Source organism: Papaver somniferum, chromosome 9 (genome assembly GCF_003573695.1).
Source record: "Papaver somniferum cultivar HN1 chromosome 9, ASM357369v1, whole genome shotgun sequence".
NCBI classification, from domain to species: domain Eukaryota; kingdom Viridiplantae; phylum Streptophyta; class Magnoliopsida; order Ranunculales; family Papaveraceae; genus Papaver; species Papaver somniferum.
Genome location: NC_039366.1, coordinates 17,901,647 through 17,973,735, shown reverse-complemented (window position 1 = coordinate 17,973,735; position 72,089 = coordinate 17,901,647). Strand labels below are relative to the sequence as shown.

Genomic DNA, 72,089 nt, shown 5'->3' with positions numbered 1-72,089 from the left:
CTTCACGTAGATTCTGAGCTGCGTTGTTTCCTATGTGTGGTATGGATTGAGATATTTTGCATTCCATGGTTGTCTTAGGGCTTCCCTTTTGGGGTTGCACAGGTAATAGGATCCATTTCCTGCGATGTCGTGTATAACAAAAGGTCCTCCCCACGTTGGTGCTAGTTTACCCCACTTCTTTTCTCGCTGGTATTGGGGTATAGTTCTTAGCACATATTGTCCTTCTACAAAGTTTCTAAGCTTAACCCTTTTATTGTATTCCCTTGCTATCCTTCGTTGGTAATTTCCATTCTCTGCAGTGTTACAAAATGATAATGTTTTTGATTTTCGTTGTTGTAATAAGGATCAAACTCTAAGACTTGTGAAGACTAAATTTAAAGGTTTAAATAAAATAATAAATAAAAGAGAGATCTATTGGGATTAGGATTCCACCGAATTCATAACACATGGTTCAATTTATTTATTCTCAACAATTAAAATTCAATAAATTAATAAAACATCGACTCTTGTTTTGCCAAAGTAGATCCTCAAAACATTAGTTATAAATCGTAAGCATGGGACATCAAACATCTAAGCAACCATGACCCATCTAATAAAAATGATAACTAATTAATTCGAATCATAAATCAATTTAAAATAAGCGCAAAAGTCATACAGAAAATAATACAAATTCACCCATGTATGAAGTTCGGCTTCCTCCGTCGACCCAATGTTGGGGTTTAGCTTCTCATGATGAAAACACACTCAAAAAATATAATTAATATCTCAAATGGTGTTTACAATGGTGAAAATGAAGAAAAATAAACCCAACAATTTTGCTCTACCAAACCCCCCCCCCTTTTCTCCTGTTTGGTCCTATTAGCACCCTATTTATACACAACAACCATTACTCAAACATCTTTTCAAATATTCTTCCATAACTCACCAGATCTTCTCTTTGATGAAAGATATCTCAGGAATAATTTCTTCTCTTATCACACATCTTCCTCTATTTGCTAGAATAAAATCCTGGGATATTATTATTTTTTTTATTTATAAATAAAACACAGATTTTCTTTCTCCTTTTCAATAAAAACAAACTCATCATAATATCTCTTTTAACTTCAAGATATGAAAACTTCTTTTAATAGGCAACAAGATATCTTTGCCTTAAATCTTTGAGATCTCCCATAAATTATGTGAATCTGTTTCAAATGAAGAAAAGAGGGTGCCTCTATCCATTTGTTCATTTGTTGGGTGTCTTTAACAAGTTGGGTGACCGTATCTGAAATGATGGGTGCCTTTATCAGTTCCTCTGGCTGCTTTTAACACTTTTTTCGATCTATTTTTCCAAAAGAGCTTATTTCCTTGAAAAGACTTAAACAAGTTTATTAGTGATAAAATGAGTCCCAGCTAATGTATTTATGGGTGAAAATGCGTCGCACTTCGTGCTTATCAAATTCCCCCACACTTACATTTGCTAGTCCTCGAGCAAAACAGAAAATTGACCCGCTACACACAGCTGGTCATATAATAAGATAGAGAGAGACCCGCTACACAGCTGGTCATAATTTTTTTTTTAAAGACCGCTACACAGCTGGCCATAACATGTAAGAAAAAATGGAAAGACCCGCTACACGGCTGGTCATATAATATAGAGAAAGAGACCCGCTACACAGCTGGTCATAATGTGCAAGAAAAAGAAAAGACCCGCTACAACAGCTGGTCATAACCCTAACAACTACAAAAAATTTTTTTTTTTTTTATATTTATACCCGCTCAACAGCTGGTCATAAACTACCTACAAACCTTCAATAGACCCCTCAACAGCTGATCATGATTTGCAATGAAACTCCTGAAACACTAAAGTAAAATTAACCACTCCCCCACACTTAAACATTACATTGTACTCAATGTAATTGAGTCATCCAACGCAAAACTTAAGATGGGAAATTCATAATGGAAAAAGTAAACAAATATAAAAATAAATAAGATAAAAGCACCTACTGGAATATACAAAAAGGATCCCCAAAATTAACAGTCTGAAAATTTGGGGATCAACCCAAAATACAGTATTTACAAACGACAGCTTCACAATTATGCTATGAAAATATGGTGACATTGAAACTGTCAAAAACCAAGATTTACCCCTAAACCAGTTTTTCTGCACAAGGAAGTGCGTAAAGAACAAAATATGGGGATTCTATTGAGACTGGGGAAATATCAATTGATTCATGCACGATATCAGGAATAGGCAAGTCCTCTGGGTACTTAGATGCAAAGTAATCCAACAATACTTTAGAAGCACACAATTAACCCTAAATTAGGCAACTTTTGGAAGTCTAGGGGTCTAGAAACAACCTCTAAGTCGGGTGAATGATCTTGTGAGGTAGATTCATCTATGGAATTAGGCAAATCATCCGCATAATCATCCACAGGGTCATCTATATGTTCTGTTTGGAACAGAGAGTCACTACCAGATTCACATCATCATCAGCAAATAATCTTTGACATTCAAGAACTCTCAATCTTTGTTCCAAACTAGGCGGTGTGTGTTTTACTTCTCATATATCTCTAGAGGAGATTTTCACTTACCTCATGTACATTAGAAACTCCATACCATTGCCTACGCATATATTCAGCAAGCGTCATCTCAGATGAGGTTTCTGATATTTGACTTTCTACGCATATATTCCGCCAGCGTCATTGTAGGTGACGTCTCCTCAGAAGAAGTCATCATTCTCAAAAATTCCCTGAAAAGAAAAAAAAGAAACGCATAAAAAGGAAAAAAATCTAAAATGAAATGAAAATACTGTACAAAATAAAAATAAATAAACCTAAAAAATTAATCTAAAAACAAATCCGTGTCGCGGCGCCAAAATGATATGTTTTTGATTGTCGTTGTTGTAATAAGGATTCAAACTCTAAGACTTGTGAAGACTAAATTTAAAGGTTTAAATAAAATAATAAATAAAAGAGAGATTCATTGGGACTAGGATTCCACCGAATTCATAACACATGGTTCAATTTATTTATTCTCAACAATTAAAGTTCAATAAATTAATAAAACATCGACTCTTGTTTTGCCAAAGTAGATCCTCAAAACATTAGTTATAAATCGTAAGCATGGGACATCAAACATCTAAGCAAGCATGACCCATCTAATAAAATGATAACTAATTAATTCGAATCATAAATCAATTTAAAATAAGTGCAAAAGTCATACAGAAAATAATACAAATTCACCCATGTGTGAAGTTCGGCTTCCTCCGTCGACCCAATGTTGGGGTTTAGCTTCTCATGATGAAAACACACTCAAAAATATAATTAATAGCTCAAATGGTGTTTACAATGGTGAAAATGAAAAAATAAACCAACAATTTTGCTCTACCAAACTCCCCCCCCCCTTTTCTCTCCTGTTTGGTCCTATTAGCACCCTATTTATACACAACAACCATTACTCAAACATCTTTTCAAAATATTCTTCCATAACTTCCACCAGATCTTCTCTTTGATGAAAGATATCTCAGGAATAATTTCTTTCTCCATTATCACACATCTTCCTCTATTTGCTAGAATAAAATCCTGGGATATTATTATTTTTTATTTATAAATAAAACACAGATTTTCTTTCTCCTTTTCAATAAAACAAACTCATCAATATTATATCTTTTAACTTCAAGATATGAAAACTTCTTGTATAATAGGCAACAAGATATCTTTGCCTTAAATCTTGAGATCTCCCATAAATTATGTGAATCTGTTTCAAATGAAGAAGAAAGGGTGCCTCTATCCATTTGTTCATTTTTGGGTGTCTTTAACAAGTTGGGTGACCGTATCTGAAATGATGGGTGCCTTTATCAGTTCCTCTGGCTGCTTTTAACACTTTTTTCTATCTTTTTCCAAAAGAGATTATTTCCTTGAAAAGACTTAAAACAAGTTTATTAGTGATAAAATGAGTCCCAGCTAATGTATTTATGGGTGAAAATGCGTCGCACTTTCGTGCTTATCAAATTCCCCCACACTTACATTTTGCTAGTCCTCGAGCAAAATAGAAAAATTGACCCGCTACACAGCTGGTCATATAATAAGATAGAGACAGAGACCCGCTACACAGTGGTCATTTTTTTTTTTAAAGACCCGCTACACAGCTGGCCATAACATGTAAGAAAAAATGGAAAGACCCGCTACACGGCTGGTCATATAATAAGATAGAGAGAAGAGACCCGCTACACAGCTGGTCATAATGTGCAAGAAAAAAGAAAAGACCCGCTACACAGCTGGTCATAACCCTAACAACTACAAAAAAATTATTTTATTTTTTATATTTATATACCCGCTCAACAGCTGGTCATAAACTATACAAACCTTCATAGACCCGCTCAACAGCTGATCATGATTTGCAATGAAACTCCTGAAACACTAAAGTAAAAAGTTAACCACTCCCCCACACTTAAACATTACATTGTCTCAATGTAATTGAGTCATCCAACGCAAAACTTAAGATGGGAAATTCATAATGGAAAAGTAAACAAAATATAAAAATAAATAAGATAAAAGCACCTACTGGAATATACAAAAAGGATCCCAAAAATTAACAGTCTGAAAATTTGGGGATCAACCCAAAATACAGTATTTACAAACGACAGCTTCACAATTATGCTATGAAAATATGGTGACATTGAAACTGTCAAAAACCAAGATTTACCCCTAAACCAAGTTTTTACTGCACAAGGAAGTGCGTAAAGAACAAAATATGGGGATTCTATTGAGACTGGGGAAATATCAATTGATTCATGCACGATATCAGGAATAGGCAAGTCCTCTGGGTACTTAGATGCAAAGTAATCCAACAATACTTTAGAAGCACACAATTGTAACCCTAAATTAGGCAACTTTTGGAAGTCTAGGGGTCTAGAAACAACCTCTAAGTCGGGTGAATGATCTTGTGAGGTAGATTCATCTATGGAATTAGGCAAATCATCCGCAAATCATCCACAGGGTCATCTATATGTTCTGTTTGGAACAGAGAGTCACTACCAGATTCATCATCAACAGCAATAATCTTTGACATTCAAGAACTCTCAATCTTTGTTCCAAACTAGGCGGTGTGTGTTTGTAATACTTCTCATATATCTCTAGAGGAGATTTTCACTTACCTCATGTACATAGAAACTCCATACCATTGCCTACGCATATATTCAGCAAGCGTCATCTCTGATGAGGTTTCCTGATATTTGACTTTCTACGCATATATTCCGCCAGCGTCATCGTAGGTGACGTCTCCTCGAAGAAGTCATCATTCTCAAAAATTCCTGAAAAGAAAAAAAAAGAAACGCATAAAAAGGAAAAAACTCTAAAATGAAATGAAAATACTGTACAAAATAAAAATAAATAAACCTAAAAATTAATCTAAAAACAAATCCGTGTCGCCGGCGCCAAAATGATAATGTTTTTGATTGTCGTTGTTGTAATAAGGATTCAAACTCTAAGACTTGTGAAGACTAAATTTAAAGGTTTAAATAAAATAATAAATAAAAGAGAGATCTATTGGGATTGGATTCCACCGAATTCATAACACATGGTTCAATTTATTTATTCTCAACAATTAAAGTTCAATAAATTAATAAAACATCGACTCTTGTTTTGCCAAAGTAGATCCTCAAACATTAGTTATAAATCGTAAGCATGGACATCAACATATAAGCAAGCATGACCCATCTAATAAAATGATAACTAATTAATTCGAATCATAAATCAATTTAAAATAAGTGCAAAAGTCATACAGAAAATAATACAAATTCACCCATGTATGAAGTTCGGCTTCCTCCGTCGACCCAATGTTGGGGTTTAGCTTCTCATGATGAAAACACACTCAAAAAATATAATTAATATCAAATGGTGTTTACAATGGTGAAATGAAGAAAATTAAACCAACAATTTTGCTCTACCAAACCCCCCCCCCCCCCCTTTTCTCTCCTGTTTGGTCCTATTAGCACCCTATTTATACACAACAACCATTACGCAAACATCTTTTCAAAATATTCTTCCATAACTTCACCAGATCTTCTCTTTGATGAAAGATATCTCAGGAATAATTCTTTCTCCATTATCACACATCTTCCTCTATTTGCTAGAATAAAATCCTGGGGATATTATTATTTTTTATTTATAAATAAAATCACAGATTTTCTTTCTCCTTTTCAATAAAAACAAACTCATCAATATATTATCTCTTTTAACTTCAAGATATGAAAACTTCTTGTATAATAGGCAACAATATCGTTGCCTTAAATCTTGAGATCTCCCATAAATTATGTGAATCTGTTTCAAATGAAGAAGAAGGGTTCCTCTATCCATTTGTTCATTTGTTGGGTGTCTTTAACAAGTTGGGTGACCGTATCTGAAATGATGGGTGCCTTTAGTTCCTCTGGCTGCTTTTAACACTTTTTTCTATCTATTTTTCCAAAAGAGATTATTTCCTTGAAAAGACTTAAAACAAGTTTATTAGTGATAAAATGAGTCCCAGCTAATGTATTTATGGGTGAAAATGCGTCGCACTTTCGTGCTTATCAAATTCCCCCACACTTACATTTTGCTAGTCCTCGAGCAAAATAGTAAAATTGACCCGCTACACAGCTGGTCATATAATAAGATAGAGAGAGACCCGCTACACAGCTTGGTCATTTTTTTTTTAAAGACCCGCTACACAGCTGGCCATAACATGTAAGAAAAAAATGGAAAGACCCGCTACACGGCTGGTCATATAATAAGATAGAGAGAAAGACCCGCTAACACTGGTCATAATGTGCAAGAAAAAAAAAAGACCCGCTACACAGCTGGTCATAACCCTAACAACTACAAAAAAATTTTTTTTTTTTTTATTTATACCCTCAACAGCTGGTCATAAACTATACAAACCTTCAATAGACCCGCTCAACAGCTGATCATGATTTGCAATGAAACTCCTGAAACACTAAAGTAAAAAGTTAACCACTCCCCCACACTTAAACATTACATTGTCCTCAATGTAATTGAGTCATCCAACGCAAAACTTAAGATGGGAAATTATAATGGAAAAAGTAAACAAATATAAAAATAAATAAGATAAAAGTACACCTACTGGAATATACAAAAAGATACCCAAAATTAACGGTCTGAAAATTTGGGGATCAACCCAAAATACAGTATTTACAAACGACAGCTTCACAATTATGCTATGAAATATGGTGACATTGAAACTGTCAAAAACCAAGATTTACCCCTAAACCAAGTTTTTACTGCACAAGGAAGTGCGTAAAGAACAAATATGGGGATTCTATTGAGACTGGGGAAATCAATTGATTCATGCACGATATCAGGAATAGGCAAGTCCTCTGGGTACTTAGATGCAAAGTAATCCAACAATACTTTAGAAGCACACAATTGTAACCCTAAATTAGGCAACTTTTGGAAGTCTAGGGGTCTAGAAACAACCTCTAAGTCGGGTGAATGATCTTGTGAGGTAGATTCATCTATGGAATTAGGCAAATCATCCGCATAATCATCCACAGGGTCATCTATATGTTCTGTTTGGAACAGAGAGTCACTACCAGATTCAACATCATCAGCAAATAATATTTGACATTCAAGAACTCTCAATCTTTGTTCCAAACTAGGCGGTGTGTGTTTGTAATACTTCTCATATATCTCTAGAGGAGATTTTTCACTTACCTCATGTACATTAGAAACTCCATACCATTGCCTACGCATATATTCAGCAAGCGTCATCTCTGATGAGGTTTGCTGATCATTTGACTTTCTACGCATATATTCCGCCAGCGTCATTGTAGGTGACGTCTCCTCGGAAGAAGTCATCATTCTCAAAAATTCCTGAAAAGAAAAAAAAAAGAAACGCATAAAAAGGAAAAAAAATCTAAAATGAAATGAAAATACTGTACAAAATAAAAATAAATAAACCTAAAAATTAATCTAAAACAAATCCGTGTCGCCGGCGCCAAAATGATATGTTTTTGATTGTCGTTGTTGTAATAAGGATTCAAACTCTAAGACTTGTGAAGACTAAATTTAAAGGTTTAAATAAAATAAATAAAAAGAGATCTATTGGGATTGGATTCCACCGAATTCATAACACATGGTTCAATTTATTTATTCTCAACAATTAAAATTCAATAAATTAATAAAACATCGACTCTTGTTTTGCCAAAGTAGATCCTCAAAACATTAGTTATAAATCGTAAGCATGGGACATCAAACATCTAAGCAAGCATGACCCATCTAATAAAAATGATAACTAATTAATTCGAATCATAAATCAATTTAAAATAAGTGCAAAAGTCATACAGAAAATAATACAAATTCACCCATGTATGAAGTTCGGCTTCCTCCGTCGACCCAATGTTGGGGTTTAGCTTCTCATGATGAAAACACACTCAAAAATATAATTAATAGCTCAAATGGTGTTTACAATGGTGAAAATGAAGAAAAATTAAACCAACAATTTTGCTCTACCAAAAACCCCCCCCCCCCCCCTTTTCTCCTGTTTGGTCCTATTAGCACCCTATTTATACACAACAACTCATTACGCAAACATCTTTTCAAAATATTCTTCCATAACTTCACCAGATCTTCTCTTTGATGAAAGATATCTCAGGAATAACTTCTTTCTCCATTATCACACATCTTCCTCTATTTGCTAGAATAAAATCCTGGGATATTATTATTTCTTTATTTATAAATAAAATCACAGATTTTCTTTCTCCTTTTCAATAAAAACAAACTCATCAATTATTATATCTTTTAACTTCAAGATATGAAAACTTCTTGTATAATAGGCAACAAGATATCGTTGCCCTTAAATCTATGAGATCTCCCATAAATTATGTGAATCTGTTTCAAATGAAGAAGAATAGGGTTCCTCTATCCATTTGTTTCATTTTTTGGGTGTCTTTAACAAGTTGGGTGACCGTATCTGAAATGATGGGTGCCTTTATCAGTTCCTCTGGCTGCTTTTAACACTTTTTTCTATCTATTTTTCCAAAAGAGATTATTTCCTTGAAAAGACTTAAAACAAGTTTATTAGTGATAAAATGAGTCCCAGCTAATGTATTTATGGGTGAAATGCGTCGCACTTTCGTGCTTATCAAATTCCCCCACACTTACATTTTGCTAGTCCTCCAGCAAATAGTAAAATTGACCCGCTACACACAGCTGGTCATATAATAAGATAGAGACAGAGACCCGCTACACACAGTTGGTCATTTTTTTTTTTAAAGACCCGCTACAAGCTGGCCATAACATGTAAGAAAAAATGGAAAGACCCGCTACAACGGCTGGTCATATAATAGATAGAGAGAACGAGACCCCGCTAGACAGCTGGTCATAATGTGCAAGAAAAAGAAAGACCCGCTACACAGCTGGTCATAACCCTAACAACTACAAAAAAAATTATTTTTATTTTTTTATTTATACCTGCTCACAGCTGGTCATAAACTATTTACAAACCTTCAATAGACCCGCTCAACAGCTGATCATGATTTGCAATGAACTCCTGAAACACTAAAGTAAAAAGTTAACCACTCCCCCACACTTAAACATTACATTGTACTCAATGTAATTGAGTCATCCAACGCAAAACTTAAGATGGGAAATTATAATGGAAAAAGTAAACAAAATATAAAAATAAATAAGATAAAAGTACACCTACTGGAATATACAAAAAGGATACCCAAAATTTAACGTCTGAAAATTTGGGATCAACCCAAAATACTATTTACAAACGACAGCTTCACAATTATGCTATGAAAATATGGTGACATTGAAACTGTCAAAAACCCAGATTTACCCCTAAACCAAGTTTTTACTGCACAAGGAAGTGCGTAAAGAACAAAATATGGGGATTCTATTGAGACTGGGGAAATATCAATTGATTCATGCACGATATCAGGAAGGCAAGTCCTCTGGGTACTTAGATGCAAAGTAATCCAACAATACTTTAGAAGCACACAATTGTAACCCTAAATTAAGCAACTTTTGGAAGTCTAGGGGTCTAGAAACAACCTCTAAGTCGGGTGAATGATCTTGTGAGGTACATTCATCTATGGAATTAGGCAAATCATCCGCATAATCATCCACAGGGTCATCTATATGTTCTGTTTGGAACAGAGAGTCACTACCAGATTCAATCAACAGCAAATAATATTTGACATTCAGAACTCTCAATCTTTGTTCCAAACTAGGCGGTGTGTGTTTGTAATACTTCTCATATATCTAGAGAGATTTTTCACTTACCTCATGTACATTAGAAACTCCATACCATTGCCTACGCATATATTCAGCAAGCGTCATCTCTGATGAGGTTTGCTGATCATTTGACTTTCTACGCATATATTCCGCCAGCGTCATTGTAGGTGACGTCTCCTCGGAAGAAGTCATCATTCTCAAAAATTCCTGAAAAGAAAAAAAAAAGAAACGCATAAAAAGGAAAAAAACTCTAAAATGAAATGAAAATACTGTACAAAATAAAAATAAATAAACCTAAAAATTTAATCTAAAAACAAATCCGTGTCGCCGGCGCCAAAATGATGATGTTTTTGATTGTCGTTGTTGTAATAAGGATTCAAACTCTAAGACTTGTGAAGACTAAATTTAAAGGTTTAAATAAAATAATAAATAAAAGAGAGATCTATTGGGATTTGGATTCCACCGAATTCATAACACATGGTTCAATTTATTTATTCTCAACAATTAAAATTCAATAAATTAATAAAACATCGACTCTTGTTTTGCCAAAGTAGATCCTCAAAACATTAGTTATAAATCGTAAGCATGGGACATCAAACATATAAGCAAGCATGACCCATCTAATAAAAATGATAACTAATTAATTCGAATCATAAATCAATTTAAAATAAGTGCAAAAGTCATACAGAAAATAATACAAATTCACCCATGTATGAAGTTCGGCTTCCTCCGTCGACCCAATGTTGGGGTTTAGCTTCTCATGATGAAAACACACTCAAAAAATATAATTAATATCTCAAATGGTGTTTACAATGGTGAAAATGAAGAAAAATAAACCCAACAATTTTGCTCTACCAAACCCCCCCCCCCCCCCCCCTTTCTCCTGTTTGGTCCTATTAGCACCCTATTTATACACAACAACTCATTACGCAAACATCTTTTCAAAATATTCTTCCATAACTTCACCAGATCTTCTCTTTGATGAAAGATATCTCAGGAATAACTTCTTTCTCCATTATCACACATCTTCCTCTATTTGCTAGAATAAAATCCTGGGATATTATTATTTCTTTATTTATAAATAAAATCACAGATTTTCTTTCTCCTTTTCAATAAAAACAAACTCATCAATATATTATCTCTTTTAACTTCAAGATATGAAAACTTCTTGTATAATAGGCAACAAGATATCGTTGCCTTAAATCTATGAGATCTCCCATAAATTATGTGAATCTGTTTCAAATGAAGAAGAAGAGGGTTCCTCTATCCATTTGTTCATTTTTTGGGTGTCTTTAACAAGTTGGGTGACCGTATCTGAAATGATGGGTGCCTTTATCAGTTCCTCTGGCTGCTTTTAACACTTTTTTCTATCTATTTTTCCAAAAGAGATTATTTCCTTGAAAAGACTTAAAACAAGTTTATTAGTGATAAAATGAGTCCCAGCTAATGTATTTATGGGTGAAAATGCGTCGCACTTTCGTGCTTATCAAATTCCCCCACACTTACATTTTGCTAGTCCTCGAGCAAATAGTAAATTGACCCGCTACACAGCTGGTCATATAATAAGATAGAGAGAGAGACCCGCTACACAGTGGTCATTTTTTTTTTTAAAGACCCCTACACAGCTGGCCATAACATGTAAGAAAAAATGGAAAGACCCGCTACACGGCTGGTCATATAATAAGATAGAGAGAAAGAGACCCGCTACACAGCTGGTCATAATGTGCAAGAAAAAAGAAAAGACCCGCTACAAGCTGGTCATAACCCTAACAACTACAAAAAAAATTATTTTTATTTTTTTATATTTATATACCCGCTCAACAGCTGGTCATAAACTATACAAACCTTCAATAGACCCGCTCAACAGCTGATCATGATTTGCAATGAAACTCCTGAAACACTAAAGTAAAAAGTTAACCACTCCCCCACACTTAAACATTACATTGTCTCAATGTAATTGAGTCATCCAACGCAAAACTTAAGATGGGAAATTAATAATGGAAAAAGTAAACAAAATAAAAATAAATAAGATAAAAGTACACCTACTGGAATATACAAAAAGGATCCCAAAATTTAACGTCTGAAAATTTGGGGATCAACCCAAAATACAGTATTTACAAACGACAGCTTCACAATTATGCTATGAAAATATGGTGACATTGAAACTGTCAAAAACCCAGATTTACCCCTAAACCAAGTTTTTACTGCACAAGGAAGTGCGTAAAGAACAAAATATGGGGATTCTATTGAGACTGGGGAAATATCAATTGATTCATGCACGATATCAGGAATAGGCAAGTCCTCTGGGTACTTAGATGCAAAGTAATCCAACAATACTTTAGAAGCACACAATTAACCCTAAATTAGGCAACTTTTGGAAGTCTAGGGGTCTAGAAACAACCTCTAAGTCGGGTGAATGATCTTGTGAGGTACATTCTATGGAATTAGGCAAATCATCCGCATAATCATCCACAGGGTCATCTATATGTTCTGTTTGGAACAGAGAGTCACTACCAGATTCATCATCATCAGCAAATAATCTTTGACATTCAAGAACTCTCAATCTTTGTTCCAAACTAGGCGGTGTGTGTTTGTAATACTTCTCATATATCTAGAGGAGATTTTTCACTTACCTCATGTACATTAGAAACTCCATACCATTGCCTACGCATATATTCAGCAAGCGTCATCTCTGATGAGGTTTCTGATCATTTGACTTTCTACGCATATATTCCGCCAGCGTCATCTAGGTGACGTCTCCTCGAAGAAGTCATCATTCTCAAAAATTCCTGAAAAAAAAAAAAAAAAACGCATAAAAAGGAAAAAAACTAAAATGAAATGAAAATACTGTACAAAATAAAATAAATAAACCTAAAAAATTAATCTAAAAACAAATCCGTGTCGCCGGCGCCAAAATGATAATGTTTTTGATTGTCGTTGTTGTAATAAGATTCAAACTCTAAGACTTGTGAAGACTAAATTTAAAGGTTTAAATAAAATAATAAATAAAAAGAGATCTATTGGGATTAGGATTCCACCGAATTCATAACACATGGTTCAATTTATTTATTCTCAACAATTAAAATTCAATAAATTAATAAAACATCGACTCTTTTTTGCCAAAGTAGATCCTCAAAACATTAGTTATAAATCGTAAGCATGGACATCAAACATCTAAGCAAGCATGACCCATCTAATAAAATGATAACTAATTAATTCGAATCATAAATCAATTTAAAATAAGTGCAAAAGTCATACAGAAAATAATACAAATTCACCCATGTGTGAAGTTCGGCTTCCTCCGTCGACCCAATGTTGGGGTTTAGCTTCTCATGATGAAAACACACTCAAAAATATAATTAATAGCTCAAATGGTGTTTACAATGGTGAAAATGAAGAAAAATTAAACGCAACAATTTTGCTCTACCAAACTCCCCCCCCCCCTTTTCTCCTGTTTGGTCCTATTAGCACCCTATTTATACACAACAATCATTACGCAAACATCTTTTCAAAATATTCTTCCATAACTTCACCAGATCTTCTCTTTGATGAAAGATATCTCAGGAATAACTTCTTTCTCCATTATCACACATCTTCCTCTATTTGCTAGAATAAAATCCTGGGATATTATTATTTCTTTATTTATAAATAAAATCACAGATTTTCTTTCTCCTTTTCAATAAAAACAAACTCATCAATATTATCTCTTTTAACTTCAAGATATGAAAACTTCTTGTATAATAGGCAACAAGATATCGTTGCCTTAAATCTTGAGATCTCCCATAAATTATGTGAATCTGTTTCAAATGAAGAAGAAGAGGGTTCCTCTATCCATTTGTTCATTTTTGGGTGTCTTTAACAAGTTGGGTGACCGTATCTGAAATGATGGGTGCCTTTATCAGTTCCTCTGGCTGCTTTTAACACTTTTTTCGATCTATTTTTCCAAAAGATTATTTCCTTGAAAAGACTTAAAACAAGTTTATTAGTGATAAAATGAGTCCCAGCTAATGTATTTATGGGTGAAAATGCGTCGCACTTTCGTGCTTATCAAATTCCCCCACACTTACATTTTGCTAGTCCTCGAGCAAAACAGTAAAATTGACCCGCTACACAGCTGGTCATATAATAAGATAGAGAGAGACCCGCTACACACTGGTCATTTTTTTTTTAAAGACCCGCTACACAGCTGGCCATAACATGTAAGAAAAAATGGAAAGACCCGCTACACGGCTGGTCATATAATAAGATAGAGAGAAAGAGACCCGCTACACAGCTGGTCATAATGTGCAAGAAAAAAGAAAAGACCCGCTACACAGCTGGTCATAACCCTAACAACTACAAAAAAAATTATTTTTATTTTTTTATATTTATACCCGCTCAACAGCTGGTCATAAACTACCTACAAACCTTCAATAGACCCGCTCAACAGCTGATCATGATTTGCAATGAAACTCCTGAAACACTAAAGTAAAAAGTTAACCACTCCCCCACACTTAAACATTACATTGTCTCAATGTAATTGAGTCATCCAACGCAAAACTTAAGATGGGAAATTATAATGGAAAAAGTAAACAAAATATAAAAATAAATAAGATAAAGTACACCTACTGGAATATACAAAAAGGATACCCAAAATTAACAGTCTGAAAATTTGGGGATCAACCCAAAATACAGTATTTACAAACGACAGCTTCACAATTATGCTATGAAAATATGGTGACATTGAAACTGTCAAAAACCAGATTTACCCCTAAACCAAGTTTTTACTGCACAAGGAAGTGCGTAAAGAACAAAATATGGGGATTCTATTGAGACTGGGGAAATATCAATTGATTCATGCACGATATCAGGAATAGGCAAGTCCTCTGGGTACTTAGATGCAAAGTAATCCAACAATACTTTAGAAGCACACAATTGTAACCCTAAATTAGGCAACTTTTGGAAGTCTAGGGGTCTAGAAACAACCTCTAAGTCGGGTGAATGATCTTGTGAGGTAGATTCATCTATGGAATTAGGCAAATCATCCGCATAATCATCCACAGGGTCATCTATATGTTCTGTTTGGAACAGAGAGTCACTACCAGATTCATCATCACAGCAAATATTTGACATTCAAGAACTCTCAATCTTTGTTCCAAACTAGGCGGTGTGTGTTTGTAATACTTCTCATATATCTCTAGAGGAGATTTTTCACTTACCTCATGTACATTAGAAACTCCATACCATTGCCTACGCATATATTCAGCAAGCGTCATCTCTGATGAGGTTTCCTGATCATTTGACTTTCTACGCATATATTCCGCCAGCGTCATCGTAGGTGACGTCTCCTCGGAAGAAGTCATCATTCTCAAAAATTCCTGAAAAGAAAAAAAAAAGAAACGCATAAAAAGGAAAAAAACTCTAAAATGAAATGAAAATACTGTACAAAATAAAAATAAATAAACCTAAAAAATTAATCTAAAAACAAATCCGTGTCGCCGGCGCCAAAATGATAATGTTTTTGATTGTCGTTGTTGTAATAAGGATTCAAACTCTAAGACTTGTGAAGACTAAATTTAAAGGTTTAAATAAAATAATAAATAAAAGAGAGATCTATTGGGATAGGATTCCACCGAATTCATAACACATGGTTCAATTTATTTATTCTCAACAATTAAAATTCAATAAATTAATAAAACATCGACTCTTGTTTTGCCAAAGTAGATCCTCAAAACATTAGTTATAAATCGTAAGCATGGGACATCAAACATCTAAGCAAGCATGACCCATCTAATAAAATGATAACTAATTAATTCGAATCATAAATCAATTTAAAATAAGTGCAAAAGTCATACAGAAAATAATACAAATTCACCCATGTGTGAAGTTCGGCTTCCTCCGTCGACCCAATGTTGGGGTTTAGCTTCTCATGATGAAAACACACTCAAAAAATATAATTAATAGCTCAAATGGTGTTTACAATGGTGAAAATGAAGAAAAATTAAACGCAACAATTTTGCTCTACCAAAACTCCCCCCCCCCCCCCTTTTCTCCTGTTTGGTCCTATTAGCACCCTATTTATACACAACAACTCATTACGCAAACATCTTTTCAAAATATTCTTCCATAACTTCACCAGATCTTCTCTTTGATGAAAGATATCTCAGGAATAACTTCTTTCTCCATTATCACACATCTTCCTCTATTTGCTAGAATAAAATCCTGGGATATTATTATTTCTTTATTTATAAATAAAATCACAGATTTTCTTTCTCCTTTTCAATAAAAACAAACTCATCAATATATTATCTCTTTTAACTTCAAGATATGAAAACTTCTTGTATAATAGGCAACAAGATATCGTTGCCTTAAATCTTGAGATCTCCCATAAATTATGTGAATCTGTTTCAAATGAAGAAGAAGAGGGTGCCTCTATCCATTTGTTCATTTTTGGGTGTCTTTAACAAGTTGGGTGACCGTATCTGAAATGATGGGTGCCTTTATCAGTTCCTCTGGCTGCTTTTAACACTTTTTTCGATCTATTTTTCCAAAAGAGATTATTTCCTTGAAAAGACTTAAAACAAGTTTATTAGTGATAAAATGAGTCCCAGCTAATGTATTTATGGGTGAAAATGCGTCGCACTTTCGTGCTTATCAAATTCCCCCACACTTACATTTTGCTAGTCCTCGAGCAAAACAGTAAAATTGACCCGCTACACAGCTGGTCATATAATAAGATAGAGAGAGACCCGTACACAGCTGGTCATAATTTTTTTTTTAAAGACCCGCTACACAGCTGGCCATAACATGTAAGAAAAAATGGAAAGACCCGCTACACGGCTGGTCATATAATAAGATAGAGAGAAAGAGACCCGCTACACAGCTGGTCATAATGTGCAAGAAAAAAGAAAAGACCCGCTACAGCTGGTCATAACCCTAACAACTACAAAAAAATTTTTTTTATTTTTATATTTATACCCGCTCAACAGCTGGTCATAAACTACCTACAAACCTTCAATAGACCCGCTCAACAGCTGATCATGATTTGCAATGAAACTCCTGAAACACTAAAGTAAAAAGTTAACCACTCCCCCACACTTAAACATTACATTGTCCTCAATGTAATTGAGTCATCCAACGCAAAACTTAAGATGGGAAATTATAATGGAAAAAGTAAACAAAATATAAAATAAATAAGATAAAAGTACACCTACTGGAATATACAAAAAGGATCCCCAAAATTAACAGTCTGAAAATTTGGGGATCAACCCAAAATACAGTATTTACAAACGACAGCTTCACAATTATGCTATGAAAATATGGTGACATTGAAACTGTCAAAAACCAGATTTACCCCTAAACCAAGTTTTTACTGCACAAGGAAGTGCGTAAAGAACAAAATATGGGGATTCTATTGAGACTGGGGAAATATCAATTGATTCATGCACGATATCAGGAATAGGCAAGTCCTCTGGGTACTTAGATGCAAAGTAATCCAACAATACTTTAGAAGCACACAATTTAACCCTAAATTAGGCAACTTTGGAAGTCTAGGGGTCTAGAAACAACCTCTAAGTCGGGTGAATGATCTTGTGAGGTAGATTCATCTATGGAATTAGGCAAATCATCCGCATAATCATCCACAGGGTCATCTATATGTTCTGTTTGGAACAGAGAGTCACTACCAGATTCATCATCATCAGCAAATAATCTTTGACATTCAAGAACTCTCAATCTTTGTTCCAAACTAGGCGGTGTGTGTTTGTAATACTTCTCATATATCTCTAGAGGAGATTTTTCACTTACCTCATGTACATAGAAACTCCATACCATTGCCTACGCATATATTCAAGCGTCATCTCTGATGAGGTTTCTGATATTTGACTTTCTACGCATATATTCCGCCAGCGTCATCGTAGGTGACGTCTCCTCGGAAGAAGTCATCATTCTCAAAAATCCTGAAAAGAAAAAAAAAGAAACGCATAAAAAGGAAAAAAATCTAAAATGAAATGAAAATACTGTACAAAATAAAAATAAATAAACCTAAAAAATTAATCTAAAAAAAATCCGTGTCGCGGCGCCAAAATGATAATGTTTTTGATTGTCGTTGTTGTAATAAGATTCAAACTCTAAGACTTGTGAAGACTAAATTTAAAGGTTTAAATAAAATAATAAATAAAAGAGAGATCATTGGGATTAGGATTCCACCGAATTCATAACACATGGTTCAATTTATTTATTCTCAACAATTAAAGTTCAATAAATTAATAAAACATCGACTCTTGTTTTGCCAAAGTAGATCCTCAAAACATTAGTTATAAATCGTAAGCATGGGACATCAAACATCTAAGCAAGCATGACCCATCTAATAAAATGATAACTAATTAATTCGAATCATAAATCAATTTAAAATAAGTGCAAAAGTCATACAGAAAATAATACAAATTCACCCATGTGTGAAGTTCGGCTTCCTCCGTCGACCCAATGTTGGGGTTTAGCTTCTCATGATGAAAACACACTCAAAAAATATAATTAATAGCTCAAATGGTGTTTACAATGGTGAAAATGAAGAAAAATTAAACGCAACAATTTTGCTCTACCAAAACTCCCCCCCCCCTTTCTCCTGTTTGGTCCTATTAGCACCCTATTTATACACAACAACCATTACGCAAACATCTTTTCAAATATTCTTCCATAACTCACCAGATCTTCTCTTTGATGAAAGATATCTCAGGAATAATTCTTTCTCCTCCATTATCACACATCTTCCTCTATTTGCTAGAATAAAATCCTGGGGATATTATTATTTCTTTATTTATAAATAAAATCACAGATTTTCTTTCTCCTTTTCAATAAAAACAAACTCATCAATATATTATCTCTTTTAACTTCAAGATATGAAAACTTCTTGTATAATAGGCAACAAGATATCGTTGCCCTAAATCTATGAGATCTCCCATAAATTATGTGAATCTGTTTCAAATGAAGAAGAAGAGGGTGCCTCTATCCATTTGTTCATTTATTGGGTGTCTTAAACAAGTTGGGTGACTGTATCTGAAATGATGGGTGCCTTTATCAGTTCCTCTGGCTGCTTTTAACACTTTTTTGGATCTATTTTTCCAAAAGAGATTATTTCCTTGAAAAGACTTAAAACAAGTTTATTAGTGATAAAATGAGTCCCAGCTAATGTATTTATGGGTGAAAATGCGTCGCACTTTCGTGCTTATCAAATTCCCCCACACTTACATTTTGCTAGTCCTCGAGCAAAACAGTAAAATTGACCCGCTACACAGCTGGTCATATAATAAGATAGAGAGAGAGACCCGTTACACAGCTGGTCATAATTTTTTTTTTAAAGACCCGCTACACAGCTGGCCATAACATGTAAGAAAAAAATGGAAAGACCCGCTACACGGCTGGTCATATAAAAAGATAGAGAGAAAGAGACCCGCTACACAGCTGGTCATAATGTGCAAGAAAAAAGAAAAGACCCGCTACATAGCTGGTCATAACCCTAACAACTACAAAAAAAATTTATTTTTATTTTTTTATATTTATACCCGCTCAACAGCTGGTCATAAACTACCTACAAACCTTCAATAGACCCGCTCAACAGCTGATCATGATTTGCAATGAAACTCCTGAAACACTAAAGTAAAAAGTTAACCACTCCCCCACACTTAAACATTACATTGTCCTCAATGTAATTGAGTCATCCAACGAAAAACTTAAGATGGGAAATTAATAATGGAAAAAGTAAACAAAATATAAAAATAAATAAGATAAAAGTACACCTACTGGAATATACAAAAAGGATACCCAAAATTTAACAGTCTGAAAATTTGGGGATCAACCCAAAATACAGTATTTACAAACGACAGCTTCACAATTATGCTATGAAAATATGGTGACATTGAAACTGTCAAAAACCCAGATTTACCCCTAAACCAAGTTTTTACTGCACAAGGAAGTGCGTAAAGAACAAAATATGGGGATTCTATTGAGACTGGGGAAATATCAATTAATTCATGCACGATATCAGGAATAGGAAAGTCCTCTGGGTACTTAGATGCAAAGTAATCCAACAATACTTTAGAAGCACACAATTTTAACCCTAAATTAGGCAACTTTTGGAAGTCTAGGGGTCTAGAAACAACCTCTAAGTCGGGTGGATGATCTTGTGAGGTAGATTCATCTATGGAATTAGGCAAATCATCCGCATAATCATCCACAGTGTCATCTATATGTTCTGTTTGGAACAGAGAGTCAATACCAGATTCATCATCATCAGCAAATAATCTTTGACATTCAAGAACTCTCAATCTTTGTTCCAAACTAGGCGGTGTGTGTTTGTAATACTTCTCATATATCTCTAGAGGAGATTTTTCACTTACCTCATGTACATTAGAAACTCCATACCATTGCTACGCATATATTCAGCAAGCGTCATCTCTGATGAGGTTTCTGATCATCTGACTTTCTACGCATATATTCCGCCAGCGTCATCATAGGTGACGTCTCCTCGGAAGAAGTCATCATTCTCAAAAATTCCTGAAAAGAAAAAAAAAAGAAACGCATAAAAAGGAAAAAAATCTAAAATGAAATGAAAATACTGTACAAAATAAAAATAAATAAACCTAAAAAATTAATCTAAAAAAAAAATCCGTGTCGCCGGCGCCAAAATGATAATGTTTTTGATTGTCGTTGTTGTAATAAAGATTCAAACTCTAAGACTTGTGAAGACTAAATTTAAAGGTTTAAATAAAATAATAAATAAAAGAGAGATCTATTGGGATTAGGATTCCACCGAATTCATAACACATGGTTCAATTTATTTATTCTCAACAATTAAAATTCAATAAATTAATAAAACATCGACTCTTGTTTTGCCAAAGTAGACCTCAAAACATTAGTTATAAATCGTAAGCATGGGACATCAAACATCTAAGCAAGCATGACCCATCTAATAAAATGATAACTAATTAATTCGAATCATAAATCAACTTAAAATAAGTGCAAAATTCATACAGAAAATAATACAAATTCACCCATGTGTGAAGTTCGGCTTCCTCCGTCGACCCAATGTTGGGGTTTAGCTTCTCATGATGAAAACACACTCAAAAATATAATTAATAGCTCAAATGGTGTTTACAATGGTGAAAATGAAGAAAAATTAAATGCAACAATTTTGCTCTACCAAAACTCCCCCCCCCCCTTTCTCCTGTTTGGTCCTATTAGCACCCTATTTATACACAACAACTCATTACGCAAACATCTTTTCAAAATATTCTTCCATAACTTCACCAGATCTTCTCTTTGATGAAAGATATCTCAGGAATAACTTCTTTCTCCATTATCACACATCTTCCTCTATTTGCTAGAATAAAATCCCGGGGATATTATTATTTCTTTATTTATAAATAAAATCACAGATTTTCTTTCTCCTTTTCAATAAAAACAAACTCATCAATATATTATCTCTTTTAACTTCAAGATATGAAAACTTCTTGTATAATAGGCAACAAGATATCGTTGCCTTAAATCTTTGAGATCTCCCATAAATTATGTGAATCTGTTTCAAATGAAGAAGAAGAGGGTTCCTCTATCCATTTGTTCATTTGTTGGGTGTCTTTAACAAGTTGGGTCACCGTATCTGAAATGATGGGTGCCTTTATCAGTTCCTCTGGCTGCTTTTAACACTTTTTTCGATCTATTTTTCCAAAAGAGATTATTTCCTTGAAAAGACTTAAAACAAGTTTATTAGTGATAAAATGAGTTCCAGCTAATGTATTTATGAGTGAAAATGCGTTGCACTTTCGTGCTTATCAAATTCCCCCACACTTACATTTTGCTAGTCCTCGAGCAAAACAGTAAAATTGACCCGCTACACAGCTGGTCATATAATAAGATAGAGAGAGAGACCTGTTACACAGCTGGTCATAATTTTTTTTTATAGACCCGCTACACAGCTGGGCATAACATGTAAGAAAAAAATGGAAAGACCCGCTACACTGCTGGTCATATAATAAGATAGAGAGAAAGAGACCCGCTACACAGCTGGTCATAATGTGCAAGAAAAAAGAAAAGACCCGCTACACAGCTGGTCATAACCCTAAAAACTACAAAAAAAAATTATTTTTATTTTTTTATATTTATACCCGCTCAACAGCTGGTCATAAACTACCTACAAACCTTCAATAGACCCGCTCAACAGCTGATCATGATTTGCAATGAAACTCCTGAAACACTAAAGTAAAAAGTTAACCACTCCCCCACACTTAAACATTACATTGTCCTCAATGTAATTGAGTCATCCAACGCAAAACTTAAGATGGGAAATTCATAATGGAAAAAGTAAACAAAATATAAAAATAAATAAGATAAAAGTACACCTAATGGAATATACAAAAAAGATACCCAAAATTTAACAGTCTGAAAATTTGGGGATCAACCCAAAATACAGTATTTACAAACGACAGCTTCACAATTATGCTATGAAAATATGGTGACATTGAAACTGTCAAAAACCAAGATTTACCCCTAAACCAAGTTTTTACTGCACAAGGAAGTGCGTAAAAAACAAAATATGGGGATTCTACTGAGACTGGGGAAATATCAATTAATTCATGCACGATATCAGGAATAGGAAAGTCCTCTGGGTACTTAGATGCAAAGTAATCCAACAATACTTTAGAAGCACACAATTGTAACCCTAAATTAGGCAACTTTTGGAAGTCTAGGGGTCTAGAAACAACCTCTAAGTCGGGTGAATGATCTTGTGAGGTAGATTCATCTATGGAATTAGGCAAATCATCCGCATAATCATCCACAGTGTCATCTATATGTTCTGTTTGGAACAGAGAGTCACTACCAGATTCATCATCATCAGCAAATAATCTTTGACATTCAAGAACTCTCAATCTTTGTTCCAAACTAGGCGGTGTGTGTTTGTAATACTTCTCATATATCTCTAGAGGAGATTTTTCACTTACCTCATGTACATTAGAAACTCCATACCATTGCTACGCATATATTCAGCAAGCGTCATCTCTGATGAGGTTTCCTGATCATTTGACTTTCTACGCATATATTCCGCCAGCGTCATCGTAGGTGACGTCTCCTCGAAGAAGTCATCATTCTCAAAAATTCCTGAAAAGAAAAAAAAAGAAACGCATAAAAAGGAAAAAAATCTAAAATGAAATGAAAATACTGTACAAAATAAAAATAAATAAACCTAAAAAATTAATCTAAAAAAAATCCGTGTCGCGGCGCCAAAATGATAATGTTTTTGATTGTCGTTGTTGTAATAAGATTCAAACTCTAAGACTTGTGAAGATTAAATTTAAAGGTTTAAATAAAATAATAAAAAAAGAGAGATCTATTGGGATTAGGATTCCACCGAATTCATAACACATGGTTCAATTTATTTATCTCAACAATTAAAATTCAATAAATTAATAAAACATCGACTCTTGTTTTGCCAAAGTAGATCCTCAAAACATTAGTTATAAATCGTAAGCATGGGACATCAAACATCTAAGCAAGCATGACCCATCTAATAAAATGATAACTAATTAATTCGAATCATAAATCAAAAAATAAGTGCAAAAGTCATACAGAAAATAATACAAATTCACCCATGTGTGAAGTTCGGCTTCCTCCGTCGACCCAATGTTGGGGTTTAGCTTCTCATGATGAAAACACACTCAAAAATATAATTAATAGCTCAAATGGTGTTTACAATGGTGAAAATGAAGAAAAATTAAACGCAACAATTTTGCTCTACCAAAACTCCCCCCCTTTCTCCTGTTTGGTCCTATTAGCACCCTATTTATACACAACAACATTACTCAAACATCTTTTCAAAATATTCTTCCATAACTCACCAGATCTTCTCTTTGATGAAAGATATCTCAGGAATAATTTCTTTCTCCATTATCACACATCTTCCTCTATTTGCTAGAATAAAATCCTGGGGATATTATTATTTTTTATTTATAAATAAAACCACAGATTTTCTTTCTCCTTTTCAATAAAAACAAACTCATCAATATATTATCTCTTTTAACTTCAAAATATGAAAACTTTTTGTATAATAGGCAACAAGATATCTTTGCCTTAAATCTTTGAGATCTCCCATAAATTATGTGAATCTGTTTCAAATGAAGAAGAAGAGGGTGCCTCTATCCATTTGTTCATTTGTTGGGTGTCTTTAACAAGTTGGGTGACCGTATCTGAAATGATGGGTGCCTTTATCAGTTCCTCTGGCTGCTTTTAACACTTTTTTCGATCTATTTTTCCAAAAGAGATTATTTCCTTGAAAAGACTTAAAAAAAGTTTATTAGTGATAAAATGAGTCCCAGCTAATGTATTTATGGGTGAAAATGCGTCGTACTTTCGTGCTTATCAAATTCCCCCACACTTATATTTTGCTAGTCCTCGAGCAAAACAGTAAAATTGACCCGCTACACAGCTGGTCATATAATAAGATAGAGAGAGACCCGCTACACAGCTGGTCATAATTTTTTTTTTTAAAGACCAGCTACACAGCTGGCCATAACATGTAAGAAAAAAATGGAAAGACCCGCTACACGGCTGGTCATATAATAAGATAGAGAGAAAGAGACCCGCTACACAGCTGGTCATAATGTGCAAGAAAAAAGAAAAGACCCGCTACACAGCTGGTCATAACCCTAACAACTACAAAAAAAATTTATTTTTATTTTTTTATATTTATACCCGCTCAACAGCTGGTCATAAACTACCTACAAACCTTCAATAGACCCGCTCAACAGCTGATCATGATTTGCAATGAAACTCCTGAAACACTAAAGTAAAAATTTAACCACTCCCCCACACTTAAACATTACATTGTACTCAATGTAATTGAGTCATCCAACGCAAAACTTAAGATGGGAAATTCATAATGGAAAAAGTAAACAAAATATAAAAATAAATAAGATAAAAGCACACCTACTGGAATATACAAAAAGGATACCCAAAAATTAACAGTCTGAAAATTTGGGGATCAACCCAAAATACAGTATTTACAAACGACAGCTTCACAATTATGCTATGAAAATATGGTGACATTGAAACTGTCAAAAACCAAGATTTACCCCTAAACCAAGTTTTTACTGCACAAGGAAGTGCGTAAAGAACAAAATATGGGGATTCTATTGAGACTGGGGAAATATCAATTGATTCATGCACGATATCAGGAATAGGCAAGTCCTCTGGGTACTTAGATGCAAAGTAATCCACAATACTTAGAAGCACACAATTGTAACCCTAAATTAGGCAACTTTTGGAAGTCTAGGGGTCTAGAAACAACCTCTAAGTCGGGTGAATGATCTTGTGAGGTAGATTCATCTATGGAATTAGGCAAATCATCCGCATAATCATCCACAGGTCATCTATATGTTCTGTTTGGAACAGAGAGTCACTACCAGATTCATCATCATCAGCAAATAATCTTGACATTCAAGAACTCTCAATCTTTGTTCCAAACTAGGCGGTGTGTTTGTAATACTTCTCATATATCTCTAGAGGAGATTTTCACTTACCTCATGTACATTAGAAACTCCATACCATTGCTACGCATATATTCAGCAAGTCATCTCTGATGAGCTTTTGATCATTTGACTTTCTACGCATATATTCCGCCAGCGTCATCGTAGGTGACGTCTCCTCGGAAGAAGTCATCATTCTCAAAAATTCCTGAAAAGAAAAAAAAAGAAACGCATAAAAAGGAAAAAAATCTAAAATGAAATGAAAATACTGTACAAAATAAAAATAAATAAACCTAAAAATTAATCTAAAAAAAATCCGTGTCGCGGCGCCAAAATGATATGTTTTGATTGTCGTTGTTGTAATAAGATTCAAACTCTAAGACTTGTGAAGACTAAATTTAAAGGTTTAAAAAAATAATAAATAAAAGAGAGATCTATTGGGATAGGATTCCACCGAATTCATAACACATGGTTCAATTTATTTATTCTCAACAATTAAATTCAATAAATTAATAAAACATCGACTCTTTTTTGCCAAAGTAGATCCTCAAAACATTAGTTATAAATCGTAAGCATGGGACATCAAACATCTAAGCAAGCATGACCCATCTAATAAAATGATAACTAATTAATTCGAATCATAAATCAATTTAAAATAAGTGCAAAAGTCATACAGAAATAATACAAATTCACCCATGTGTGAAGTTCGGCTTCCTCCGTCGACCCAATGTTGGGGTTTAGCTTCTCATGATGAAAACACACTCAAAAAATATAATTAATAGCTCAAATGGTGTTTACAATGGTGAAAATGAAGAAAAATTAAACGCAACAATTTTGCTCTACCAAACCCCCCCCTTTTCTCCTGTTTGGTCCTATTAGCACCCTATTTATACACAACAATCATTACTCAAACATCTTTTCAAAATATTCTTCCATAACTCACCAGATCTTCTCTTTGATGAAAGATATCTCAGGAATAATTTCTTTCTCCATTATCACACATCTTCCTCTATTTGCTAGAATAAAATCCTGGGGATATTATTATTTTTTTATTTATAAATAAAACCACAGATTTTCTTTCTCCTTTTCAATAAAAACAAATCAATAATATTATCTCTTTTAACTTCAAGATATGAAAACTTCTTGTATAATAGGCAACAAGATATCTTTGCCTTAAATCTTTGAGATCTCCCATAAATTATGTGAATCTGTTTCAAATGAAGAAGAAGAGGGTGCCTCTATCCATTTGTTCATTTGTTGGGTGTCTTTAACAAGTTGGGTGACCGTATCTGAAATGATGGGTGCCTTTATCAGTTCCTATGGCTGCTTTTAACACTTTTTTCGATCTATTTTTCCAAAAGAGATTATTTCCTTGAAAAGACTTAAAACAAGTTTATTAGTGATAAAATGAGTCCCAGCTAATGTATTTATGGGTGAAAATGCGTCGCACTTTCGTGCTTATCAAATTCCCCCACACTTACATTTTGCTAGTCCTCGAGCAAAACAGTAAAATTGACCCGCTACACAGCTGGTCATATAATAAGATAGAGAGAGAGACCCGCTACACAGCTGGTCATAATTTTTTTTTAAAGACCCGCTACACAGCTGGCCATAACATGTAAGAAAAAATGGAAAGACCCGCTACACGGCTGGTCATATAATAAGATAGAGAGAAAGAGACCCGCACAACTGGTCATAACCCAACAACTACAAAAAAAATATTATTTTTTTATATTTATACCCGCTCAACAGCTGGTCATAAACTACCTACAACCTTCAATAGACCCGCTCAACAGCTGATCATGATTTGCAATGAAACTCCTGAAACACTAAAGTAAAAGTTAACCACTCCCCCACACTTAAAATTACATTGTCCTCAATGTAATTGAGTCATCCAACGAAAACTTAAGATGGAAATGAATAATGGAAAAAGTAAACAAAATATAAAAATAAATAAGATAAAAGTACACCTACTGGAATATACAAAAAGGACCCAAAATTTAACAGTCTGAAAATTTGGGGATCAACCCAAAATACAGTATTTACAAACGACAGCTTCACAATTATGCTATGAAAATATGGTGACATTGAAACTGTCAAAAACCAAGATTTACCCCTAAACCAAGTTTTTACTGCACAAGGAAGTGCGTAAAGAACAAAATATGGGGATTCTATTGAGACTGGGGAAATATCAATTGATTCATGCACGATATCAGGAATAGGCAAGTCCTCTGGGTACTTAGATGCAAAGTAATCCAACAATACTTTAGAAGCACACAATTGTAACCCTAAATTTGGCAACTTTTGGAAGTTAGGGGTCTATAAACAACCTCTAAGTCGGGTGAATGATCTTGTGAGGTAGATTCATCTATGGAATTAGGCAAATCATCCGCATAATCATCCACAGTGTCATCAATATGTTCTGTTTGGAACAGAGAGTCACTACCAGATTCATCATCATCATCAGCAAATAATCTTTGACATTCAAGAACTCTCAATCTTTGTTCCAAACTAGGCGGTGTGTGTTTTTAATACTTCTCATATATCTCTAGAGGAGATTTTTCACTTACCTCATGTACATTAGAAACTCCATACCATTGCTACGCATATATTCAGCAAGCATCATCTCTGATGAGCTTTCTGATCATTTGACTTTCTACGCATATATTCCGCCAGCGTCATCGTAGGTGACGTCTCCTCGGAAGAAGTCATCATTCTCAAAAATTCCTGAAAAGAAAAAAAAAACGAAACGCATAAAAAGGAAAAAAATCTAAAATGAAATGAAAATACTGTACAAAATAAAAATAAATAAACCTAAAAAATTAATCTAAAAAAAATCCGTGTCGTCGGCGCCAAAATGATAATGTTTTTGATTGTCGTTGTTGTAATAAGATTTAAATTCTAAGACTTGTGAAGACTAAATTTAAAGGTTTAAATAAAATAATAATAAAAGAGATCTATTGGGATTAGGATTCCACCGAATTCATAACACATGGTTCAATTTATTTATTCTTAACAATTAAAATTCAATAAATTAATAAAACATCGGCTCTTTTTTTGCCAAAGTAGACCTCAAAACATTAGTTATAAATCGTAAGCATGGGACATCAAACATCTAAGCAAGCATGACCCATCTAATAAAATGATAACTAATTAATTCGAATCATAAATCAATTTAAAATAAGTGCAAAAGTCATACAAGAAATAATACAAATTCACCCATGTGTGAAGTTCGGCTTCCTCCGTCGACCCAATGTTGGGGTTTAGCTTCTCATGATGAAAACACACTCAAAAAATATAATTAGTAGCTCAAATGGTGTTTACAATGGTGAAAATGAAGAAAAATTAAACGCAACAATTTTGCTCTACCAAACCCCCCCCCCCCCCCCTTTTCTCCTGTTTGGTCCTATTAGCACCCTATTTATACACAACAAATCATTACGCAAACATCTTTTCAAAATATTCTTCCATAACTTCACCAGATCTTCTCTTTGATGAAAGATATCTCAGGATTAACTTCTTTCTCCATTATCACACATCTTCCTCTATTTGCTAGAATAAAATCCTGGGGATATTATTATTTCTTTTATTTATAAATAAAATCACAGATTTTCTTTCTCCTTTTCAATAAAAACAAACTCATCAATATATTATCTCTTTTAACTTCAAGATATGAAAACTTCTTGTATAATAGGCAACAAGATATCGTTACCTTAAATCTTTGAGATCTCCCATAAATTATGTGAATCTGTTTCAAATGAAGAAGAAGAGGGTGCCTCTATCCATTTGTTCATTTGTTGGGTGTCTTTAACAAGTTGGGTGACCGTATCTGAAATGATGGGTGCCTTTATCAGTTCCTATGGCTGCTTTTAACACTTTTTTCGATCTATTTTTCCAAAAGAGATTATTTCCTTGAAAAGACTTAAAACAAGTTTATTAGTGATAAAATGAGTCCCAGCTAATGTATTTATGGGTGAAAATGCGTCGCACTTTCGTGCTTATCAAATTCCCCCACACTTACATTTTGCTAGTCCTCGAGCAAAACAGTAAAATTGACCCGCTACACAGCTGGTCATATAATAAGATAGAGAGAGAGACCCGTTACACAGCTGGTCATAATTTTTTTTTAAAGACCCGCTACACAGCTGGCCATAACATGTAAGAAAAAAATGGAAAGACCCGCTACACGGCTGGTCATATAATAAGATAGAGAGAAAGAGACCCGCTACACAACTGGTCATAACCCTAACAACTACAAAAAAAATATTTTTATTTTTTTATATTTATACCCGCTCAACAGCTGGTCATAAACTACCTACAAACCTTCAATAGACCCGCTCAACAGCTGATCATGATTTGCAATGAAACTCCTGAAACACTAAAGTAAAAAGTTAACCACTCCCCCACACTTAAAATTACATTGTCCTCAATGTAATTGAGTCATCCAACGAAAAACTTAAGATGGGAAATGAATAATGGAAAAAGTAAACAAAATATAAAAATAAATAAGATAAAAGTACACCTACTGGAATATACAAAAAGGATACCCAAAATTTAACAGTCTGAAAATTTGGGGATCAACCCAAAATACAGTATTTACAAACGACAGCTTCACAATTATGCTATGAAAATATGGTGACATTGAAACTGTCAAAAACCAAGATTTACCCCTAAACCAAGTTTTTACTGCACAAGGAAGTGCGTAAAGAACAAAATATGGGGATTCTATTGAGACTGGGGAAATATCAATTGATTCATGCACGATATCAGGAATAGGCAAGTCCTCTGGGTACTTAGATGCAAAGTAATCCAACAATACTTTAGAAGCACACAATTGTAACCCTAAATTTGGCAACTTTTGGAAGTTTAGGGGTCTATAAACAACCTCTAAGTCGGGTGAATGATCTTGTGAGGTAGATTCATCTATGGAATTAGGCAAATCATCCGCATAATCATCCACAGTGTCATCAATATGTTCTGTTTGGAACAGAGAGTCACTACCAGATTCATCATCATCAGCAAATAATCTTTGACATTCAAGAACTCTCAATCTTTGTTCCAAACTAGGCGGTGTGTGTTTTTAATACTTCTCATATATCTCTAGAGGAGATTTTTCACTTACCTCATGTACATTAGAAACTCCATACCATTGCTACGCATATATTCAGCAAGCATCATCTCTGATGAGCTTTCTGATCATTTGACTTTCTACGCATATATTCCGCCAGCGTCATCGTAGGTGACGTCTCCTCGGAAGAAGTCATCATTCTCAAAAATTCCTGAAAAGAAAAAAAAAACGAAACGCATAAAAAGGAAAAAAATCTAAAATGAAATGAAAATACTGTACAAAATAAAAATAAATAAACCTAAAAAATTAATCTAAAAAAAAATCCGTGTCGTCGGCGCCAAAATGATAATGTTTTTGATTGTCGTTGTTGTAATAAAGATTTAAATTCTAAGACTTGTGAAGACTAAATTTAAAGGTTTAAATAAAATAATAAATAAAAGAGAGATCTATTGGGATTAGGATTCCACCGAATTCATAACACATGGTTCAATTTATTTATTCTTAACAATTAAAATTCAATAAATTAATAAAACATCGGCTCTTTTTTTGCCAAAGTAGACCTCAAAACATTAGTTATAAATCGTAAGCATGGGACATCAAACATCTAAGCAAGCATGACCCATCTAATAAAATGATAACTAATTAATTCGAATCATAAATCAATTTAAAATAAGTGCAAAAGTCATACAAGAAATAATACAAATTCACCCATGTGTGAAGTTCGGCTTCCTCCGTCGACCCAATGTTGGGGTTTAGCTTCTCATGATGAAAACACACTCAAAAAATATAATTAGTAGCTCAAATGGTGTTTACAATGGTGAAAATGAAGAAAAATTAAACGCAACAATTTTGCTCTACCAACCACCCCCCCCCCCCCCCCCCCCCCCCCCCTCCCCCCCTTTTCCTGTTTGGTCCTATTAGCACCCTATTTATACACAACAAATCATTACGCAAACATCTTTTCAAATATTCTTCCATAACTTCACCAGATCTTCTTTGATGAAAGATATCTCAGGAATAACTTCTTTCTCCATTATCACACATCTTCCTCTATTTGCTAGAATAAAATCCTGGGGATATTATTATTTCTTTTATTTATAAATAAAATCACAGATTTTCTTTCTCCTTTTCAATAAAAACAAACTCATCATATATTATCTCTTTTAACTTCAAGATATGAAAACTTCTTGTATAATAGGCAACAAGATATCGTTACCTTAAATCTTTGAGATCTCCCATAAATTATGTGAATCTGTTTCAAATGAAGAAGAAGAGGGTGCCTCTATCCATTTGTTCATTTGTTGGGTGTCTTTAACAAGTTGGGTGACCGTATCTGAAATGATGGGTGCCTTTATCAGTTCCTATGGCTGCTTTTAACACTTTTTTCGATCTATTTTTCCAAAAGAGATTATTTCCTTGAAAAGACTTAAAACAAGTTTATTAGTGATAAAATGAGTCCCAGCTAATGTATTTATGGGTGAAAATGCGTCGCACTTTCGTGCTTATCAAATTCCCCCACTTACATTTTGCTAGTCCTCGAGCAAAACAGTAAAATTGACCCGCTACACAGCTGGTCATATAATAAGATAGAGAGAGAGACCCGTTACACAGCTGGTCTAATTTTTTTTTAAAGACCCGCTACACAGCTGGCCATAACATGTAAGAAAAAATGGAAAGACCCGCTACACGCTGGTCATATAATAAGATAGAGAGAAAGACCCGCTACACAACTGGTCATAACCCTAACAACTACAAAAAAATATTTTTATTTTTTTATATTTATACCCGCTCAACAGCTGGTCATAAACTACCTACAAACCTTCAATAGACCCGCTCAACAGCTGATCATGATTTGCAATGAAACTCCTGAAACACTAAAGTAAAAAGTTAACCACTCCCCCACACTTAAACATTACATTGTCCTCAATGTAATTGAGTCATCCAACGAAAACTTAAGATGGGAAATGAATAATGGAAAAAGTAAACAAAATATAAAAATAAATAAGATAAAAGTACACCTACTGGAATATACAAAAAGGATACCCAAAATTTAACAGTCTGAAAATTTGGGGATCAACCCAAAATACAGTATTTACAAACGACAGCTTCACAATTATGCTATGAAAATATGGTGACATTGAAACTGTCAAAAACCAAGATTTACCCCTAAACCAAGTTTTTACTGCACAAGGAAGTGCGTAAAGAACAAAATATGGGGATTCTATTGAGACTGGGGAAATATCAATTGATTCATGCACGATATCAGGAATAGGCAAGTCCTCTGGGTACTTAGATGCAAAGTAATCCAACAATACTTTAGAAGCACACAATTGTAACCCTAAATTTGGCAACTTTTGGAAGTTTAGGGGTCTATAAACAACCTCTAAGTCGGGTGAATGATCTTGTGAGGTAGATTCATCTATGGAATTAGGCAAATCATCCGCATAATCATCCACAGTGTCATCAATATGTTCTGTTTGGAACAGAGAGTCACTACCAGATTCATCATCATCATCAAATAATCTTTGACATTCAAGAACTCTCAATCTTTGTTCCAAACTAGGCGGTGTGTGTTTGTAATACTTCTCATATATCTCTAGAGGAGATTTTTCACTTACCTCATGTACATTAGAAACTCCATACCATTGCTACGCATATATTCAGCAAGCGTCATCTCTGATGAGGTTTCTGATCATCTGACTTTCTACGCATATATTCCGCCAGCGTCATCATAGGTGACGTCTCCCGGAAGAAGTCATCATTCTCAAAAATTCCTGAAAAGAAAAAAAAAAAACGCATAAAAAGGAAAAAAATCTAAAATGAAATGAAAATACTGTACAAAATAAAAATAAATAAACCTAAAAAATTAATCTAAAAAAAAAATCCGTGTCGCCGGCGCCAAAATGATAATGTTTTTGATTGTCGTTGTTGTAATAAAGATTCAAACTCTAAGACTTGTGAAGACTAAATTTAAAGGTTTAAATAAAATAAATAAAAGAGATCTATTGGGATTAGGATTCCACCGAATTCATAACACATGGTTCAATTTATTTATTCTCAACAATTAAAATTCAATAAATTAATAAAACATCGACTCTTGTTTTGCCAAAGTAGACCTCAAAACATTAGTTATAAATCGTAAGCATGGGACATCAAACATCTAAGCAAGCATGACCCATCTAATAAAATGATAACTAATTAATTCGAATCATAAATCAATTTAAAATAAATGCAAAAGTCATACAGAAAATAATACAATTTCACCTATGTGTGAAGTTCGGCTTCCTCCGTCGACCCAATGTTGGGATTTAGCTTCTCATGATGAAAACACACTCAAAAAATATAGTTAATAGCTCAAATGGTGTTTACAATGGTGAAAATGAAGAAAAATTAAACGCAACAATTTTGCTCTACCAAAACTCCCCCCCCCCCCCCCCCCTTTTCTCCTGTTTGGTCTTATTAGCACCCTATTTATACACAACAACTCATTACGCAAACATCTTTTCAAAATATTCTTCCATAACTTCACCAGCTCTTCTCTTTGATGAAAGATATCTCAGGAATAACTTCTTTCTCCATTATCACACATCTTCCTCTATTTGCTAGAATAAAATCCTGGGGATATTATTATTTCTTTTATTTATAAATAAAATCACAGATTTTCTTTCTCCTTTTCAATAAAAACAAACTCATCAATATATTATCTCTTTTAACTTCAAGATATGAAAACTTCTTGTATAATAGGCAACAAGATATCTTTGACTATGAAGAAAAAGAGGGTGCCTCTATCCATTTGTTCATTTGTTGGGTGGCTTTAACAAGTTGGGTGACCGTATCTGAAATGATGGGTGCCTTTATCAGTTCATCTGGCTGCTTTTAACACTTTTTTCGATCTATTTTTCCAAAAGAGATTAGTTCCTTGAAAATACTTAAAGCAAGTTTATTAGTGATAAAATGAGTCCCAGCTAATGTATTTATGGGTAAAAATGCGTCGCACTTTCGTGCTTATCACCTCCCTTCTTTCTTCGAGATCATCAAATCTTTCCAACATCATATCTGCTGTGAGATTCTTTTCCCATGCTTCGGTCTTGATAGTTGGCATGATGATTTCGGTAGGGATAACGAATTCTTCTCCATAGGTGAGCAGGAATGGTGATTCTCCTGTGGATGATCTTCGAGTTTTTCTGTATGCCCATATGATAGACACGTATGTGCTACATTTTGTACCCATATTTATATTAGCTAGGACTCGATATTGTTGCGAATAATGTTATTTTAATGCTTTTGTAGAAAGTAGAAGTAAATCCAACCATCCAAGAATAAATGGTGAAATGTGAAGCTAAAACAGGGCTTGCCACAAAAAAATCCAGCAAGGTTACTCGAGACACCAAAACGAGACAGAGAAGGGATGATAAACAAGTGTTTGGGGAATATATGCATAGGAAACGTTATGGAGTTTTTTCCCCACCTGTGGTATGTGAAGAATCACCTTTGACAATATATGAAAAGTATTACAAACATACACCGTGTAGTTTAGAGCAAAGGTTGAGAGTTCTAGCATGCCAAGAGTTATATGCAGCTGATGATTTAGAGGAATCCGTGTATACAGAAGATACTATTGTTGAGTCTAACGACTTAGAGACAGTAGACATTAATAATGAGGTACCTTCTAGTCATTTGAATACTGAGATTTCTATAAATCACTTAGTTGATGAGTTGATTATTCATGATATTGTTGCTCCATTGAGCTCATGTGCTGCTGACCCATCTTATGATTTCCTAATTGCTGATGTGAATGTTAAACATATTGATACCGGTACTGTTGATTTTGAACCAATCTCAGTTTTTTTAGCCCATTTTGCAGACTCCGAAGCCCCCATGCTTATTGACATTGTCAATGCATTGCAGTCTCCAATAAATAATATAGGCAAGTCAGCAAAGGAATCTATTTCCTCGGATTTAGAACCAGATTTAGAGTGTACAACGATTGTTGAATTCTCTAAATAATCTTTACTCATTATCCGTGATTCAGATTTACTTCAGATAACCACATACGTTGAGGAAGGTTAAAATTGTGTTCCGAATAACACTAAATTCAGTTTTCGCTCTCTGGGTACTAATCAATATTATTGTTGCAGGGTCATCTTTTCAACTAACCTGATTTTTTGGATTGATCCCCAACTTTTCAGACTGTATATATATGCTTTGCAGCTTAATTTGGTGTATCATCACCTTGTTCGAGAGAGCAAATATACAAAGATTATGCTCTATGGGAGTCAACCCATACGATTTCGCTTCATGGGAGTCAACCCACTAGATTTGTTTTCTTTCCTCTATCTTTTATTTGTTTGCTTCAATTTCCCATCTTAATTTCTACGTTGGATGACTCAATTACATTGATGACAATGTAATGTTTAAGTGTGGGGGAGTGGCATTTTCGTTGTGCTTAAAAAAAAAAAGCATATTATGACCAGCTGTTTAGCGGGTCTACATAAAAAAATAAATAATTTTTTTTAGAGTATTTTTTATGACGAGCTGTTAGCAGGTCTTTCTGTCTAGTTGTTTAGCAGACATCTCTCGATCTTGCTGTTTAGCGGAACCGTCTCGCTGTTTAGCAGACACACTCTTCATATCCAGTTGTGTAGCGGATATAATTTTCTTTGTTTTGCTCGAGGACTAGCAAAATATAAGTGTGGGAGTGTTGATAAGCACGTATGTGCTACATTTTGTACCCATATTTATATTAGCTAGGACTCGATATTGTTGCGAATAATGCTATTTTAATGCTTTTGTAGAAAGTAGAAGTAGATCCAACCATCCAAGAATAAATGGTGAAATGTGAAGCTAAAACAGGGCTTGCCACAAAAAAATCCAGCAAGGTTACTCGAGACACCAAAACGAGACAGAGAAAGGATGATACACAAGTGGGACGGTCTAATTGAAAACAAGGAGGTCAAGCACGTACACATGCTTTCCCCTGAATCATGATTTTGTGGGGATCAGAAAAACAGTCGCATGGTTTTCAGCAAATTGCAAGCAGAAAACATTATATTGGGTTACTATGCCATGTGTCGTCGGATATTTACACATCCAGTTTTGGGAAGTTGGAAAGGCATTAGCTGTTAAGGAAATACTGTTACGTAGCGAAATATTGGAACAAATAAATGGGTCCACGTGAATATCTTGTTGGAGGGATAAAAATGAATTAAAAATATTTTGCTTTCTCACCAGTGGGATTCTTTTTAAGTCTACCAAATATGCGTGCAAGCAAAATGAAGAAGAATATATATGGGGAGATCACATTGATGACCACCATGCAAGTTTCAATTAAGGCTAATTAAGAGAATGACGACACACCTTTATTTGGTATATGTTTTCTGTATTGTGAAGAAGCAAAAGGGGGACAAAGGCCGGTTTTGGGGAGTCAGCAGCTAGGTCGAAAACCAGGGAGAAGAGAAGAACATACGGGAGAAGGGTTTGCAAGTTGATTTTCCTTCTTTCGTTTTTGCGATTCCATTTCGATTAGTTATTGAATCTCTGATATATTTATTTATGGCTTTTGAGAAAGCCATTTTTGGCTAAGCTTTTGTAACTAAGGTTTATGGTAGAAACCACTTTGAGCATTAGACCACTTTAAATTGAAACACATGGTTTGAAGGCTATATAATGCTTTGATTTGATTGATTCTATAATTTTATTTATTCAATAAATGATGATATTAGTTGTTGCTTTGCCGGTTTGCACAAAACCTCATGCGCATAATCGATAGGGTATTGCGAATATATTTGTTTCATTGTTTGATAATCTATGCTTGGATAAATGTCTTTGATGGGTTATGCTTAGAGTAATAAAATATCATTCGTGGATCTATATTTAGTTTCGTGAATTTTTTCACTAACACAATCTGATGGTGCATGCTTGCGTTTAGTCTTTTGATGTGCCATGCTTAGGGTGTCCCAGTGGTGTCTTCGACTCTATACAAATAGTAGGTGATGTCAATAGGACAAAGAATAAATAAATATTTTTAGAGTTGTCTCTTTGAAGAAATTAAACAGAAATAGTGGTGGATACCATAGTACCCTGGTTACCGACTCTCTCGTTACATCTAGTTACTTTAGATTATTTTCTTTGTTTTTATTATTTTCAAAAATCCAAAAACATCATTATTGTTTAATTGATTGAGAATACAAGTTATTTATATTTCCACCGCTCCCCGTGGGAACGACCCATACTTGCCTCTGTCTACTAGTTAGACACCGTGCGATTGCGGTTATTAAATAGGTATCTCCGGATCCTATCACCATAGTACGTTGTGCAGTTGCTCACACCAACGTCCCTTATGTTCGTCCAGCTGCTTCTTGACAATGAGTGCAAGGGTCTTGTTCGTGGCCTCCGCTTGGCCATTGCTCTGAGGGTATATTGGTGTTGACTTGTTCTTTCGGATTTTGAAGGTGTCGAAGAGCATGTCAATATTGTTGCCTTGTAGCTGCTTGCCATTATCGGAGACAATCTCCACTGAGATACCAAACCTGCAAATAATGTCTTGAAAGATGAATGTGAAGACATCCGAGTCGCGGATCCTTGCTAGAGCCTTAGCTTCTACCCATTTGCAAAATAGTCTGTGGCTACTATCGAGAAACGCCTTTTCCCTGACCCTTCAATCAGGGGACCCACGATGTCTATGCCCCATTTATAAAATGGCCAAGGACTATCCACAGAGTTCAGCTTTGTTGCAGGTGCGTGAATTCTTTTGGCAAAACGTTGACATTCTTCGCATCTCTTTGACATTCTTGCTGTATCTCGTATCATCGCTGGCCAGTAATACCCCTGAGTTTTCGCCTTGTCTGCCAGAGATCTCATTCCAATGTGGTTTCCAGTGTCTCCGTAGTGTATGTCTTTCAAAACCCTACGCCCTTCCTCTCTCGATAGGCATCGTAACAAAGGTCCGAGGAAGGATTTTTTGTACAGAATCCCGTCTCTTAGGTCGTACCTCCATGCTTTTGATTGTATTTTCCGATCTTGATTTAGATCCGTAGGTAGCGTTCCTTCTTTGATAAAAAGATAAGTTTCAGATCTCCAGTCTTCTTCATTGCTGAAGTCTTCATCTTCGTTAGCTCTTATCATGATGTCATCCTCCTGAACATCGTCGGCAATATCTTCTCCTACATCATCGTCAGTGATATCTTCTCCCACGCTATTTTTTAATTTGCAGCACAGAATTCCCGTGGAACAACTGAGGGTTCGTACACTCTGGTCACTATGATTTCCTTGGCATCTTCGTTTTTTAACATGAACGATACGTAGGCTAAAGCGTCAACGTGCCTGAGCTCTTTTCTGCATAAGTGTCAGAATTTAATGCTTGGTATTTGAGATTCCAGTGTTTGGACTAGGGCCATATACGCTGACAGGGTCTCATCGTAAACATTATATTCTAACCCTATTTGTTGTATGACCAATTGTGAAACGCTTGTTAGGCGCGCATCAGTTATGCACATTTCTATTATCAGACGGAGAGCATGAACCACAGCCTCGTATTCAACGATGTTGTTGGTGTTCCCCTTGAATTCCAATCTGAATGTATGGATGATCCTGTCCCATGTGGGGGTGGTGATTACGATGCCAATACCTGCGCCTTCCCTATTCTTCGATCCATCAACGAAGATTTCCCATCGTCTTGGGTTTGCAGGCTCGAGAATATCGACTGGATATTTTCCTTCATCAGCTTCTGGTATGCCCTTTACCTCTTCGTCATTATCCAGGGGAAGGTCTTCTAGGAAATCTGCTAAGACTTGTGACTTTTGAGAGTGTTGGACTTTGCTATTGACTTGTGGATGATGTTGAATTGGTAGAGATGTGTGTTCCACTTTGCTATTCTTGCTACTTTTCCCGCGCTCTTGAGGACTTCCTCTAGTGGTGCTTTGCATGGGACGCGGACATAATGAGTTATGAAGTAGGTCTGAAGATTTTGTGTGGCCCATACTAATGCCAAGATGAGCTGTTCTATCTTCGTATAATTTCTCTCTGCTGTGTTGAGAGTTTTGCTAACATAGTAGATATGTTGCTCTATATTCGTATTCGTTTTGACCAATACTGCACTGACGGCGTCTTCGGTTGCTGCTATGTATAGGGCCATCACCTCGTCGGGATCGGGTTTTTGCAGGATTGGGATCACATCTAGATAATCCTTGATCTTTTGAAAGGCTTCTTCACACTCAGTTGTCCATTCGAACTTGCTACCTTTCTTGAGGATGTTGAAAAAATATTTGCATTTGTCCGATGACCTGGCAATGAATCTTCCAAGAGTTGTTAGGGATCCATTGAGCTTCTGAACTTCTTTTAGGTTCCTTGGGGACGACATTTCTACGATGGCTTGGATTTTTGCAGGATCCACTTCGATGCCCCTCTTTGTTACTAAATACCCAGGAATTTTCCTGAGGTGACACCAAATGTGCATTTTTCGGGGTTTACTTTCATGTGATGCTTCCTCATTGCCTCAAAGATATCCCTGAGATCTTGATGATGATCTTCGCGCAGTTTTCTTTTGACAAGCATATCATCTACATAGACCTCTAAACTATTCCCAATCCATTGTTTGAAGACAGCATCAACCATCCTCTGATATGTTTCCCCTGCATTCCGAAGTCCAAAGGGCATCCTCACGTAACAATAGAGGTCGTGTGGGGTGTAGAATGATGTGTGATGTTGATCTTCTTCTGCAAGGAATAATTGGTTGTAACCAGAGTATCCATCCATGAATGATAGCTCTTCGTACCCTTCGACTGCTTCAACTAATTGGTCGATGCTTTGTAGTGGGTAACTATCCTTCGGGCACGCCTTATTGAGGTTGGTGAAATCGATACATATTCTAACTCCTCAATTCTTTTTCGGAATGATGACCATGTTCGAGATACACGTTGGATATTTGACTTCCTTGATGAATCTCGCTTCTAACAGTTTGTGGAGCTCCATTTCGACTGCTTTGTGGTACTATGGTGCTACCTTCCGCACCTTCTGCCTGAAGGGTGGTGTGCCTGGCTTTATATGAACCTCGTGCTGGATTATCTTCGGATCAATTCCTGTCATGTCACCTAGTTTCCACGCAAAGATATCCGCGTATTCCTTAAGTAGTTTAATTAAGGACGCGTCCCTTTCTTTATCCATCAGAGTTCCTATCTTCATCATCCTCAGGTTTTCTTCAGTCCCTATGTTAACTTCTTTCAAAGGTTCCAGGGACGTAAATGTGGGTTTCGGTTCCCCGAGGAGAGGAACACTCTTTGATTTCTATTTGGTAGGCTCTTCGGCCTTTTTTGTAGTTGATGTACCGGCCTATGTGTTTCCAATTATATTCTCCTTTGAGAGGATTCTTCCATAAATTTCTTCCAGATAGGCATCAATTGCTTTTTCCTTTGCAGCTTCTTTGTTTCGATCTCTTCGGGATTTCAGCTTCTCATCTTGCTCGTTATTGAGTCGATTTTGCAAAGCCTGGAATTCTCGTGCAGTAGCCTGATCTCCTTTTATTTCCATTACCCCTTGGGGTGTTGGAAATCTGAGGGATTGGTAATAAGTAGCCGCCACCCCTTTGAGTTTGTGCACCCATCTACGGCCAATGATGGCGTTATAGGGCGACAGAGCATCTACAACACTGAATCGAGTATCTACCTTCATTGGTCCTACATCCACTTGTAGAACGATGTCTCCTAGTGGCTTCGTTACTGCCCCATTAAACCCGTAGATAGGCCTGTCAATGGAAGAATATCCGTCGGATATTTAGAAATCCGATATCCGACATGTTAAGCACTACCGGATATTCGATATCCGATAATATCCTATAGGATATCAAAATCAGATATCGATTCCGATAGGCTAAGCTGTCGGATATCCGATAAATATCCGATAGTATCCGGTTATAACAAAAAAGTTTAAAAATCTTGTAAAACATTTTCATAATTGACACTTATGGGATATTTATCCGACAATATCCGATAATATCCGATACTAGACTCGAAATTAGGATAAATTACAAATAAGTTCCTATACTATCGGATATCGGATATTAACATTTCGGATGGGGTCTAATCCGTTTCCGATATGTTAAGGAAGAAATATCCGATAAAATATCCGATCCGATATCCGATATCCGATAAAACGGATAAAATCCTATAGGATCTCGAATACTCGGAAACGGATACCGGATATCGGACAAATATTGACAGGCCTACCCGTAGATAGTATAGTACGAAGACATCATCTTCTCATCGTTAAGCTCTATTCGTTTGAATGTGTCGTAAAATAGAACATTAACTGAGCTTCCCCAGTCAATGAGGATCTTTTTGATATTGCATCCCGCTACTGGCAGCGTGAGTACCAGGGGGTCGTTGTGATCCTCCATGTCTTCCTCGATATCCTCAGCATCGAAGGTTATAGGCTCGTCCATACAGTGCTCTTGTTCGTCTACTTCCACCCCATCGATTTTGTAAAACTCACAATAGTCTTCAAATTGCTTCCTTAACCTTTTCCCTATTTGTGCTGTTTGAGATGGTCATGAGGCCTCGGAACATGAGATGGCGTTGACGGTTCGGTTTCCTTCAGGAAGTTGAACTTGCTTACTTCGTTTAGCCTTGTCTTCGGTGCCAACCTTCTGTACATACTGCTTAAGATCTCCTGCGTCAATCAACTTTTGGATCATCATCTTGAGATTCTTGCACTTCTCGGTATGATGGCCATTGAAAAAGTGATATTCACAGTATTCTTTCGACTTCTCCGATCTTGGAGGTTGATTTCCTTTGGACCATGGCCAATCAAGGTTTTCCCACCTCTTGATCTCTCTTAAGATGCGCGCATAGCTGGCGTTCATCTTTGTGTAAACTTGATCTTCGAATTTCCTATCATCACGTCTACGATCATCTCTTCGCTCCCTCCTATCTTCGGTGGGTCGTTCTTCTGAACCATCCCTCTTGGATCCACTAGATTGTTCTGTTGAGTTGGTCCGCGAGGGCCTCTGGGCTTGAGCTCTGGGGTTTTCTCGCTGAATTTCCTCTAGTCTGGCATGTTTTTCTATGATTATTCGAAGGTCTCCCTCAGCAGCAGGGATGGTACCGTGGATTTCGACAAATAGGGGGCTCATCCGGTCCAACCCCCATTTGTAGCAGTTGATGCTAACTACTGGATCAACGTTCCCTATAGCTTGACAGATCTTGTGCCACCTATCGGTGTATTCTCTGATGGTCTCCTTTTATTTGATTGCCACGAGAAGAGTTTATTCATTCCAGTGTTGACGACCATGTTGTACATGTTAAGTTGCCAGGAATTTTTCGGCGAGTTTTTCATAAGAATTAATGGAATCTGATGGTAGATTGTCAAACCAAGATAACGCGGACCCCTTCAGGATTGAAGGTAAATATCTGCAAAGTATGGCGTCGTCGTATTCTCATCTGGCCAACATCCGATTATAATATCGAAGATGGGATGCGGGGTCACTGGATCCATCGTAACACTCGAAGACTGGGACTGGGCATTTCTGGGGAATGAGAGCCTTGGCTAAGCGCTGCGGCAGCGGGGTAGTGTTTGCTTCCTTCATAACTTGCTCTAGTCTTCCTCCCCCTGCTTATCCTTTAGTTGCTTGATTTCCGGCATCATCTCAGCACGAAGAGTCTCCATTGCACGCTGGTGTTCCCCATGAATGACGAATCTTCCTGGTCTTGGGGTGTCACTGTCAAAGTAATCTGAGTCATCTGGATAATAATCTGGATCAGATCTTTGATTTCTCCTTGCCTCTCTTCGGTTCAGAGGTTTTGGGATGTCTTCATTAGCAACCACCATTCTACGTTATGGGTTCAGTAGAGGCGCCATGGAATTAGCTTCATCCTGCTAATTTTCCACTTCTGCACTGTGGGTGATCCTATCTTTGAGTTGTTGATTTTCCTGCGTCAAAAGGGCTTCAGCGTCTGCGTAAGTCCTCTGGTTCTTTCTCGTTCCCACTTGTATGCGTCCTCCAATAGCCGATGTATGGTCTTCGTTGACAATTTGTATTAATGGGACCGGTGGATCAATCTGTGTATTTGGGAGTTCCGTTGGATGCTGCGTGGGAAGTTTGCTATTAGGAGCGGTTGACCAACTTGGAGCGGTAGGTTCTGTTCGTTGGTGAGCGGCATCCCGTAGAGAGGTTGTTGTACAACTGACTCTGCCATCCCTTCACGTTGTTCATGCGGTCGGGTGGCAGCGGTCGCTTTGGAAGCTCATACTCTAGATGTTCCGGTTTTAGAGGCTCCGGCTTTGGCATCAGCTGCCTTTAGTGCTTCCGCCGCAATTGCGCTGGCATCTAAAGGCATCGTGCTTTCAGCTCCGTCTTGCCTCTTATCCGTCGTGTTAAGCTTTTCACCTTTCTGCTTGTTCCTAGCCATGACCGGTGTTGTCCTTGGTGTCTCTTTTGGTGGAACCTTTGCTTTTCCTACATCTTTGTTTTTCTCCATCTCCGATATATTCTGCACAAAAATAACGAATGGACAAAGGAGAGAGATCCATGGAGAATTTTTTAGAAGAATTTTTGGATCCAGACGTTGGAAGCAAGAAGAGATTTTCATGCTATTATTCCCCTCTTCAGAGGTATCAGATCTCTTGAATACCCAGGCCTATTTTATATGTAAACTAATGAGGGCTAAGATTCTAGAATGTGTTTGATGATTTTATGAAAACGCAGGTCTGTCAACAAGGGCGAAGATTAGACCATAAATTTTGATTTTCAAAGATGAAAGCTTGAAAATGCTTCCAAAAACGCAGATCTACTGAAAAAGGCGTAGATCCATTCATAAATTTTGATATTCAAAGATAGAAATTTTAAAATGCTTCCAAGATCGCAGATCTACTGAAAAAGGCGTAGATCCATTCATAAATTTTGATTTTCAAAGTTGAAAACTTGAAAATGCTTCCAAAATCGCAGGTCTACTGAAAAAAGGCATAGATCCATTCATAAATTTTGATTTTCAAAGATGGAAACTCGAAAATGCCTCCAAAATCGCAGATCTACTGAAAAAGGCGTAAATCCATTCATAAATTTTTTATTTGAAAAAGAAGGGTAATGAATGGTGCAACAGAAAACGCTCCCAACACCGTTATTTTTAAAGAGCGATGCTTGGAACAGAAAAGTGTATATAGATCACGGGACAAGATAAAACTTTTACCGGGATAGAGTCCCTTTTTCTAGCGCCGGATTATGAACCGATAAATCACGTTGGCATCTACGTGTTCACAAACAATGTTTGCATACAGTCTTTATTATAAATTATGTGTGATGTGCATAGATCTAGGAGGATACGATGACTCATCGACTCAGAGCCTTCGGATTCGTCCCAGTCTAGTCAGGTGGTATAACCAGTGGTGCTCGTATAACAATATAAATATGGGATCGAAGACCAAATGTAAATACATAATGTAAAAGTGTTGAATGTAAATGAGACAATGATTTACGTGGTTCGGCACTAAGGCCTACGTCCACGGGATTGGTGTTTCACTATGTATTGGAAGATTACAAAGATAGTCGAATGACTTTAAAGTGAACATCGAGGCTAAGGGGATAATGGAATTACTTACTCTTCCTATTTCTCTTTCCTATGTTTCCTCTAATGACTCAGAATTGGTTCCTCCCCTCCTCCTCAGTGGAGAGGGGTATTTATAGGGTCTGTACTTAGGGTCCACGTCTGAAATCCGTTGTAGTCTTATCCTCTTGTTCATTGTGCCGATCCCGCTGGTACCTTCGTCTTCCACGATGCCCCCAACGGTCTGTGCTCGATGACGAAGGTTTGCCCCTGCATCCTCACAGGTTGGTCGACACGTATGCTATCTTGGGGTGTTTAATGCGGGTGGTTGAGTCGTCTGCACGTGCCAGACAGATGTCTGCTGCCCCTGTCACGTTCGTGTCAGTTGGACTAACCTTCGCCGTTGATCTTGGATCTTTTTTGAGATGGGATAAAGTAAATCCTTGGGCGCTTTTCAGTGCTTTGCGATAGTTTTTTACCTCAGTGCTCTTGGTTCTTAACCATCAGATCTGTCAGATGATGATCTTACCCTGATGATGCACGACTCTTGGCTATCCACGCGTGGCATCATATTTTGATGCTTCAAGTTATATGTCTCCCACGTGTATCTCCCTACACACGTGGCAAGTGATGAAATATGTACCTACAATTGTCAACCTTGGGACACTTTTTTTACTCGGTCAAGTCAACCTTGGGACACAATCTTTATTTCTGGCAAGGGCTTGGCTTACGACATGCTTGCGTGTTTGCATGTTTCGACGACTTTTTCATTCTCTAACTAGTGAAACTACTGTACGTGTCATGCGCCTACCGCCAAAACCTCACGGTTCTGCAAGAAAATTCCTGAAACAAAAGTACATGCTGACATTTCTCAACACCAAAGCACAGATATAAAATTCTTCATCGTTCATTTTAGACAAAGATGTCTTGTAAGTCATCGCATTCGATTCCTCCTAATAGCGTACTGAAATTTGTTACACCAACTTGTTAAAGAGGTGATTCAAGGTTCAAGCATGAATTAGTTTTCGGGTTTTAGCCAATCTAATTTTAATCTCCTAAAATGCATTCTCTTTTGGTTTGTTTCTATGCCGATCCCAACAGACAGTTACGGTATGTATTATGCAACCCTAATGCAAGACGATTACCCCAGAATTCTCAGGTAGACAGGTACAATTTTTTTAGTAGCTGATTCAATATATACGCATACAAGTAAAAGTTGGTTGAATAAAAACAGATGGAGGAAGGTGTTAAGCAGATGCAACCGATTAATTAACAATATTATCCGCAAATAAACAATATTGTCTCAATAACAATCTATATCAAAAAGCAGAGTCAATGAGTAAACTACAAAAATAAAATATGTATTTAGTGGGGCAAGTAATAGTACAGTTGGTGGTCAAAGACTCAAAATGAGATGGACTTATCTCTCATATCTGATTCACCAAATCTAAACTTGATCAGTTTCATCATGATTATCATCACGGGAAGGAGACGGAGATGGAGTGTAGTAAGGAGGTGAATTACAAGGAGTTGAATAAGGAGTACTACTTTCTATATCTTCTTCTTCATCATGGATCACTATAGCCACCATTGAATCACACTCATCATCATCATCATCATCAGAACTCCTCCCTAAAGAAGCCCTTTCCATGTTTTCTACAGAAGAAACAGATCGATCATCACCAAGATTATCATGATCAGACAAGTACACAAATTCTTCTTTGTCTTCTTTGATCGTAAACAACCCGTACAGTTCCTGCAGTTTTGATACATCTAACTCATGATCATCAGACTCAGCCGGCTCATGATCAGTATTAGTGCTATCTCCAGTAGTTGAAGAAGGAAACACCGGTAGATCAATTCCTGCTTGATTTTTCCAACAAAAGAAGTAAAGAAGCTCCTTGGAATAATAAGGAGTACTGCTACCATTGGTTTCGATGGTACTGTTGATATCTGACTCACCACCGGCGGTCAGATGTTGTCTCCGGTGTAATCTGCGACGCCATAAAACGTAACAGAGCTGAAAGAACAATATTAAGAGCGTGATAGCGAAAACTATAGATATTCCTATACGAAATTTTGTTAAACCATCACTCATTTTCGAGAAACTTTCTTAAGCATGATCTTTCTACTACTATTCTCAGAGATGTTGCTCGAATGAAATTCTGGTTATAACTTTGGCGTTTAAATGAGTATTAATTATTCTTGAAACGGTTGATGAATGAAGAAGACCGGGAGATTGTGGCATTGTTATGGAATGTTTTAGACTTTTAGTGGACTAGACTGTATGTCCGGGTAATTACTGGCTGTAACCGGTTGTTAATCTGACAAATTATTTAATGAGTTTCTTTTGGAAAATAAGGAAAGAGATTGAGTGACTTAATGGGGTATTGACTTATTGATATGACTAAACATTGGAGACCGATGATTTTTAAATATGGAATTAGGTAGAGCTGGAAGGAAGGAACTTGGAAAGTTCAAAGTTGTGAAGCTTGTGATCCTGGTTTGTGAACATCCGAAACTTGTCACATCGTAGGAAACTCATATGTTGTTTCAAATTTATGTGCCTCAGCTTTCAGTTAAAAGAAAACAAATAATTTTTATCAAACGGAAAACAAATTATTTTCATTAAACCAATGACATCCTTGACTTAAATCAAACCACATCCATGAAAAATTCTACATTTACGTGCATCGGCATAAGGTCGAAGCAATAATTTTTATCAACGAGTCAAATAACGGATGATAGGATCCAAATCAAAGCACATCCGTACAAAACCATATCCATGAAGAGATTCTACGGGAGGGTGGTTGGATATTACGTCAAAAATAACTTTGCGACTTAATTAACTTTGAAAGTTAAAATTTGTTTAGTAAATAAATTTATAATGACTCGTATAAGCAAAATAATACCTTTTCTTGTGAAGAATTTTAAAAATGACTTTTGTTTCTATAATAGCGGAGGAACTTCTACAGTTGGTTGCCAAACATGGTAAAAGTAATGCATAAGTAAGGATTTTTATAGACAAAACAGGCCCAAGCCTGCAAAAAAAAACAAGAGCATAATTTTTCTTCCTCATAGTCAGACATGTTCATAATGGGACTTCATTTATTTTTATTTTTTTGTAATTTCCCTTTCCTTAATTGGGCTTGGTTTTGTATCGTTGCCCCAGATTAGAGGTGAGTGTTGAGTCTGTTGACTGTTATGGACGGATTTTTAACTTATTTGCAACCAATCCGGTTCACCACGGATTTTAAATTGACAAATGAATTACCCATAATATCAAGCTCTTAACTAAAAGAAGTTTACATCCAGGTCCAAAAATATTAAAAGACATTAATATCCATATGCATATTGTCAAGGCCGTAACTAAATAAAATTTAAATCTAAGCCCCAAATTATAAAAATATAGTAAACATGATGCCACATCCATTTTTACCACCGAAACCCCCACCACCTTCGACGACCACCACCAAATATCGCCGCCGCCCACAACCACCGCCACCACCGCTTCCGACCACCACCACCAACCGCCGGAGGTGACCACCAGCACCACCACCGCCGACCATTACCACCGACCATCGCCTTCCACCAATAACATATGGATGTGTAATATGAAGTTACATATGCAACGTGCATGTGTATCCATAAGTTACACATGGGTATGTCATGAAAAAGTTACACATGCGTAAGAAATATGTAAGCAGAAGTTACACATCAAAAAGAAAACATAAAAAAAATACATGTATTACTTTAAGATTTATTTAAAATGATTTCTTAGCATGTGTAATTAAAATTTACACTTACACACCCATATGTCTAGTGTATTTGGGAGTTACATATGCATTTATCTAGTGCAATTGAAATTTACACATGCGTCTGACTTGTGTATTCAGGGTCAACTCCAATTCCAGCGAGAAAAATACCACAATTAAGCAATTAGCATTTATAAAATTATAGGAAACCTGAAATATAACACCAAGCAATTAGTTTTTATAAGATTAAATGAACAACACATGCAACAATGTATAGTTTCACATGAATCTGACTAGTGTAGTGAGCAGTTACACATGTAACTGACTAGTGTAACTAGGAGTTAGACATTCATATTGGAATTTAACACCAGAAACAACCACTAATTTTGGTTCTGTTTCCACTTCTTATTCCATTCTAACCACAATCACATTAGATTTCACAATTGAATCTAGCAAAATCATCAGCATCTTCCTAGTGTAACTTCTGCTTACACATGCATTTTCCTAGTGTATTTAAGAGTTACATATGCATCTTCCTAGTGTAACTAAAATTTACAGAGGCTCATATACAAATCACCTCCAATACATGAATACTAGATACTTAAGTTGTACAAAATCAAATAAAACATACAACTACATGCCAAGAACAGACAACTAAAAAGGATTGGTTTCACATGAACATCATTCTTGGTTCAGTTTAAATATGTCAGTATATATCATGATATCAGTCAAGTCAAGTGAATTACCTGTAAAAGTTTCAGACAAACAAACAAAAGGTACCGGCATTTAAAAATCGAAGCACAAACCTTGATCCTTGCACTTCTGGTACAATTGAGAAAGATCTGTGTAATTTAACGTAGTCAATCCACTACAAAAAAACAATTAAAGAACAAATAAAACAGTCAAAATTATTTCCATCACCATTCAATATTTTCAACCATACATTGACCATAAATAAACCAAGAATCATATAGAGACATACCATTGTGTAAGCTTACACCAGCCAACTTGTGTAACTGAGAGTTACATGTGCATATAACAAGCGTAATACGGAGATACTAATGCATCTGACTTGTCTAACTTTCAGTTACACATGCATATTACTAACATGAGATGTGTACTCAGCAGTTTATATGCATGTGGGATGTATATCAGTTAGTTACACATGCATATGTTATGAGATCCAGACATGCTTTTTGGTTGTAAGGCTGGTTGATTTAAACACCAGTATAGTAAGACCCAAATTACTTTCATAGAAATACATATTGAGATACTTACTAGCTAGAAAAGTTATGACTAAGCGATTTACCAATAGTTTGAAAGGTTCTCAAACATTTTTGATGCCAATCCAATTGTTCTTATGAAGCCCTAATTAAACTAACACATGGTTTTTGTCATTCTTCGTGCATGAGATCGAGAGTGAATCTGGGTTGGTTTGTAGCTGACGAATCCATTTTTAACCAACTTCCTAATATGTTTCCATGCATAAAAAACATAAAACTAGTAAATCAGCAGACGAGTTTCAATTAGATCAGCAGGTATGCCTCTAAGAACTGCATATGCGTGTCCTATCAAATTAGCATGTGTAACTATAAGTTACATATATAATTAGCAAGTGTAACTAGTATATACACATCCGTTTAACTTTTGTACCTAGAAGTTACATATTTAATTAGCATGTGTATACTACTGGTTACACATCAATAGTCTACCAATGCTAGTTAAATGTCTGAACTGTCAGGTAGAGTACACATGGCTGCAAACTGATAAGCAAGGATATGGTTATAGAAATCACAGAATATCCTTCTCAGAGTATATAGAAGCTGAGCTTATAGCTGGATAACATATTTAAAACACAATGTGCATCGAGATATATTTCCTAGTAAACTGAATGGACCGATACTATCTAGCTCTCACCTAAACTGAGCTCATGTCAATGTTTAAAGAAAATGAATACTCAACTGCAGAAAATGAACGACCACGGTAAAGCTATTCAAACAATTCCTAATATGTGTTTTTCAATGTCTAACATATGCAAGAAATTTCCAACTGCAAAATTAGTACCAGACAAAAACCAACAAAATACCATTTGAAACCAATAAATAGTCGACCTGAAGAACCAGTATCAATTTATTATTGTTCACACATGTTCTAGCAAGAACATGACTACCAACATATATAAAAAAAATAGCCAAGACAAGCAGAATGTAAAGAAGATCCATTTACAGTGTCCAGTAAAGCTCCAGCATCTATACCAAACCTCTCAGCTTCATACCAAAACACTACCACTAACTCCAAATCCCAATTATCCTCCAAAGTTGATGCATTACCACCACCACCACTATCTCATTAGCATCCTCCAAAACTTGCACCTCCACCACCAACACCACCACAAATTCTTTAATCAAATTGCATATTTATAGGCCAAGATTCAAGATAAGCAAACTAAAATCGAATCAGAATGAAAAGAATGCAAGCTTAATGGACAGAATGCAACATTTTCAATTAAATAATCGAACAAAGAGATATTGACTATCGTCTAAGAGTGATTTAAATGATTCTGTGAAAAAATACACATTCAAATTAGCATGTGTAACTAGAAATTAAACGTATATTTAGTATATGTAAATAGAAGTTACACATCCACTTTAGCTTGTGTAACTAGAAGGTACGCAATAATATGGATATTTCAGTAGAATTGTGGTTACCAAGGAATCTTTTTTCCAGGCGTTTCCTCTTAGATTTACCGATGCCATTGAATTTCCCTCTGCAAATAAGAGATAAGACAAGTTAAAGATCACCATTACTTCACATATCAATTTTTTTACTTTACAGTCAAACCACCTACATGTCTTTTTGAATCTGAGAGTTGAGGAATTATTTCAGAACTGCAATAATACACATATTTCAAAAAACTAACCTATAAAACATTAAAATAAATCATACATTCAAATTCTATTCACATTAAGAAAAAATTCACACATATTTTGTCTTCCTGTTCTACAAGTTTTATCCATCAAACACATGAACATTAAAGAAGTTCAAAGAAACTTATCTAATTTCCCTGAGTTTCTGTCGAAATCGTTGTTGAAACCTTAGATTCAACGGTACGCTTTCAGGTATCTTCATTGATTAATTTTTCATCTTCAGGACCAGGTACCGAATGTAGCAAATATAGATTGAACTTCAAACAATTTGCCAAGAACAAAATCCACCAAAGATGAGCTCAAATCAGTTTGAAAAACAAACTAAATGATATTCGTATCAAATAAATGGGTAAAATGGATAATGATTCACAGATTTTGAATCTGAAAACCGATTTTCGATCAAGATAAGAGATTAAAAGATAGATCAAATTTCATTCAAAAACCCTAGAAAATTTTCTTTGAGATTTCTTTGAAAATTTTCTCTCAAAAATAAAATTGAGGTGAGATTGTAACAGATCTAACTCTGCTTATGATTTCAATAACAGATTTGAACTGAAATCAAAATATGAAAGTTTCCTAAATGATTTAGTAAAAATAAAAATCGAATTCTCAGAATTAAATCAACCGACTGAACTGAAACGCTACATGTTCATTTGATTTTTTTATAAGCTAATCCGAGTGCATGTGGAGTCTCAGCATGGGCATCGCTTAATTAAGTCTAAACCGTGAGCTGTACGCACATTAATCACTAAAAAGATTTTGGGAGAAAGAACCCTTATTTTTGTCACTGAACAAACTATAGATCACGATATAGATATTTGAGAATGATAAATTTGTTCTATGATGTTGTTGATAAGTAGAAATACTTTTGAGCCACATAGCATGTTTTCCGTCATTGGGCTACAGACTTGGAATGGATTATCATTTGATTCCTCTTGAAATTTGTTACACCAACCAGCATGCCTCTTGAAATTTAATTAGCTTCTTCTGGTTTGTTTCTAAACCGATCCCGGCAGACTTTTATGGTACGTATCATACAAACCTAATGCAAGAGGACTTTCACAGCGGATTCCATATCTCCTCCGCGAAAGCCGCTCGACGATAACATTGGAACAGCTTTAATTAAAAACTTTAGAAATCGGCAAAAGACAGCTATCTAGGAGAACAGTATTCTCACTTTTATTGATTCATCAAATCTGAACTAAAAGCCTTCTCTCTGTATTGGCACTTGTCCTACCCACCTCAACAGATGGGCGACAATATTAATTAGTTTGTGAAAATGATGAAGAATTGTTTAGAGAATCAGTAGACAACAATGAACGCAAATACTACAAAAATTCTAGATCATTGGTTGCGGACCTTGGTGTTCCAAGATAAAAAAAATGTTAGAGAAGTGCGCATGCAACAAAAAAAAAAAAAAAAAAATAATATACAAAATTAACTACCTCTGGAGAAAAGAGGAAATTTGATAGATCAAGCATATATGTGACACCAAATTTGCCATCTGTTATTCACCCGTGAAATCTAGATTAAGAACAAAAATTGTTATCATACTTACCGTGAGCTGGGTATTGCGGCACCGGCGACACCACAACACCCGTGAAATCTAGATTATGGACCAAAAATCTTACTTATGGCGAGAAGGGGTCTTGCCGTGCACGAGAGACCCCACCACTCGTGAAGTCTAGATTAAGGACGAAAACTATTACTCCTTCCGTACCTATTATATATGAGTAGTTTTGAATTTCTTTTGTCCCATTAGATAGGCGGAGTTCTATTTTCAAGATGAAATTTCTCACAAATACTGTTACTTGCTGTATATAAAAAATTGTCTTACTAATAAAACAAAGGGTAAAACAAGAATAAACACATTAAAAATGATGAATCATTGTAATTTTTATAATCTAAGAGAATTGATCCCTCCGCCGATATATGTGGTACCGAGGGAGTGGTATCTTAGTTTTCTTGATGAGCTGGGGTCTTACGATGACGGAGAGGGCCCACCCACTCCAACCCACCCCATACACCAGCTCCCTTTAAAATCGGTCTACAAGTTGGGATATTGACTTAGACTGGTCTTATGGCTCTTTTCAACCACTTCTCAAATGTTTTTGCATGTCAGTCTGGCAAGAGCCTAGGCCCAACTGTAATTTCTGGAAAAATTAAGGGACGACTAATGGTTAGCCATTCTCATCAAGAAAAAACATAATAACCATCAACCGTTCTCCTTATAATGGATACTTATTGATCGTTTCTGTGAAAACCGCTACTCACTAACCGTTTCCCTTATCTTGACCAGTCAAAGATAATAGAACTGGCTAATCATTCCCCGTTTTCGATTTTCTACTAAAATCATCCAAAGAACTTTACCAGGGTTTATTTGTTCATCCCCATTTTCATGGTTTTTTGGCATGCACAGTTCATCCCACAATCATCACATTTCCGCTCTTTCATCCCGAAATTTTGATTGGGTTTGCTGAAAAAGTTCTCAATTTCTAGTTGCAATTGGTTTTGGGGAGTGTTATCATCTCAATAATCAAAGATAATCCAATTAATACTTAAACCTTAATTTTGATTTTTTATTTCAATTGATATGATTTTCGTTAAATTTGATGATGAATATCATAAATTGAATTCAAGTATTTTCAGTTACAACGATGTATGTCTAATCGCAACTCATATCAATTGTTATGTTAGAAAAAAAATCCAACTTAGATTGCGTTTCTAATTCTCTTGGAATTTAGAAGATAATGATATTATCATAGTCATAATATGTCGCAGTTTTGTTGGAATTCATTTACAAATGTGTTGGTTGTAAACTTTCTTATAGTTTTATTCTAGTGCCAAAATTGTTAGTTGTCAACTTTGATGCTGTTTTTTGCTACTACGTTGTTTTTTTTTAATTGCAGCATATCAATCAAATATGGGGTTTTTCTAGGCTAGTGGATGGTGTTTAGATTTTGCCATGAATCCAGTAGGTGAAAAACCAAAGATAATTTATAAGGTAAATCTTTCCCAAAACACAAGAAATTAACTTGACATCAAAACCAAATTCGAAATTAGGGTTAGCTAAAATTTGTAGAATAAGCTTCGTAAAAAAAAAACTTAACTTCAAATTCAAATTAAAATCAATTCAAAATTAGTTCAAAATCGAAAGCAAATGCAACCGAGAAAACAAAACATAGACACATGAGATCAAGAATTAAAACATGGAAGATTAATCAACAAAATCTGAAAACTAAGTTACGAAGAAAATTCGTCGGTTTTATCTCCCGGTTTTATCGCTCTATTCCACTCAACATTCTAAGTCATCCTTAAATAAATATCCTTTCGTAATCCTGAAAACATCTTTAACCGAATGATCACGGGTCCAAAGAATTTCTAATTCAAATCATATTTGATATATTTTTTAAAATAAAAATTACCAATAGGTACTATTATAGTGGTCTTAGCTAGTGGCGGGTCCACCCACTAAACCCCAGTAACTGGAGGTCCATAATAAAAAGAAAACAACAAAATTGGACCAAAATTTTAGCACCTGGTCTTATACATGTGTGAAACATATGAGGACGTATTTTTAAATACCGAAAACACCCTCAAGTATATAAAAGCGGTAACCAAATCCATTTCTTCTTCGTTTTCTCGATGTCTTCTTCTTCTTCTTCATTTTCTCATCTGTGCTTTGGTCAAGATCTCCAGCGATGAAGATCTTCTGAGGTGTTGATCAATTCGTGAATTCAAACTCAGATTAATCGGTAAGTTCACTTACTTATTGTTGGTATAGTTTAGGTTTTCATTTTTCCTTTCTTCTTCAAAGCTTATTTTTATTTAGGTTTTTTGTTGTTGTTGAAAAGTTTAAATACGATCCACTAATAATATAGTGATATATATTGGTTATTTATCTAGTATGTAGATTTGTTTGTCACTGATTATCTCGGATCAGAGAAATTATCATATTTATAGCAAAATATAATGTTTAAGTGTCAGATATGATGTTGATAGTAAACTGGAAGAGTCTACTAACGTCAATTTAGTATGATCTCTGAGTGTATTTGTGTTGCACCGCGGTTTAAATTGAATTTTGGGTTCGATCCATGAGTACGTATGTGTAATACTGATATTTGTGCTTTGAATCAGTTATACACAGTATTTTGCCACTGTTTTGGGTTCGATCCTTGAGTAAGAATATCCTTTCGTAATTCTGGAAACATCTTTAACCGAATTGTCACGGGTTCAAAGAATTTCTAATTCAAATCATATTTGATATGTTTTTTTAAAATAGAAATTACCAATAGGTATTATTATAGTGGTCTTAGCTAGTGGCGGGTCCACCCACTAAAGCCCAGTAACCGGAGGTCCATAATAAAAAAAAAACAAATTGGACCCAAAATTTTATCACCTGGTCTTATACACGTGTGAAAAATATGAGGACGTATTTTTAAATACCGAAAACACCCTCAAGTATATAAAAGCGGTAACCAAATCCATTTCTTCTTCATTTTCTCGATGTGTTCTTCTTCTTCTTCATTTTCTCATATGTGCTTTGGTCAAGATCTCCAGCGATGAAGATCTTCTGAGGTGTTGCTCAATTCGTGAATTCAAACTTATTTTAGGTTTTCAATCGGTAGGTTCACTTGCTTACTGTTGGTATAGTTTAGGTTTTCATTGTTCCTTTCTTCTTCAAAAGCTTATTTTAATTTAGGTTTTTTTTTATTGTTGAAAAGTTTAAATACGATCCACTAATAATATAGTGATATATATATATATATTGGTTATTTATCTAGTATGTAGAGTTGTTTGTCACTAATTATCTTGGATCAGAGAAATTATCATGTTTATAGCAAAATCTAATGTTTAAGTGTCAGATCTGATGTTGATAGTAAACTGGTAGAGTCTACTATCGTCAATTTAGTATGATCTCTGAGTGTATTTGTGTTGCACCGCGTTTTTAATTGAATTTTGGGTTCGATCCATGAGTACGTATGTGTAATACTGAAATATCTTCTTTGATTCAGTTATATTCAGTATTTTGCCACTGTTTTGGGTTCGATCCTTGAGTAAGTATGTGTAATACTGAAATATGTGCTTTGATTCGATTATATTCAGAATTTTGCCACTTTTTTTGGGTTTGATCCATGAGTACGTATGTGTAATACTGAAATATGTTCTTTGATTCGGTTATATTCAGAGTTTTTCCACTATTTTGGGGTTCGATCCATGAGTACGTATGTGTAATACTATCATTTTTTTTAAAGATTTTCGTATCGATTCTTTTGGAATACAGTAAAAATTAGTCTAGGATGAAGAATTTGTATGTCCCAGGATATTTTTTCTGCACTTTTTATTAGCTTCTTAAAGTTACTAAATGCATTTGTGGTTGACATTTAGATTTGGGTTAGAAAAATATGAAATCCTTAGATGATTATTAAAATTGTGGCTTCCAGAATTTGAAGAACATGACTACAGAAAGATTGGTAGGAAATCAACCGAAAGGTTAGTAGACTAAGAATTTAACTTTTCAGTACAACGTATATGTACTGGTGCCTACTGTAAAAATCAGCCTAGTACAATGAAATTGTTATTGAGTCGCAAATATTAATGTTTTCTTTTTATTGTATACGATTTGCATAATGTCATTTATCAACTTGTGCAGTAGATAAGCGTATTAAATGGTTGATATAGAATCATTGAAATGTTTTTAGGAACACAATCAAGTCATGTTCTGGAAGGGGTCATATGTTTGGTTACAAATAAATCCTAGTGAGTATACGCTGCACTACAGAAAAATCACAGTATATATATGCTACACTGCTGAAAAATCAGTACATAAAAACCGCACTACAGAGAAAATTGCACTGCATAAACTCTGTACTGTTTTATTTCTCAATTTTCTTGTATGCTTTTCAATATATGATTATTGACTATGGTTTTTAAGTAAGTTTATCAGATGCAGAAGTTGTTAAATTTTACTCGCCCAATGTTTTGTGTAATGCAGGTGAATATGGATAAACTCATGAAAATGGATGGTGCAGTGCGCAATGGAGAAAAGGTATTGTACAGAGTTTATTGGGTTATGCTAAATTTATGTTTTTCACTTTCTTATACCTCATGCCTTTTTTTTTCTACTCTCTCTCTCGATCGAGTTGTTATATGTTACATGGTCATCTTATGCCTATGACACTAAAAGCAAAACTTATTTTGCATGTTAATCGAAACAAGAGAAGTTGGCCTCTACATAATATTTGTCCTTTATGCAATGATGAGGAGGAATATATGGAACATCCTTTCCGCAGCGTGGCAAGAACTAAAACCAAAGATCTCAAATCAGACTGAAATAAGATTTTACTAAAATAAGATTTAAGGGGCGTCTAATCCACTGAGAATATGAGTGAAGCCAATATATATTGACAGTTGTGGATAAAAGAATAATCATTTTAGCATTATGCATAAGTTTTGGATGCAATTAGTTAAATTTTTGAACGCAATATCTATTAAGATGCTTATAATCCGCTAAAAATATGAGTGTAGCCAATTTGTACTGACAGGTGTGGAAGGAGAATTGCCTTTTTAAAATTATGAATACGTTTAGTTTTCATTTCTTTAGTAGATGAAATATTTTGTTTCCCCTTCAATAATGCTCTGGTATTACTTGTTGTCCAAGGAACATCACTGATGCTGCTAAACAAGTTAAGATGGGGTTTTGGGAAGAGCACTGGGTATTACTACAGGTTCACCTGTGAAAATTATGGAGAACGGTCTTAAATACGTGGAGTGCATGAAAGTATTTTTTGTCAAATTTTTTCTTCAGTGTAGCCATTATGCACACTTTTCTCAGTATGTATCAGATGTACTCTATTTTTACTGTGTATTTGAGAGTTTTGTCAGTATATATCATATGTACTCATTTTTTGTATTTGAAATTTTTCTCAACATACATCAGATCTACCCATTTCTTGAATGTCTATTTAAAGTAGTAGAAAATTTGTATTTAGGCAAAAACACTTGATAGATTTTGCTTAAGTATGTGTAATTTTTTTCAGTGTAGCTACTATGCACTTACTTTTCATTGTATTACTTAAATTAGTATTGTTCATTGTATTGCTTATGGTACACTAGTAATCAAAATATAGATCAAAGGTCCAAGTTTAAAAAAAAAAAAAAAAAGAATAGAACACAGACAAACAAAAGAAAAAATAAACATAGAGCTAGATCTTCCACTCCAATGCTACAAACACCAAGACCACCACCGTCATTACTAAACTATGGCTCCCAGCACCACTACATGTTGCATCATATTGTAAAAATTAGTTTCATGTCAAAATAAGTAGTAATGTAGTTAGACCCGATCTATGTAACTTACTACTGGAATTCGTGACAACCTTACCTGCAAAATTAACTAGTTTTGTTTCAGTATAACATTTATGTATTGAAATCATAGTGTCTAAATCACACACAATTATATATGTAAGCATATACATGGGATTTTTACCAGTATGAGTTTTATGTACTGGAAAACTATAGTGCTTAACACAGACAATCATATATGTAAGCATAAACATGGGTTTTAGATACCAGGAATGTTTCTAATAGCTTTCGCAATGTTAGATACTTCGGTACCGTAAACAATTAAATAACCTTTCTTCCATATATAGTGTTTGTTTCTCATTTTACCTTTCCCTGGCCTAATTTTCTCGCTATCCTTCACCATTTCGACGTCGATACATGCACCAAATTACTTCAAAACCTTTATAGCAGCATTATTTTTCTCAACGCCTTTGATTGAATCATATATGTAAGCGTACAAAATTATAAATAAAAGCATAAACATAGTTTGTTTTTTATCAGTATGAGAGATATGTACTCAAACTCATGTTGTCTAACAGACATACACTCATAAATGAAAGCATAAACAAGGTTGTTTAATCAGTATGCGAATTATGTAATGAAAATTTATAAGGTTGTTTAATCAATATGAGAATTATGTAATGGGTTAAGTAAAAATTTATAAACTTTGAGTAGAAATTTATAAGGTTGTTTAATCTCATATGGAACTCACCATAGTAAAGATCCAGCTTTCTGTCTAAAGGAAAGCTCTCATACAGACGTTTAAAAGATTCAATATGTATAGTCGACTCTATGTCACGACGCTCCACATTGTTTCTTCTTGTCATCTCAAAAGTCTTAGTGTTGTTGTCATTATAAAGAACCACACAGAGATCGTCATAAATGGCTACCCGTACAAACTCCTCAGCAAACTCATCCTCTTCGGTTATTTCCACCAATAAACTATGCATCCAAACGATCTCGTCCAGTGACACAAACTGGTCAGGCAAATCCGCAACCTCATAGTACTCCTGCGCAGCCTGGGGATCTGTAAGGGCAACATCTCGGCGCCATCATCAGTTTTGAACTGCAAGAGAAGACAAGAATATCATAAGCACTGCAATATATCACAAAGAAATTCTTTTAGTTTTGAACTGCGATAAGCGAACGTAAAACACATCCCACTTGACAATCTAATAACTTTGTTTAGTTATACAGGAACCCTTCTCATATCAAATTATGTCCGAGCAATATAAACAAGGCTGTGACCGTGCCTGACAACTGCTGGACACTGATGCAGAATTCTCACCCCTAACTTGTTGCAAGCTCACAAATATGTTTAAAAGCTAGGGAATTACTGCAGAAACCTATTCTAAAGTCTGGGAAGAACCTTGATTAAAACAAACAAAAAGAACACGACAGTGGGATTTCATTGCTAAAAGTTCAGACATGAGATTCTTGAAACTAAATCACTCACGTATAGTAGGCGGCCATACACAGAAGTGACCTACAATGATTCAGCAACCCTACAAAGAAACCTGTTCAAACATCTTCCACAAACCACACACAACAAAAGAACAGACACTCGCGCCACTCTACCATGAAGTCCTGACAAAAATAAAATACTAAATTCAAAACCTATCCTGCCAGACTTGGGTGTCCTTGTTAATCTGAAAGGCGACAGTGAACCCTAGTACACCAAATCAAATTTACTTTTGCCCATAATGTCATATATAGAAACACTGGCGGTAGAAAAATATAGTGACTGGATTTTCACCATTTCAGAATGCAGGTAATATAAGAAGTTAAACTTCCTTTTAAACATCAATCAATGTCAGTTTCACACGTTACATAACAAAAAAAGTATGAAAGATTACACTGCAAACAGAGGCTGATAATATTTTTTGCTAAGTCAGTCAAGGTATGAGCAGGAAGGCTCAAACTAGATGCATTGAACTGACTGCCAAAATCACCAGGAACAAATGTATAAAAACAATACACCCCAAATTATAACTCTGCAGAATCAATTCACACAGGTAAACCCAAAGTCATAACTGAGAATTCCGCAACCAATAATCTAACTGGTAATTTTTAGGAACAAAAGATCAAAAGCGAAGAGACAATCTAACTGCAGATTCCTAACGCGTAGAGAACAGACTCAATAGCAGTAACCATTAGCACATAAAATTCAGAAGGACTAAGATCATTTAATTATGCAGAGAGGTTACCCATTTGAAGAACGATAGATGAGGTATCCCGAATTACAGGCAGATGTAGATTTTCTTATCTCGTTGTTGTGCATTTTGGTTGACAACCCCTGACAAGGCTCTGCTAAGCTCTTCACCTTCCAAACCAAAGTCAGCATTTTCTCCTCGTAATCTGAAGTCCTCTAAAAGGTTAGTGGAATACAATTCCACTTGCAATGTAGTTGATAGAGGTGTGGCTGCTTCAGTCTTGATAACAACTACTGCCCTTCCATTATATATTTGAAATCTATAGTGAGAAGGGAAACAGTCAAATCTGTCTTGTAATTTCCTCAATATGGGAAGAGCCTCGTCCTTGACATCGCCGCTCCACTTCTGATTTACTGTTCAACAGGGTAACAAACAAATTGGTTTCAGAAAGGTAGTGTCGAAGTCATGTGGATCATTAAAACAGATAAACAACATAAAGAAGGTTTCTACTCAAAGTTTGAAACATAACAAAAAGGCACTGTTATGTTAAAAGTTTATAAGACGGAAACTAGAAGATAAAGTCTAGATAAAATCACTATTTTTGTAACAGAAAGACAGGCAGAAAATCAAACATCACCTTTGTTATCCTTATTAGGTTCCTCAAATCTGTATCGGACTCTCGCAATAAGGTCACCACCACTAATCCTCATCTCTTCTACAAACTCCCTACCATCTACCAAAACCACATATTTGAAAAAAAATGTTAAAATTATAAACTTGATTTTAGAAGTGTCTAGAATTATCTAGGCCCAACTAGTCTATTGTAGATTAGTCCACAATACTCTAGCCCATCTAGAGGCTTCATGGCTATAAGGGCCCAAGCTTACTAGAATATTCATGAATGTACAAAAGGTTCTAAACTATCTAGAAATATCTAGCACATGTTATAGTTAGTTGGGATAGATATTTCTCTAGGGAGTTCTAGAGAATTCTTAGGTTGGCTATAAATAGGGAGGTAGTGCAACCAAGTGAAGGTGTAATTGAGTGAAAAACAAAGTTAGTGGTAAGGTGAGAATTAAAGGGAGTGTATGTAAGAGGTAAGGTCTTGTACCACCAAACAAAGTTTTGAGAGCAATAAAATTTCATTTCTCTTAAACCACAGTTGAGTGTCTGTGAACCCATTCTCAAATCATTTTCAATACCCATTTAGCCCATTAACTCCAAAATCATTTCCAACAAAGTGGTATCAGAGCCATAGATCCTAATGGCTAGTGAAATGTTTCCGTTTCATGTACCTAAACTCACCAAAGATAACTATGAAAATTGGAGTATCCAAATGAAGGCGTTATTAGGCTCGCAAGATGCATGGGAGATTGTAGAGAAAGGTTATGTTGAACCGGATGATGAAGCGGCGCTTCCGCAAAATGAAAAAGATGCGCTGCGCATTTCAAGAAAGAGAGACAAGAAGGCTCTCTACCTCATCTATCAAGGAATGGATGAGTCGTCATTCGAGAAGATATCAAGAGCCGCTAATGCAAAGAAAGCGTGGGAGATTTTGCAAAATTCATTCAAAGGCGTGGACAAAGTAAAGAAGGTGCGGTTGCAAACTCTAAGAGGTGAGTTCGAATCTCTCTCCATGAAAGAGTCCGAATTAATATCGGATTATTTTTCAAGAGTTTTAGTTGTTGTTAATCAACTAAGAAGAAATGGCGAGGTCATGGGTGATAGTCGTGTGATTGAAAAAATACTAAGGTCACTTGTTCCTAAATTCGACTATATCGTCGTTGCAATCGAGGAGTCCAAAGACGTTGAATCCATGACCGTGGATGAGCTCATGGGATCTCTTCAAGCCCATGAAGAAAGAATGAGAAAGAGAAATAAAGAGGGAGCGGTAGAACAAGTTCTACAAGCTAAGCTTACTTTAAAAGACAAAGGAGAGAGCTCTAGTAATAATGCTAGAGGAAGAGGACGTGGCTACTACGGCGGAAGAGAAAGAGGCAAGCAAAATAACGATGATCAGAGAGGCCAGAGGTCAAGCTCCACAAGAGGTCGTGGTAGAGGAAATAATTCATGGCGCAACAATAATAGGCCAAGGTATGACAAATCTCAAGTCGAATGCTATAATTGTCATAAGCTTGGTCATTATGCTTCGGACTGTCGATCTTCTTCAAATAATGTCGAGGAGAGATCAAACTACGCTAGTAAAGAAAATCAAGAAGACCAGACCTTGTTGGTGGCATGCAAAGGAGGTGACTATGATGAAAACTGTACATGGGTGCTTGATACGGGAGCAAGCAACCATATGTGCGGCACGAAGGAAAAATTCGTGGAGCTTGATGAATCAGTTTCCGGCAATGTGACGTTTGGAAATGGAGCGAAAACTCCGGTGAGTGGTCTTGGCAAAATTTTGATTCGATTAAAAAATGGAAGCCATCAATTTATTTCTAATGTTTATTATGTCCCTAACGTAAAAATGAATATATTAAGTTTGGGACAACTCTTAGAAAAGGGCTATAGGATGAACATGGAAAACCTTAGTCTTTTCATAAGAGATAGGAGAGGAAAACTAATTGCCAAAGTGCCAATGACGGGAAATAGGATGTTCTATCTAAACATTCAAAATGACATCGCGAGATGTCTGACTGCTTGTGTGAAAGACTCGTCATGGCTCTGGCATCTTAGATATGGACATCTAAATTTTGGAGGATTAAAGTTACTGTCCAAACAAAATATGGTTAGAGGTTTGCCAAGAATAGACCACCCGGATCAATTGTGCGAAGGATGTTTACTTGGAAAACATTTCAGAAAAAGTTTTCCTAAGGAAACACTGACGAGAGCCACAAAGCCACTGGAGTTAGTTCACACGGACGTTTGTGGACCAATAAAGCCAAGCTCGTATGGTGGAAATAACTATTTCCTCATATTTGTCGACGATTTTAGTCGAAAAACATGGGTTTATTTCTTGAAACAAAAATCGGAGGTTTTCTCCAATTTCAAGAAATTTAAATCCATTGTGGAGAAAGAAAGCGGCTTCGAAATTGTGTCTATGAGATCAGATAGAGGAGGTGAATTTACCTCGAAGGAGTTCGAGTCTTACTGTGAAGACAATGGAATCCGTCGGCCTCTTACGGTTCCATATACACCTCAACAAAATGGAGTTGCCGAAAGGAGAAACAGGACAATTCTCAATATGGCTCGGAGTATGTTGAAGACAAAGAGAGTGCCCAGGGAGTTTTGGGCAGAAGCAGTTGACTGTGCGGTTTACCTGATAAACCGATGTCCCACAAAAAGCGTGTGGAACATGACTCCTTTAGAAGCATGGAGCGGAGTGAAACCCGGCGTCTCACACTTACGAGTATTCGGAAGTATCGCATATGCTCATGTGCCGAACCAGCTGAGAACGAAGCTGGATGACAGGAGTGCCAAGTACATATTTATCGGTTATGACTCTCGGTCCAAGGGATACAAGTTGTACGATCCAATCAATAGAAAGGTCATCACAAGCAGAGATGTGGAGTTCGATGAAGAAGGCATCTGGGACTTCGGTGTTCAAGAAAAGGATTACAATTTTCTCCCTATCGTAGAAGAAGAAGAACAACAACCACCGGTACCAGAATCTCCAGCTAATACACCACCTCCGTCTCCTTCAGCGTTGCACCAGAATGATCCATCATCAGCAGATGAAAGCTCAAGCGAGAGGCCCTTACGGACGAGGAGTTTAAATGATATCTACGGAGACAATATATCTCTCTTTTGTCTCTTTGCAGATAGTGAACCAATAACTTTTGACGAAGCCGTGGAAAGTGAAAAATGGAGAAAGGCGATGAATGAAGAAATTAAGGCTATTGAGAAGAATAGCACCTGGGAGCTTGTAACACTTCCGAAAGGACAAAGAGCAATTGGAGTAAAGTGGGTGTACAAAGCCAAGAAAAACGCAAAAGGGGAGGTTGAAAGATACAAGGCAAGATTGGTAGTAAAAGGATACAACCAAAGAGAGGGCATCGACTATGATGAGGTATTTGCTCCTGTTGCTCGTCTTGAAACTATAAGATTAATTATCTCTCTATCAGCTCAAAATAAATGGAAAGTCCATCAAATGGACGTCAAGTCTGCCTTTCTAAATGGGCATCTTGAAGAGACGGTATACGTCGAACAGCCGCCCTTTAATAAATGCCCGCATGAACAGCCGCCGGGGTACGAAGTAAAAGGACAAGAAAATAAAGTCCTGAAGTTGAAAAAGGCTTTATACGGCCTAAAACAAGCGCCGAGAGCATGGTATAGCAGAATCGACAAGTACTTCCAAGAAAATAATTTTAATAAATGCCCGCATGAACATGCTCTCTATGTGAAGGTGGATGAAAAGGGAAATATGTTGCTCGTCTGCCTATATGTGGATGATTTGATCTTTACCGGCAATAATCCTACAATGTTCGAGGAGTTCAAGAAAACGATGACGAGAGAATTTGAGATGACGGACATTGGTCTTATGTCATACTATCTCGGGCTTGAAGTAAAACAACAAGAAAATGGAATATTTATATCTCAAGAAGGATATGCGAAGGAAATCCTTAAGAGATTTAAAATGGAGGAGTGTACTCCGGCAATTACTCCCGTGGAATGCGGAATCAAGCTATCAAAGATCGATGAAGGAGAGAAGGTCAATCCGACTCTTTACAAGAGCCTTGTTGGAAGCTTGAGATACTTAACTTGTACAAGGCCAGATATTCTCTACGGAGTAGGACTAATCAGTCGCTACATGGAAGCACCTACGGTTACCCATATGAAGACTGCCAAGAGAATTCTGCGCTACTTAAAAGGCTTCACTTGGAGTTCGAAGAAGCAACCGATCGTCACGCTCTCCACTTGCGAAGCTGAGTACGTCGCAGCAGCATCGTGTGTTTGTCACGCGATATGGCTAAGGAGTTTAATGAATGAACTTAAAATGGAGCAGGAAGAACCGACTACAGTATTTGTGGACAACAAGTCAGCAATAGCTTTAGCAAAGAATCCAGTGTTCCACGACCGCAGCAAGCACATCGACACACGGTACCATTTTATCCGAGAGTGCATATCGGAGAATAAGGTACAACTGAAATATACAAAGTCTCAAGACCAAGTTGCGGACATATTCACGAAACCTCTAAAGCACGAGGTCTTCGTCAGATTGCGAGAAATTCTTGGAGTTACTTCAAATCAAGTTTAAGGGCGGCTGTTAAAATTATAAACTTGATTTTAGAAGTGTCTAGAATTATCTAGGCCCAACTAGTCTATTGTAGATTAGTCCACAATACTCTAGCCCATCTAGAGGCTTCATGGCTATAAGGGCCCAAGCTTACTAGAATATTCATGAATGTACAAAAGGTTCTAAACTATCTAGAAATATCTAGCACATGTTATAGTTAGTTGGGATAGATATTTCTCTAGGGAGTTCTAGAGAATTCTTAGGTTGGCTATAAATAGGGAGGTAGTGCAACCAAGTGAAGGTGTAATTGAGTGAAAAACAAAGTTAGTGGTAAGGTGAGAATTAAAGGGAGTGTATGTAAGAGGTAAGGTCTTGTACCACCAAACAAAGTTTTGAGAGCAATAAAATTTCATTTCTCTTAAACCACAGTTGAGTGTCTGTGAACCCATTCTCAAATCATTTTCAATACCCATTTAGCCCATTAACTCCAAAATCATTTCCAACAAAAAAAACTATCAGACAAGAAAAGAAAAAAAAAATGCATCCCAAAAGTGAGTGTTCTTTCTAATATAAATCGTACGAATCTTACCATAGTAAATGTCTGGCTTTAGAACAGGGAGGGATTCACAGAAACGTGTAAATTTGGTAATGACTATACTCGATTGTATCATGTGAAGGTTGTTATTACCATTAATTCTTGAAACATGAAAAGTTCTACTCAAATCTTTTAACCAGGTCCAAATGCAACCTCACATTGATCGTCCCGAAAAACCACTTGAGCAACCTTGCAGCAATTCTCAGCTTCCTTTAAACAATGATACATCGTTTCAATCTCGTTTAGTTCCAGAAACCGGTTAGGCATATCTGCAAGTGCCGCCTCATAGTAATCCAGAACAGGCTGTTTATCTGTGGGTGTGCAGTGTGGGCAATCTGTATCATTTGCTACCTGTAAGAGAAAAAAAGAACATCTGGAGCACTTAGTACCTTTCTATCAAACAGAAATTTTGTTAGTTGCTATATGCAGAACACATCCCACTGGACAACCTTATAATCTCATATGAAAAATTATCAAAGAAACCAGTATATTCTGTCCCGGCATACAAACAAGGTTGTGACCATGGCATTCAACTGCTGGACACTGACACGGATTTTCTCATCCCTACCTTATCGCAATTATATATGCTCGCTAGTGCTATTGCATAAAATGAAAACAAACACACACGACAGCGGGATTTGAATACTAAAAGGTCAGACGTGAGATTCAAATTATAGAATTGATGGTTGCAACTAAATCACGTATAGTAGGCGACAAAAACACAAAAGTAAACTTCAGTGATTCAGGAACCCTACAAAAGTTGTTCAAACATCGTCCACAAACAACACAGAACAAATAGAATAGACACTCGCCAAGTTAAATTAGGTGTTGGTAAAACCTGGACATTCCTAAACTGTATAATTCAAAAAATAATAAGATGCTCCTTGCAGTGAAAAAAAAACACACTAGAAGTTACCATTTTGAGGAATGACATCTTAGGTTTCTGGTATTGAAGGAAGATGTATATTGGCCTTTCGGGTCCATGCGCTTCTCTCTTGGTAACTTCTGACAATGCTCTGTTCAGCTCCTCATTGTCCAAACGAAAGTCAACATTGGGTCCGTGTGATGTAAAATCCAAGAAAAGATTCCTGGGATACAACTCCACAAGAAAATAAGATGAAGCAGGTGAAGGTCCTTTTGTCCTGAAGACTGCCTGATCGACACGTTCTCTTCTGTTATAGATCTGCAGTCTATAGTCATCAGGCACCAATTGGAATCTTTTCTGCAATTGACGAAACATGGGAACAGCATCAATCTTGACACTTCCTCCCCACTCAGCCATATCTGTTCAACAACGCAGAAAACAAAGACAGCGAATACACAATCAACAGCCGTAAGAACAAAGATAACAATGTCATCAGCAATAACAAGAGCAGAAAACAAATGAGAATACGTCTTTAAGACTAACAAAAACCAACGGATACTACCACAAGTAACAGGGTCATGAATCCAAGTTACATAAAGCACAAAAAAGCAAAAGTGAGCTTCCTCTGATCTGACAAGAGGACACACAAAAGGACTCTTTCCATATCTCCCAGACAAATAATACTTAAGGATATTACACATCCACTTATTTGTTTGGGCACCAACAGTGCATCCCGTAAAGCCGTAAAACAAACAAACTATAAAGTCGTAAGCAAATAGCAACTAAAAAGACCAGAAACATAAAGTAGACATGTGAGCACAAGATCCAAAATATTACGTCGAAAAGAGGCATCTATGATGCAGGACCATTTCTATCAAAAGACCCCACCATATTGATTTCAGTTTTAAAACATTATATAGCCATTCTCTCACACATCTTCTTTCTCTATTTCTCCACAAGACTAATCTAAATTCAAATTAATCAATGTATTTGTTCCAACAAAGATCCAACAATTAAAGATGTTGATAAATAACAAAACAGATCAATCAAGCAAACCAAAAGAAAAGGGAACAATCTGATTCAAATAAAAGAGTCCTCCATGTGATTTCAGTTAAATCAAACGTTACTCTCTTAACTAACTTACATTCACAACAAAATGTAAAAGAATCCAAAAAGTTTAGGGTATTGGGAAATTTATACCTCCAAAATGGGGAATTTTGTTCAATGCCACAGATCGCCCTAACAAAAGAGAGAAAAATAAGATCAGATTTCATCAATCCAAATCTAAATCTAAATCACTGTTGATAAGAAGCAGAAACTTGAAGAACAACAGCCGTTTCTTACTTGGTTGTTCCTCTGAGTCTTTTCTTTTCCGGTAGAGAGACTTGACCTAGGGGGAAAAATCCATTGGAGCCTTGGAGGTATATAACTTGCCTTTGTTACAGAAATGACCCTGACTATTGTCAAATTCTCTCTTTTACTCGCGCCTCAAATCAATGACCATGAAACGTTTCCCAAGACCAAAAGACCTTAGTTTGACGTCTATGACCTGGTCCACTTACCACTAAATAATGTGCCAGACTGGTCCACTAGAGCAAAATGAATTTGAGTTTTTTATTTTTATTTTTTTTTTTGTTTAGGTTCCAGATTATCCCAAAACAAGCATAATGAGTGGAAATTTTTTGTTTTGAATTATAAGTAGCCGACGAGTGGACAGTGATGCTACGTTTACATCAAAAAAAATAAAAACAGGGGCAAATCACGTAAGGGGATCGGATGATCGAGGGAGAAACTTCTCAGCGTTGGGATCAGAAACGTGCAGATGTGGGTCGTGCAACTGTGAGTCGCGAGATTTGCTCTGAGATGTGGCCATAGTGTTTTTTCTGTGCTATCCTTATGCTAACTATAGAGGAAACCGACATAAATAATACCGATGAAAACTGGGTCGCCGGGTTGCCGGAAAGTAACAAAATCATTGCATGAACAACTTCAAGCAAAATCAAACAAACATATAGCTAAGTCAAATGAATCAGTTGTCATGAGCAAAGCTTTGACTTGTTATCACTATAGACAAGTAGTTCCCATTAACCATGACTTGTCTAAGTAATACGATCCAGCAAATTCTACTACCAAAATGCTTGCGCATTACTAAATTGTAAAGAAAAATGACCCAAAAATGAAAATACTTATACTCACCGTAGAGCTTTCCAAAGTCGTTTGTCGCGCTGCATTTGACCTAAATTCACTGCAAGGAAGTCATAGACCCAAATATAAAAGTAGCATTGCAAAAATCCACATATGAAATGAAAAGGAGTTGACCAAAATACAAACTAAGTGTATTAAAAAGAATATAATATAATATAATATACTAATATCCCGCAAGTAGTTAAATACCAACATTCTTTTATACAAACTAAGTGGATTAATTGAACATCCAATCTTAGTCTTAAGAAGTCTAGGCGAGGTCATGCCATTTTCTCCTCAGTCAGCTTTTGGGGTTTATTTCCCCGGAAGTAGGGCTAGTAGACAAGTTCCCAACTTAGCAACCAATTCGTAAGGTCATTTCAGCTAACATTACATGGTTATTGTACACTTTAACCTTTGTGTCTTTGCTATCAGCCGTCGGCGTTGGCATCATAGTAAATGTTACGGCAAATTTTATTTTAGCTAAAGTAGAGGTTAGGTGCCAATTCCATAATTTCTGTATAAAAACTCAAACAACATATATGTGACAGTCCCACTGTTTATTGTGACTGATACAGGGATGGGATCTCGATCAGTTCAGTTCGCACACCCCTGAGCCAATGGAATTTGCGAGATGCGTAGAAGAAGGTACTGACCTCTTGATAGAACAATGACATGCGCAGTTGCTTGTTTATTGGAATCAAGTTATCCATGCTTCGGGATCCCAAGATTTGTTCTCCTGTGCCATCATCCAAAAATACAGTTTACCCAAAAGGAGGGCGACCTTAATGTTAAGATACAACATTGGAAGCTCGCCCAACCTTGAGCACAGCATACAGCTTGTCTTTACGTAGCAACACTAATTTGTATCTTCTTTGATTTCTCTTATCCCCTGCATGAGCTGGCCCTAGTTGCCAACATTGCCGATTTCTCTTTACGTACGCTGACGCAGCCATGCTGGTTGCCGAATATATGCGTCCCCAAGTCCTATCATTCATCACAGTGAAAGTATTATGCCAATGTGGTGCGTCACAATATATATTACACAAACGAATGACATTGATATGCATTAGCAGCATAAAATCGATCGCATGGATTCCACATCAAAGATTGCTTGGAGTTGGATGAATGAAACATTGTTCAGTTTCTCGGAAAACATTGATAGATAATATCTAACAAATAGAAAACAATACAAATACTTATCCACGTGGTTTGATCAAATCGAGTATTAGATACTACATTGTTAAGATAAATTTGTTCTCACATATGGTGCTCACGGTTTTATCTGACATTACCTTCTAGAATACAATGACCATGCCTTGTAAAAACTAGCACTACAATTCCATAGCCCAGTAAAATAGACGGATTACTGCATGTCCTCCCACTAACCGACTCGTAGACGGTGCAAAACCTTTAGGGACTCCTGTGTTTATTGATTATACTGTACTGTATAACCTTCGATAGTATCCACCTTTTTTTTATTCGATTTTCTTGTATGCTCTAGATAAAGGTTCAAATGCTTATCTACCAGACAACAACCGTGCGATGTGACAGAACAACCGAGACTGACTGCATCTAGAGCGTGCTATTTCAGTCTTGCTTAACCTTGCTATACTGCAGTTCAATAAATCCAAAACTGAATGAAATCAAGATGTTATTAATTGAAAACAAATAGTAACTAAAAATATGAGAAGGACATGCAACCAAACATAAAAGCAATTCACCGATCATTGTCTTGTTTTGGATGATTAAAAATTCTTCATTCTTTTAGCC

The 72,089-nt window shown here is 35.8% G+C and overlaps 3 protein-coding genes and 1 long non-coding RNA gene across 4 annotated transcripts; all 4 read right to left on the bottom strand.

The window, feature by feature from the left end:
* Positions 1-41,106: 41,106 nt before the first annotated feature.
* LOC113311499 lies at positions 41,107-42,904 on the bottom strand. The gene is made up of 3 exons (XM_026560332.1): positions 42,388-42,904; positions 42,000-42,297; positions 41,107-41,518 (listed from the first exon to the last, which is right to left on the bottom strand). Exons 1-3 carry the CDS (start codon positions 42,902-42,904, stop codon positions 41,107-41,109), a joined length of 1,227 nt encoding a protein of 408 aa, XP_026416117.1.
* A 3,705-nt stretch (positions 42,905-46,609) lies between these two features.
* Positions 46,610-47,672, bottom strand: LOC113314452. The gene has a single exon (XM_026563241.1). It carries the CDS (start codon positions 47,407-47,409, stop codon positions 46,759-46,761), a length of 651 nt encoding a protein of 216 aa, XP_026419026.1. The 5' UTR covers positions 47,410-47,672; the 3' UTR covers positions 46,610-46,758.
* Positions 47,673-59,993: 12,321 nt separating this feature from the next.
* LOC113308735 lies at positions 59,994-62,221 on the bottom strand. Its single transcript, XR_003340030.1, has 3 exons — positions 62,128-62,221; positions 61,545-61,903; positions 59,994-60,403 (listed from the first exon to the last, which is right to left on the bottom strand). It is a non-coding gene; the product is annotated as an uncharacterized LOC113308735 (long non-coding RNA).
* Positions 62,222-67,201: 4,980 nt separating this feature from the next.
* Positions 67,202-69,518, bottom strand: LOC113313244. Its single transcript, XM_026561985.1, has 4 exons — positions 69,477-69,518; positions 69,333-69,371; positions 68,184-68,551; positions 67,202-67,618 (listed from the first exon to the last, which is right to left on the bottom strand). Exons 3-4 carry the CDS (start codon positions 68,547-68,549, stop codon positions 67,400-67,402), a joined length of 585 nt encoding a protein of 194 aa, XP_026417770.1. The 5' UTR covers positions 68,550-68,551; positions 69,333-69,371; positions 69,477-69,518; the 3' UTR covers positions 67,202-67,399.
* Between the last annotated feature and the right edge of the window lie 2,571 nt (positions 69,519-72,089).

Excerpts from the sequence above, each read along its gene's own strand:
- LOC113313244 (XM_026561985.1), bottom strand. The coding sequence starts at position 68,549 with ATGGCTGAGTGGGGAGGAAGTGTCAAGATTGATGCTGTTCCCATGTTT. Across the intron at positions 67,619-68,183 it reads AGATGTCATTCCTCAAAATG|GTAGCAAATGATACAGATTG; the intron begins GTAACTTCTAGT and ends TTTCTCTTACAG.
- LOC113314452 (XM_026563241.1), bottom strand. The coding sequence starts at position 47,409 with ATGAGTGATGGTTTAACAAAATTTCGTATAGGAATATCTATAGTTTTC.
- LOC113311499 (XM_026560332.1), bottom strand. The coding sequence starts at position 42,904 with ATGAGCCCCCTATTTGTCGAAATCCACGGTACCATCCCTGCTGCTGAG. Across the intron at positions 42,298-42,387 it reads CGAAGACAAGGCTAAACGAA|GGAAAAGGTTAAGGAAGCAA; the intron begins GTAAGCAAGTTC and ends CAGCACAAATAG. Across the intron at positions 41,519-41,999 it reads TCGTACTATACTATCTACGG|GCCTATCTACGGGTTTAATG; the intron begins GTAGGCCTGTCA and ends TTCCATTGACAG.